Source organism: Tinamus guttatus, unplaced genomic scaffold (genome assembly GCF_059628265.1).
Source record: "Tinamus guttatus ecotype Peru unplaced genomic scaffold, ASM5962826v1 Tinamus_guttatus_pri_ptg000510l, whole genome shotgun sequence".
Classification (NCBI taxonomy): Eukaryota; Metazoa; Chordata; class Aves; order Tinamiformes; family Tinamidae; genus Tinamus; species Tinamus guttatus.
Genome location: NW_028289044.1, coordinates 3,904,797 through 3,976,885, shown reverse-complemented (window position 1 = coordinate 3,976,885; position 72,089 = coordinate 3,904,797). Strand labels below are relative to the sequence as shown.

Here is a 72,089-nt window from a genome sequence, read left to right as displayed (position 1 = left end):
TAAAGGAGTGTAAAGAAATCCCTCTGTGGGCAATTGCACCTATTTATAGGCCTTCTCCCCAGTGTCCTTGTGGCTGCTATCATCTCCCTGGAGAATGTGAATAGCGTGGGTGTTTTAAGTTTAAAAGGGTCTCCAGTGGATAATGGGAGAAGAAAACTCTTCCCCACATAAGCTGCACCACCTGCAGCAACAATTCTCATCCCCAAGGCTGAAAATGCTGACAACTTGAGCAAGGTGTTCAGTTTTGGCATGGGCTGCCCACTACCCAAATGTCGCTATCTCCTGTCCAGAGTAATCAGTATCTGTGACACTGCCCTGAGGATTGTAAAGACAACTGTGGAGTTTAAAAGGCAACTAGCTGAGATACACTGCAAATTTAATTGACTCATTCCAAGTAAACTGTATATGTTGGGGGAAGGGGATTTTAAAGAGCAATTGGAAATGTCTACATTCCACAAGTTTGTACTGCATGAGTAGACTGCAAGACCCACCAAGAGGAGAGTGAATAGAAGAGAAAACCCTCTCTGACTTGCTCAGGCTTTGGATCGAGTCCTTTCTATTGCTTCACATGTTCAAAACTGAAATCATTCTTTGTAAGTCTCAAATAATGTATTAATAAGCATTGATAAGAAATAGAATTTAGCTCAGAGTTTTCTGGCAAAATGATTCACAGCTGGAAAACATTACTTCATCCACATAATTTTTTTTCATGAGGTTTACTTGAGTTTCAGCAATACTTCGGCCAGCAAATACTCCCCAGTACCAGGATATACTATCTGGGAAAACTGAGAAAAAAAGATGCAATCTCTGAACTAATAAGTGGACCACCTAGAAATGGCCAAGACCCCATATTCCAGACCCCGCTCTGCCTCACTCGTAGGAAAGGCAAGCACTTAAAAGGGCTTTCTCATGCCCCAGGAGAGGCCAGGGGATTGAAAGTCTCTGCCTGTCTCACTGAAATGTCTCAATCTCTGTAAAATAGCTGAATAATCAGAAATGTGAAAAACTTATTAAACCAGGACAAGAGTGATAGCCCCAGGTTAAGGCCCCAGCCAGGAGTGCAGCCTTGCAGGCAGAGGAAGGTGGGCTTCTCCGAGACGGGTGCAGCGCTCTAACCACCAGGCCCTTGGCCCTTCACACGTGCATTCATCTCTCTCACTTTTCCCAGAAAGATCTTTGAAAACTTTTTGCTCCATCCAACACAGAACAGAAGGCTCCTTTCATCTCCAGAAGTTTTGCAGGCTGAGGAAGTCTACCGAAGAGTTCACAGAGACTGGACTCACAGATTCCTCTGTGCCTCTTTTGGGTCCTGATACCTCCTTTCCACTGTGCTCTTGTCATTCCTATGCTCTTCCTTACCATTTCATGTTTTCTCTCTGCTGCAGAGGCAGGCCTGCCAGTGCCCTGGGCAGACAGGGCTCCTACCCACTGAGAGGGAAAGGGAGAACGAGCCCTGCTGCTGTGCTCAAGCCATGGGTCACAAATGGTGTCTCCTCCCCTACCGGAGTCTCATCCCTCAGAACTCTGGTCTTGCTTTAGACAATTTTTCTTTCTTCCACCCCACTATGAGTTCTCTCTTCTAACCCTTCACCACGCGTTATCTGAATGTGAGGGCTTGGCACGGGTCCAGTTTCTTTGCCTATCACTAGCACTATGTCTTCAGCACTTCAACCCAGTTGAAAGTTGTTAAGAGTATTACCATCACAAAATATAGAGGAAAAACAATCTTGGTGAATATGCAGACCTCAAGAAATCTTTCAAAATTGACTTATCATTTGTATGTAGTTCCCCCAACTTCTTAACACAACTGGAACAAAACTATGGTAACACAAAGATTTCCATTTTTTTCTTTTTAATATTTCTATTCTTTCTAAACGAACATGCTCAAAATTTCCCTTAAGTAGGAAACACTCAGATTCCTTCTTTATATCCCTAAAACATACTTAGGTTATTTTTCCATATTCTGGAGTTTCTCAAAGATGACAAATAACCCAGACAAACCTGATCTTCTGTTTAACCCTTCCCAACTTCCGCACTCATATTGTCAGTCACAATTCTACAGCTTAAACTCACACTTGTGTCTAAGGAGTTACATATCACAAGGCTGCATTAAATCCATGAAAAAAAAGATTGAGAATCATAAGCTCTTAAAAAATGAAGGTCCTTTAAACTTGGTCAATACATATTTAGATGAAGATTCTCAGCTGTGTAGTTTACTGCAGCTCCACTGACTCGATAGACTGATGCTAAGAACCAGAGGAAAATCTAGCTCAGAATTACTGCAACTCCAGATGAATAGAATTCCATGCTTCATAATGAAATAAAGCTTAACCTCTAATTTCACAAGCAAAAAGGATTGTGCTTTGAGAAAGGCCTGGGGTGTTCTGAGCACTATCCTTGGAAAACATTTTCTAATTCAGATATTTCTCATATCATTCACTAGTTGCAAAATGATATTAACAAGGATCTTCTCCAGAACCAAAAAACTCCACTTTCATTAGTCAGTATAAATGATCTCTTTAGCACCATGTTTCTGACAGATCTTGGGTTTTCAGTTAACGCATGCCAAAAACTGTCTCAGTAGCATTCAGCAATAACATTCTGAATAATCTCAGGAACTCATTTATCATTAAAAAGTCACATCTCAAAATTGGCTGCCATATCATCTGGCATGTTGAAATAATCGTATTATATTTAACCCCTCAATAACTCAGCTACCTAAATCATTTCCAAATTATATCTTACATTCTCCTAGGCTTTCATTATACTGACAAATATCTGTGTCACTACGTGAGCTACAAGTTCCTTGGAACAAGCGGTCTTCCTTGCAGTGTTATTGCCAGCTGATGCCAGAAGCAGTGTGAGTGATTTGTTTGCTTTGGGAGGCTGATTTTCATTGTCCTGAATTTAACATTAACGTCTCTCTAATCCTGTGTCTAGATCTATGGACACTAATGCCCCCCTTTTTGGACCTCCTCAGTGAAGTATCAAAGACTTAGGAAGACTAACAATAATTTCTCCATCTGTGGGGCTCACAAAGGAAAAAAAAAAAAGAGCATTTAAATCTTTGCAGTACATGAGTTGTAAATTATGTGTTTCTCTGGACATTACTATGAGCAATTCTGTTTCACTTGAAGTGCTGTGATCCAAAGTCTGAAAAAGATTAAAGGATGAATTTCCTTCTTGATTCATTATTGCACATGTTTTGTTCCTTTTTCTTAAGTCTCTACTCTGTTTATGTACTGAAAATGTTTTATTCATGGATCCTTACATAATTGTCTATGGCCATGCCACAGGATCAATTCAAACGCCTTGATGCTACAAATATACATCTCATTTCGCTTTGTTTAGGACTACACAGACATTAATGTACCATGTTCTTTTATAGTGTACCATGTGCTTGTATAGTGTCTTCTGTGACATCGGAACAGTCAATAGTCCACAAGTTCAAAGCCTGCAGTATACTAATCACTTTCCTATTACAAAATGTACAGATGCAGGACTGGGCTGATTGCTATAGAAGGCTCTGTTTGGGACTGACATTCTTTCCCAAAGCTTTCTTACTTTTCTTTCTTCCATATCCAAAATATAAAGATTTGGTGGAGGGAGGCAGGGAGGAATACTGGAAATCTACGGCAAAATTTTCAAGGGATCAAATATCTCACACTGGCAGCTTTTTCATCACACTGCCAGTTATGATCAGAATAAAATTTATTTTTTGTCTGCATAAGAATTTGCAGCGCAGTTGGAGTGGCATAAGATTCTGCTAATGCACTCATGCAAATGTATAGTCATAGCATACAATAAAACCTCTAATTAGTTCAGATATGACATTACTCCATTTCAGTTTACTAGTAAAGTTAAGGGATGGCGTGTGCTTGTTTTGAATGCATTAAACACTTTGTTCTGATTAGATTCTGTGCACATTTCACAGAGGAAAATACATCTGCTCCATCAATGATATAAAATGGGTATTTCCTCAGGGGTGTGTAAAGTGTGTATAAATCTCTGCATCTGCCTGAGATTTGCATAGATGCTGGTACATAGGTCACTTGTGCACTTAGTTTTCTTTGTTATTTGGGAGTAATACTGGTTAGTTCTCAATGGTGTAATGAGACCATGGACATTTTTGCTTGCATATGTAAAGCTTTATTCTACTGTGAGTAGGGCTGTATCTTGCATTCAGGATTTAAGCCCACTGTTTTTACATAGCTAGAATTAAAAAAAAAAAAAAGGCTTGCTTGAATGGTACCACTGACCAGCACTTAAGCACCCAGATTAATTACATCTTTCATGTTAATTAAATTAATAATTCACATATTTTGTCCGTGGAGTAACTGCAGCAAGTCTGTATGTTGAGAATATTCATCAGAGCTCTCAGAAAGGCACCCTTTTGTATAGCCCATTGTCTCATATTAACTCACTTTTTTTCTCCAGGAATTCCCCCCGCAGCAATCCCCACTGTAAGCCATTAGATGAGCACATCTGCCCACTCTAATGACCGCTCTAGTGTACACATACCTGACTGCCATCTAATTTAGACATCACCCATAGGACACTAATACTAATGTCTCCTGGGCCAGCTAAGTCCTGGATTATTGACTAGCTACAGTTATCACTTCATTTGGTCTTTGGAGGTGAACCAAGTGCACCTGAGGTCATAAATAGGTCAAATGATTATACAGATTGCAGAGGAACCAAGTATTTTTGCTACGCTAATAAGGACCAAAAATATATTTTTTCATTTGTTTTGACAGAGAATTCAATTGCTTTGCCTTTATGCAATGTCCCCTTTGTGTAGCTATGAAAATGCAGCCAATTAGGCATAACATTCTTTTTCAGTATGAGCAGCAAGTTAAATAAATTGATGCCATTTAAAATTAACCGAAGGAAAAAAGAAAGAAAATTGGTGGCATCAAATATCTGATAATCAATCTTTTATTTTATAAAGAAAAGAAAATGGGAGAAATCAACACTGCTATTTCTAATTAAAATAGTAAATAGAGATGTGATAAACAATGGAGGTTATGATTGCTGTCGATGAATACGTCGGGGGAAGTAAACACAAGGAGAGGAAAGAGCTATTTAAGCTAAAAGAAAATGCTAGCATGAGAACAAATGAGTATAAAATGTTCCTGAATATATAAGGTCGGATGTAGAACAAGGTTTTGAGCCTTTGGAGGAAAAAGTTCTTGAAAAATCTCCTAACATTACCATGAGCAAAACAATACATAATTGGTGTAAAGAAATCATGTAACCTATTTCCATTTGAGAAAAGAGGGCTGCACTCAGTAATCCAGGGTTTCCCTTTCAGACCCATATTTCTGAAAATTGTGTTTGGGCAGTGGGTCAGATTCAGATATGTTGCAGAAAACACAGCTCAAGGGATATTAGTGCTGTTGCTTTCTCTCTTTCTCTCTCTCTCTCTCTTTTTTTTTTTTTTTTTTTTTTTTCTTTTCCCTGAAAGGAAATCCACTTTGCTCTGGTAAAACAAGAAATTACCTTATCTACGTTGTAGACAAACAAGAGCTAAAACTAGTTTCAGATCTCACCCATGCTGCAGCAGTTTCAAATTCACTATAACCCATGGAATAAACGCTAAACTATAGCAAGTATATGTGAGAGAATGGAAAATTATGACTGTTTTCTTTCTGTGAATACTTCACATATCTTAATTCCAGAGGAAAGAATGAAGCAATAAAGACTGCATTAGAATGCAGCATGGATGCTACTAGACGTAGATTTACAAGATAAAATAAAATGTGGGACTAAGAAAAAAACTTATTTTTGTATAAAAAATGGAATAGCCCAACACATGAACAAATGCAGGTGAATTCCCACGTAAATCATCAAATCTACAGAGTAGCTGAGGGGGCTTAATGCTTTAGACTCTATACATCTGAAACTCCAATTGCCCTCAATATAAGCCTGGAATTTCTAAGCTCTGTTTACAGATGTATCCATGCCAAGCTGTCTGCAACTGTAACTGGACACCTTGCTTTTAAAAAGAAACACTGAGGTTCTGATAATAGAGAAGAAGGACAGAAGGAAAATAACGCATCATGTCTTCCACCTCTTAATGTTTGTTTCAGAGTGAGAAGCAGATACATGATTTTCTTCAAGCAAGTTGCTAAGAAAATCTGCACTGCAGGAACAAGGTCAATGCTACAAAGAGATGTGCTTCCCATTAAGAGCAGGTTTACAGCATGCTGCTTCACCTGATGTTCTAAGCTCTTGTACTGAACATTGTATAAAATCCAGGGAAAGGGCAGTCATTTATACCCGTCTCTTTGTTAGGTGTTTTTCACTGCACAAAGAGTCATCAGCAATCTGCCCCTCACCTGCCTTTGAAGCTGGGTGAAAGTTGTCAACTGCTGGAGTATCCGCACAAGGGGGGATTAAGAAGGCAGCTGCCAGCTCCTCGGATCCTCCAGAGAGCCACATAAGATGTGTTGAGACATGCAGGAGCTGCTTCAAATGTGCAAACCTCCCTTGTTCTCATCATACACAGCAAGTACCACAATAAACACGGAGTGATAAGGCTTTAAAAAAAAAGAAAAAGAAAAGAAAAAAAAAAAAGGAGTAATATTGTTGCAAATAGCAGTGTCCTCCCCAGAGTACAACTGAAGCTCAGAGAACTGTTGGTCTGGGATTGGTTCTGCTATTAGTACTAAAAATTAAGCAGTCTCACTAGATGTGGCTAACAGTTTTTAAACTGTCAAAGTGTTTCATATACAGTATCTCTGCTTCCCAATTCCACTTCCTCATTAACAAAGCCAGAAAAATGACTGCAATAATTAGTTCTCCTTCAGCTTATTTTCTTTTTTTTTTTTTTTAATTACACTGGCTCCCCTCCCCCTGTCTGTATACCTCAGAAACATGCTCTAGCTTCAGGGGGAGATTTATGCAAGTACTGACTGAAGGATCAGGGCCACTCTCTGAAGAGCACCAAGCAGCCATTCCTTCTTGTATTCACCAGCAGCAGCCCAGATTCAAGTGTTCGAATATAGAAACCTTGATCAAAGTCCATGCAGGTCCCAGCAGGTCCGTGCCTCTCATCTCCAGAGCATGCTCCAGCTGCAGCACTAACATACAGGTGCCTCCCAGAGACCTTAGAAAGGCCTCAAGACCAAACGTGGACCGAAGGAGACCATGCCATGGGCAGAAGAGTTCTTCAGGGCTATTTAATCTGTAGCCTGGGACGGGCTGCTGCAGTCTCACTCTGTTGTCTGGGCTTCACACAAGCTTCTTCCACCCAGGCCAGCCAGTCACAGGACAGTTGTGTGGCTGTTTGTTTGACTGAGCTGCATTCAGCCCAGTAACTAAAAGAGTAGTTTCACTTCCTGTTACTTATTCTCTGAGCTTTCTATTCGTTTTTCTATTTTGCTGCCTCAAAATACACCTATAAGTGCTCAGTCTCCCACTCTCTACTCAATAAATTAATGTCTCAAGGCAAAATGCTGTTCTTTGCACAAGTTCCCATAGGACTGGGGACAGTGCTGGGAACGCTCTCCTGCCTGCAGCAGGGGCATCCTTGCCCAGTCCTATGTGTGGGGATGCTCCCCAATTCCACGAGGATGCTCCCCAGTTCTACAGGGATGCTTCCCAATCCCAGGAGGATACTCCCCAAACCTGAGGCAAGGCCATGCTTTCATCATGCCCCTGCTGCTACCAGGCAAGCACAGGCAGCACCATCCTAGTCAGGGCCCATAGCTGCACCGTCCTTCCCTGCTCCATCTCTTCCCTACCGGTGCTTCCAGGCATTCTGTGCCTTGCCAGAGATAAAAGGAGCGAGGCAGAGGGAGGTCACAGAGGACGATTTCAGGGAAGAGCAAGAAAAGGCTCCAAGCGTGCCTCAGATGGAGGCCGAGGCCTCCTTGCCAGGCGGTTCCCTCAGGCAAGGTCTTTCCACCCCCAGCTCCGAGGCAGATCCCATCTCCCGCTTCTCCAGTCAGCAGCTTCTTAGGCTGCGGCAGTCACTGCTCATTCGCTTCCATTTACAGTCACTGCAGACGTTTGCTGCTGCTCTGCCTGTGGGCATGGTTGGCCAAACTCTCAGTCTTCGGGCTAAATATATGACAGAAAGCATTAGATTTCAATGGAGGGGCAGTTTAATCACATTTAATGCAAAACTTTTACAAGTTCATCGAGCTGAAGCCATGCAAGTTAAAGAACTGATCTCTCGTAACATGGAATATCCTCAATTTACCGTTGTTTTTAGAAAAATATTTCTGGGAAAGTCATAAATTTGCAGGTCTTGTAAGAGAAAGACAATTATTTTCTATTCAATTTATACTCTTGCTTTATTTAAATGGATTCTTAAAATAATTATGTTGTTAGGTACCTCTTAGCTTAATAGTGCAAAATAATTAAGAAAAAATATATTAAACATAATAAGATACAGTTTTTAATATCAGTAAGCATTTCAATCAAGAGAGTAAGAAGATTCCAATATTATTACATGCATAAATCTGCACCTGTCCTGCTCTAAACTCCAGTTCTGTATTCAGAGTACCACATAATCAGGATTTTACAAGATCTGAATATAGAGCATTAATTTCTATAAATGTTGATACCACAAGGAAAAAGTTTGCTAGAATTTTTCTTGCCCTGGTGAAAATCAAGACCAGCCTGAAGTCTGTTTCATCATTTGGGACTTTGAGTGCAGCTAGAGGCAAATCTACCCAGTTCTGCTTATTACCTTTTCTCATCACTGAAATTTTAAGCATTTTATACCTGCCTATTTTGCAAACATACATTTTTTCCCTTCATTTATAAAAAAAAAATTGAATAGCATGGTTATGGTTTATGATAACCAAAGGTTTATCAGCTTATTCGCCCATTAATATTCAAGCCTTATCACTGATGGTATCTCCACTGTAAAACCACATTTGGTCAAGGGTAGAATAGCACAAAGGTATTTTTTCTGCTTTTCACCACAAAGCTAACAAAAGTATTTAAGAAAATAGATGGTCCTTGGGAACTGAATGCCTGGCCTCCTCCTCAGATGTTTGTATTTGCAAAATCCTCTGACTGTGATTAATAAGAGGCCCAAGCTTGAGGTGGATATGATGACACTAAGGGAACATGCCTGTGAAATAATAAAAAAATAATTCTGTTGGTTAATTTCTCAAGCTGCCCACGCTACAAGTAACAAACAGCTAATCTAAGTGAATGCTTCTGGAGAAGTTGCCTTCCTAACTCTAAGAACACCAGATATCCTCTCCCTACTCCTTGTCTGCATTACTTCTTCACTGCAAGGTTCAAGCTCCTTCCTTTCCAACCTGTCTCTTGAACTTACCTGCATTCTTCCCTTCAGCTGCATTCTCAACTAATTGCTAGAGAAGACCTAAAGTACAGGGCAAGAGAAAGGACCTTCCAATCTTGGCATGTGCAAAAATTCATTTGGCATTTCTATCTCCATGTTCCTTACTGTGTCACATGTCTGAGAGCAAAAGTTTCTATTGTGTCTAGACTAATACAGGCTGATAGCCAAAGAAAGAGATCTGTGGCAGAAGTAGATCCATAATCCCCTGATTCTCTCAGTGATCTCTGACAGTACCACTCTGTCATATTGTTTGTTACTAGCAAAGAAGTAAATACTATTGATGTTCCTTCACAACAAGGTCTCAATTATTGTTGTGAACTGTTGCAGTTCCATTCAACTTTGCACAAGTGAGTCATTATCATAACTTTTGTACCTTTACATGTTTTTTGACAGGGATTAAAAATGCCAGGTCAAAGAGATTCAGATTTTGGTAACAGAGCTCAAAGATCATAATTCTGAAATAAGCCAAGATCAAAATCTGATCTGTGTTTTCTTATTTCTTATTTAAATTACTCCCTATGCAAGTCCATTCAACTATATTGATACTTTTCACTGTTTCACATCCTCTTCCTCTCAACCACCCAGTTGATGTCTTAATAAAACATATCTCTTGACATTCCAAATGTATCTCCCATTCCCAACATATGCTTCTAGTTTCAGTGAAGCTAGTAAGAGTCCAGCATCTATGTAAAACTCTCTGGTTGCGAAATATTTTTCCTCCTTGTTCCCCTTTTTGTGACAAGCGGCATTTGGGAAAACTGTCCAATCTTTCTTGGGTCAACCATAATAAATTTTGATAGCCAAACACTCCTCCTGCATCCCTGCCTGAAAAAAAGGGATTTCTTTAAGCTGTTATATACATGCCTATCTATTCTGCACTTAACAGAAATACTTCCCAGGAACCAGATCATAATAAGCCCCATTTCCTTAATCAAAACCTTGCTTTCTATAACTTTTGGATGTCTCAAATCCTTCACAAAGAGAGAATGACATTTTGTTTCCTTCATTTTCCATTAAAGATATTTGACCCACATCTTGAATTGTTCAGGATCCTTTCTCTTTTTTTTTTTCTCTTCCTGTTCAGGACAGTTTCCAGCCCTTCATCATCATACATCTTTCTGAGTAAAATTGTCCCTCCAATTCAGTCATCGATGATTTTTAATTCCCTAAAATTCTCCCATAAAATATATATAACAACAGCGTTAATAATCTTAAACATTTTTCAATATGTAAAATAGTTGAAAACGCATCAGCTCCACAGGATGTACAGAAAACTGCCATTTCCACTCTTCAGTTGCCTAGATCACTCATCATTTTCCAATCAAACTGTATTCTTATTCATTCGTGGATTACTGATTTTCTTTCACACCCCTGTGATCCTTCTTTTCTGGTCTCTGATAGATGATCTATCTTTCATAACCCTTGTAGATATAACCTTTGTGCTATTGCTAACCTCATTTTTCACTGTCACCTTAATCTGCACTTCATTCTTACAGGTACAGCCAAAACTTTGTTGAAATTATGTTTAAGACTTCAGTTTTATAATTACAGTAAAGAAATTTTTTAAGTACCTGTTTTATTCCTCACTGTTGCCTAAAAATACACTGAATTCGTTTAATATCATGCAAGTAACTTTCAGTCTCTTATAGGCTATTTTCCTTTAACAAAATATAGAATGGTACAATTGCTTAATATCTGTTTACTGATTCAGCAATAACAATAAGAGTTCAGATTCTTATGTGCTACATGGAAAAAAAAAGTCTCAGTTATATGACTTTAACACAAAACACAGCCTGACCTGAAGTATGTAGCATCTCAGGAGGATCTATAACACAAAAAAATACAAAGATGAGCTGGCTTTCATCCAAGAGGGAAGCAAAGTGCCAAAAGAACAGGTAATATTACCAGCATTAACATATTTATAGCTTTTTATATTCTCATCTGTGTCCAGGACCTGTGGGATATAGCCAAAGAAAAGCTGCTTTAAAGAAATCAGTACTGATCCCCTTGATTCTGGATCTAATTCTACCCCACTGTGAATCCCAGCAAGGATTAGAAACCTCTTAGGTGCACTCAAAGTTTTTAATTGCTGAGCAAAAGACCTTAGAGAACATCTGCTAGCTGAGGGCAACTCAAGCATAGCAGAGCCTCCTCATTCATAGACTAACTATGGTCTGGATTTGGTAGGCCATGGCATAGGAACCATTAGATTAATTATTTTTCATTACACTGGTTTGAGGGTTAAAATTCAGAATCATTTTTATTTCTCTCAAGCAGATATTAGAAGCAAAGAAGAACTTAATCACTTGCTTGAGTCCAGAAAGAATGGGGGTTAAGTTATGGTTCAGACTGGTCCAACTCTTCAGCAGAGTTAGCTGCATATCTTTAGAGCACAGATGCTCTTGGTTATCACAGCAAGAAACACTACACTTGAAATTATGTGAAAAAAGTATTTACTGCTATATTTTGATTAGTTCTTTATGACCATGAAGAATTACTATTACACTGATAACCTCCTCTAATTGAAAAATTCTTGCATGACTTCTGCAAGTATCAGGGTCCCCAACAAGGACCAGAACCTGTGAGTGTGAAGCTTCACTCGACTGCATGAAGAAGGCCCCATCTACCTTCCCCTGATGAGGCAGCCTATAGCAGACACCCACAAACCACTGAGGCTTTGAATATGATATTCCATCCTGAAGTCATAATTAATTATAAAGAGCTCTAACAAAAGGCTAGGCTATTATACCTTCGGTGACTCAATACCCTAGGCCATTACCCAGTGGTGAAAGTCTGGGTTCACTAAAGTCAAGAGATTCCCTTTGACTGCGGAGTAGCCAGCCTTGCACTGGGTGAGCTAAAATGCTCTTTTGGGTTAGAAAGGTATCCAGCTCCCAAGTCTGAAACCTAGGGTTTAGGATGGGCAGAGAAATCACATAATCATAATAATTGTGCACAGTGTAATAAGATTACAACAAAAGGCACCTTTACAAATATTTTCCTAGAGAATAATAGAAAATGCATACAAACTATTCCATCTCGTGCCTAAATTATGCAATTTTGAAATAATCCAACTGGAATTCATGAAACTTTAGGTCTGTAAAATCTGTATTGGTGATCATAGACCCCAGCTTATTTATTTTGGGGCATATCTACCAACTTTCCTGTGTCTGACTAGACTTCTAGCTGTAATTTAACCAAGAGAATGAGCATTATTGGAATTTGCAGACTACATGATTGCATGTCCTGGGAAATACTTCTGGCAGGTGCACTTTCATCTAAAAGAGATTTAGCTGGGGCATCATTGCTGAGATTGTTGGCACCTGGCTGTTTATTATACAACAATCTAGTAAGAATTACGGCAAAAGAGAGAATCAGTTTTGGAGCAGGTATATGCATTATGCTCTAGGCATGTGTAAACCCAACATTACCCAGCTGCATTCTAGGCATTAAAGAATTATATATACCCACTGGAAGTGTACCACAGTTCTGGCAGAAGTTCAAGAATCTCTGAACTTGTATAACCCCCAGAAGAGCTGTTTAATAACCAAAGAGAAAAGAAGGTTAGCATCTCAGTCACTCTTGCTCTTACATCACAAGGCCTTTTAAGTAATGAAACTTTCAATATGAAAACACTAAATAAGCTTTCAACATGGAAACTTGCAGAAAACATGGATGGAAAAATCCCAGGAAGAAAATAGTCTGCAAGAGAAAGACAAAAAATTACTGGTTTAAAAAAGAGAAAAAAAGATATTGTTATTATATAACAATATATAAACAAGGGATACAAAACAAGAGTAAGACTGAAAAACTGATAACAGAGATAAAAAGCTTAAGTGCAAGAGAGCCTAATGATGAATTTGTGTATGCATTAGGCTAACAAATACTTAATCGCTATAAACTTTTCATTTGCACTATGTCAGCTGAAATGAAGTATATATTGTGTCAAAAATTCATGCCAATTTTAATATGCTCTTTATTCCTCAAAAGCTAGTAGAGCTGACACAGCACAGATTCTGATATGACATATACTGTTTGACTTTGTGTTTTTCCACCAACTTGTGCCGGAGAGATTGCAAACAGGCGCTCTTGAAGCTATAAATCTAGGTGCGACCATTCAGAACGAAGACACATAAACTTCAGGATAGCTCCACTACTGTGCAAATCCAAGCAGTACAAAGTTCTCACAAATCTCCTAATCAAATATCCTGGGAGTTTTGGTTGCCAGGCAATGGTACACATAGACCAATATGTGGATTCAACTACTCTAAGTTCAAAGAATTCACTGGCTCTTTGTTCTGGTCACTGTTTTTTTCACTCTTCTAATTCATTCCGGGATCTGTCACTATGTCACTATGACTCAAGATTATTTGGGCTGCTTCTGTAGCAGTTTCTAATACTTATTGTAAATTTGCATGTTCTACCACTTTTCTTACAGGAGACAATTTTATATCAGTTGCAGTTGGGGTTATATTTTGATACAGGTTACAGTTTTTAATGAGTAATCAACTAGAAAACACAGGTGGTTTATACAAAAAAAAAAAAACACAGTATCCAATAATAGCTATATTGGAGTTATTAAGCATAGTTTGATTCTTAATGTCATTAATTAAATCATATTTACACACTATTTGTTCTGAAACACACATATCCATTTCATACATAAGCTAAAGCTGTTCATTATTCCTCTGCAGACTGATCTCAAAATGACGTGCCATTTCTCTGGAGCATCAGAATAAACATTACTTAAACGTATTCAGAGGCACAGACTTTGTTCAAAAATACACACTTGACTCAGCTACCATCTCTAATTGGCACCCTTATCTTCATTCTGTGGCCCACTGAGTCAAGACCACAGAATCATTCTCATTAATTCCCAGTGCAACAATTGGATACCTCCTTTTGATGCTGACCACCACTCCCAGCACATGTGATCACTTAGAACAGCTTTGGGTAAAGGTGAATAGTCTCTGTCAAGTTTGTATTTGTCACTCTCTATCCACAGCTGAATTCATCTCTCTGATCCCAATGGATCAGTCCAAGTAGAGAGACTTCACAGTCTCTCTCTCTCAGTGCTGTATGCAGAACAAGAGCAAGGAAGAGCGCTTTTCTTTCAATATCCAAGGCTTTCAATAGCTGCATTTTATTTCCAGGCAGCAAAACATTTCCTACCAACCACTGTCCAAGTACTACAGTTTGGCTATTGTTCTGCTAGGAGGATTTAGAGGCACCGTACACCACTGCAGCCTCCTTTCCTGGTGGCTCAATGCCTCAAGCCTTCCAGTCCAAGCCTTCCAGACGTCAACATGTGTGCTACTGACTGACTACTGACTGCTCCAGTTCATGCTCCTCTCAATGCTATGGCCAGCAAGGCAGAGGGACTTCTTTTATGCATCCTGTGTAGACAGAAAAGGTGGATTATTCAGCCTGCGTCCTGGACCCTTGACAAGCCTTCTGGATTTTAATTTCAAACTTCCATATTTTTTGTGAGTTTCATGTCTTGGCCATTCTGCAATATTCTTTAAATATCTTCTATTTAAATGTCTGCTGGACTGTGACTCCTTCGTCAGAAAATCTAACTTCTAGACTTTTTACACAGGCATAAGCTTAGCCGGGTGCACGTAACTATATTCAGTGCTATTCGGTGCTGACAGCAACCAAAGTAAATCCTCAAACTGCAAATTCAAAAGTATTTCCCTGTTTCAAAACAAGGTTACGAATGCTATGAGCATCCAGTCAGGCCCCATTTTTGTTTTTCTTCAATTTATATGCAAATCACGGCCTCAGCCCTATTTATACCCTTTATATACCTTTAAATTTGAAAAATGAAACATTTTCTCTCATCTTCCTTTTCCTCTTCACTTCTATATAGTAGGGATGGCCTACTTGATATTTATGAGAGATCCCATACTCTCAGCATATGTTTTTTTCCTTTGGCTCCAATATTTCACTCTAGCGGGTACAACAAGCATGCTACTTTATCCATCCTTTGAACATTTGCTTCTAATGTACGCCTGGCTACCTGGTGGTGTGTAGCTGACACTGTCTTTAGCATGCCTTGATTCCATCTGTCTGTTGTGCCATATGTTTGTAATTTATCTGGCAGATGCCCTCCTAATCACAAGTGGAGCATCCTCAAGTCTCTTCCATCTCATGATTTGCAACAGCTTCTCATCACAGCATTAGGATTACTGGGAGATTCTGATCTCAGGCTTTCCTTTGCTTTGTTACTACTTCTTTCAAGGCAGTCTTCAACACTCAGCGTCGTCTCTGGGAATGTCCAGCAATGTGGAGTCCTTGTATAACCTTCATGCCAGACTCAACCACTTAAAATTGCTCCTGTGACAGGTAGGCCTGTGTCATAGCTAGCTTCTAGCAGAAGCCTCAGCAGCTGTGCTAGCTCTCTTGGAGAGCTGGAAATACAGTAGTATTTCAAGTTGGTGAAACATGATAAGATGGTCCTTGTTTCCTCACACAGACTGGGACAAGGGCCCTTTTCACTACCTGCTCCATGGTCTAGAAATCCTCTAGTAAACTTTTTTATTTTCTATCTGTACTGCTGGCCAAATAAGTTATATACTTCTTGACATACTTCTCTACTTATTTTCTTATCATAGGCTATCATGCATCACACTGTAATCTTGTCACGGCTTTGTCTACTCCTGAATTTCCCTGAGGATAAGTTCATTATACCAACTTGATCTGCCTTTTGTACAAATCTGGAACGGAGATACCCTCTCACAATTTCAGTCTCAAACTTTGTGATTCTTCCACTAAATCGATCAGGTTTGGATCTTTTGCTTGCAAAACTAGCTTGTCTAAGCCTACTGTTCTTCCTTCTTGAGATGCTGGAGTGAGATATACCTTAGGGAGTCCTTGGGCTTCCATATTGAAGCTAAAAGATGTTTACTTTCTACTAACTGCTCTTCCTTCCAGACTAACAGCCAGTCTAGTTTTTCCCTCACTACACAGCTTGAAAGATGATCCTGACTTTGGTTGATCCTGTGGTCTGTCTCGTAATGTTGCCATTGCAACATTGTCTTGACCACGGGGTATGATTTTGCTAGTACCATACCCATGTTAGACTCTGCTTTTTCATAGTAATTGGCCCACATATCAATCAACCAGTCTTGCCTGCCTTTGTCACTTTAGTATGGCCATCAAAAACAAACGGTTTCTATGGTTTTGGGTAGGAAGTGATCATGGTCTTCTATTTTCTTCACCCACCAAGAGTGGATGAAGTAAGACAAGTAAGACTGATTCTGAATTTCCACTATGACCTTTCCGTTCAGCATAGTCAGTGTCCAGTTAGTTAGCCTGAGGTTTTATACACTGCCTTTATTAGCCTTTCCTGACAACAGATGCATCACCAGGTATGTCTCCAGTTCCTGGCATGCCCTATCTGACCAAATAAGAGGGATGTATATTTGAAGCATGAATCGCCCTGTTTTCCAGCTATTTTCAGCTTCTTTTGTAATAATGTAAGAGGAGATCAACAGCTCCTATTTCAGGACAAAGTTATCTTAACACTGGTACCTTTCTTATAGCCAGAGAGGAAAACTGCAATACTTCAAGCCTCTAGTTCCAGAAGGTTATCTACCCTCTCCGTTCACTCATCTACAAGCCCACCCAGAAATGCCAAATTCATTGCCAAAATGATAAATGTAGGTAGTGGGCAGTTGACAAATGAGATAAAGAAAGCCAATCCTCTAGCAGACAAGCCTTATTGGAACATACACAACTATGCAAAGCCAAGCAGCGATAAGTGATAGTCTCTGTTAATAAAATCTCACTAGTCTGTTGGCCAGATGTCCTGTGAGTCTTGAGTATCTGGAGATGGTCTACAGCAGAGATCATGTAGATTCATCTCCTTCAAAGTTCAAAGCATTCACAAGTTCAAAGCCTTCGCTCAAGTTCTCTGTTCTGGTCACCTCTTATAATTTTTTTCTAGTTCTTTGTTTGAAGCTGGTAATGTCTCCGCTTACCTCAGCAGTCCGTTTTCCTCCCTCAGCTGCTGCATTCCTTTCTTTATCTTTCCAAGGAGAATTTTCTTGGCTTTCCTTATCTCCTTCTGTTCTGCTTAAGGAGTCTTAGATAACACAATGGCAGCGGCTACTCTTCTTCATTAGGAGAGGGAGCGGAAGGTTCTGTCATAAATAACTTATACTAGCTGCTGCTCATGCCAGCTACGGGATACTTGGCCTATAGCCTTGTGACTTAAAATAAATCATAATGCAAATATAGTCTTTAATTGTTTAAATCTAGTCACATTTGATTCAAGACTAATAATTCTCTACTTCCTCAGTATTTCAACAAATATCAATAGCTTTTAAAATCTAAGCAAATTATGGCCATCAATTCTATTTATCTGTTTTTCTGTTGAAGTATTTGAAGGATTCTTGCTTTACAAAACAAGATTTTCTTTTACATAAGCATTGATCATATTCTGTCACATCATCTGGCTCTTTTATAACTACTTGCAATTAGCATTTCAGCCAGTTCATCTAATGCAACTTTTAATGACTTTCAAAGGATTTTGAAGGGAAGGAATTTTTTATCCTACAATTTGCTACCATTAGTCAGTGGCAGTTTTAATCAGAGGCATATATCTATGCTAGAAGCTCTCAGCAGAATCAACTGCATTATTTGGTGTCTTTGGAATTCTTGGATGTTCTATCACACAGTCCAGGATTTTTTTCCTCTTTTTTTTTTAATTGGTCTCTGACATTATTATGTCTTTCTTACTTGACTTGAGTCATTATTATTTTATTAGGAGTAAGAGCAATGTATTAAATTCCCACATATCTTGTGAGGGGAGGACCTATACAAAAAATTATTCAGTTTTTGGCAGCATGTTCATCTGTCATAAATATTTGTTTAATTCCCTGATAGAGAGGAAAGCCATCACTTCCATTATAGGTTTGCTATTCTTAAAATACTTAAGGTTCATTGATTTACTTTTCTATGCTATTGTCTCTGGACAGTGATTCACCATATTCCATCTAAATTGAAAAGATAATAACAATGAATGGTAATTAGTGTCAGTACTCCATATAACACAGGGAGCTTTCAAATATGTGAACACGTATTGAAAAACATGAAAAACAAGAATATGGCTGGGAACTGCCAGCCAGCATGGGCTTAGCAAGGACAAATTTCACCTGACTAACCCAATAGCATTTTAGGCACAGACACAGTGGACAAGTAGAGAGCAGTGGATTGCTACATGTAGACTTTAACAAGACTTCTATGATGGACTGCTGTGGTATTCTCATGGCCAGACTGGTGAAATATAGATTGGATAAGTGGATGATAGGAAGATAGAAAACAGCCTGCATTGCAAGGGTCAAAGAGTTATGAGCAGTGGTACAAAGTCCAACCAGCAGTAGGTTACTAGTGGCATCCCCAAGGATCAATACTGAGGCCAATACTGTTTGATGTATTTACTGAAGACCCAGAAGACAGGGTCGAGCCCATTCTCAGTAAATTCCTAGATGATGCCAAATTGGGTGGTCAATATAGTAAAGCCAGAGCTGCCATGCAGAGGGACATTGACAGATTGGAGAAAAGGGCAGTGAAGGCAAATGCAGAATCCTGCAACTAAGATATAACAATCCTATGCAACATAAAATCTAAGTATCAGCTGCGAAAGAGGAGCTTTGCAGAATAGCCAGATGTCTTGGTGGACAGTAGGTTGAATGCAGTCAGCAGAATATCCCTGTGACAAAGAAGGCAAACACATACTAGCCCTGATTAGCAGAACAAAACAGACATGGACATACTGCAGTAAAGGGCTGCGAAGATGGTCCATGTGGTGTGAGCACAGGATGTACAAGATGAGGCTGAAAGAGATGGGTTTTTTCAATCTGAAAAAGAGAAGGCTCAGGGAAGATCTCACTGCTCTTTTCAGCGATGCAATGGGAGGATAAAGAGATGTGACCTGACTCTTCCTGGAAAAGAGGTAACAGACATAAGATGGAACAGGGAAAATTCCAATTAAGGAAGACCTTTCTCACCCTTAGGTTGGTCAAACTTTGAACCAGATTGCACAGAGGGGCTGTGGAATCTCGTCTACGGAGATGTTCAAAATTCAACTGTTTACAGCCCTGGAAACCAGATGTAACCGGATCTGTTTTAAGCCTCCATGGCAGCCTCTGCCTGTCGATGTTATACACTCATACTATTATGCTCAACCATCCCAGGCTGTTTTCACTTTCTCTGAGATTTTGTTTTGCAGTCCAAAGTCTCTGAATGACTCTCATTCACCAAGGAAATTCCAATGGCTCTAGGAAGAAATAGGAAGGAATGTGATGCTGTGAGTGAGATACACAAACTTCTGACAAGCAGGAAACTTTTCCAAATCAGAAGACAGGGTCTCTCAGCAGCTGTTATGTACAGTATATATAAATATATATGCATATATATATATTAAAAAATTCTACCTAAATCAAAATTGGCTCAAATATATTTTCTTCACAGTAATCACAATTTCCAGCTGGTATTTCTGCTTAGTCTGCAGTCTCTCCCACCACTAGTGTTGGGGAGCAGGAGGATAGTGGTTTAGTGTCAAGATTTCAAGCAAAGTTCTCTGTCCTACAGTTCAAATCTCCTCTTGCGCTTTCAAATTCTCCTCTCAGAAAAGTCAGCTGATTCCTGTGTATCTCTGAATTCCCGCCCTGGTAACTGACAGCATTGACGCTTGTGTTACAATCATTCCACCTCATTTTTTTATGGTTACTTTTGAGAGGAGACAAAGGCACAAGGTAGCTCCTGGAGGGAGGGTGTTTTTTCTCCCCGAGAGAAAAACATACACTTACAAAACTGCTAACTCAGCAGTTAGCTGCAAAATTCCATTTTGAAAGCATAAAAGTAGATTTGCCTTTTATACTCACACTCTTACATTGTCAATCAACAATAACAACAAAGCCAGCCATAACAAAATTCTCCAATTCTTCAACAGGCTCTTTAATCTGGTAGGGTCCTTGGTCTGCAGACAGTAGCTGACATGGCAAGAATTGGCACTAAAATTAGAAAATCAATTTTGTACCCTGACACAAAGAAGGGACAATAGTTACTCAAACAAAATAAGTAGTTTATTTTCTCAGAAGTGGAGCTAATGACCCCCTACTGATTTATGCCTCAAGAGGGAAAACTTCTGTGTCAACTCTTTGATGTCTTATAAGGACAGAAACCTTTCTTTTGGTGAGTAACCTGAGAGGGCTTCTTTCACCTAGCAGGATTTCTACTTTTTTTTCAAAAGACATAAGAATGCAATATCTCTAATATCTATATTACCCTATTAAATTTAACGTTGTTCACTTTATTCAAAAATAAACTGATCAGAGAAGTATAAAGGGACGTGTATGCATGTGCCTTCACACATACATAGACACACAGGCACACATATGATTGTTATCACATTAGTGTTATTTCCTTAATCAAACAAGGTAAAATTACATTCACAGAAATACATAAAGAGTCCAATGAGTAATACATAATCTTTATGTTTTCATTAGAGAAGATGATTTTCAACAAAACAATAATTTAGTAGCAATTATTAATATTTCCTATGAGTGGACTACCCACTGCCGACTAACGGAGTCTCCACACAACTATGCTATAAAACTCCAGGAAACAACAAGAAGAAAAGTGAGGCAAATCACCTCCTTTTATTTATGTTATTTGTACTCTTCCAATTATGAAAATCCATTTAAGGGATGACAATCCCAGCAGGATTACAAAGTCTGTGTCAGCACTTCCAGCTGTTCCAGCCCTCCCCAGCACACACACACAGTAGCTGCTCTCCGTTACTCAACATTCATTACAGACGCCCCCACTTTCAGCTCCTCACATCGTTATTTCCTGCCTAGCTGGAAAGGAGTCCACGCAGTGTTATCCACCCCATGACCTAGGATAGCATGCCATCAGCCACATCACCACTAGTGCCTGCTATCAGACTCATAACTTTAGCTGCGCCCATAACAAGCATTAAAACAGTTGGCAACATCAACAGCTCTAAGAATGTCATGGGAGGCTATTTAAGATTATTTGGCTGTGGTTTTGCTCAGTAATTTCCAAGCTTATCTGAGCCTGGGCAAGGAAGCAGCCCAACATGCCCAGCCACCACCAGACCTTCCCCACTGCCTTCTTGCTGTCCTGACCTTTCTGCTGTTGGTACTCCGGGACCATCCACCTCAGTCAATGGAAGCCAAGGGTGGTGATATCTGTAAGAACCAGGCCTACTGCCAACAGCAGGCTGAGAGGTGAGTATAAAATGAGAAAAGCTAAGGGTCTTGAAGCATATTCTGGCAGTAAAATAAATAGATGCAAAAGCAGATACAGATAAATTACTGCAATTGTGTACTGTGGACATAGCTTGTATCCATACTGGTTTGTACCAGTATTTATCAATCTGAATAAAATTTTAGCCAATATTAAAAAAATCCCACAAATAAATTCCCACAGATTTATCCAGCAGTATGACTTAAATTTGGCTTGATTAAGCTCCTGTAGATTTTGTGTCTAGAATAGGCATAAACTGCTAGAATCATCTTTTCCACTGCCAGAGTAGAAAAATTATATATTCTAAAAGAATACTAATCATCTAAAAGAATTCTAAAATTATTCTAAGTGAAAATTATCACCTCTTTGGGAGATGAAAGTTATAGAGGAGAGCCTCGTTAAAATGCATAATTACATACAGGAAATGCAAAAGATTGATCATAAAGCAGCACAACGTAAAGCCCTGAAGCCTGAAGGTATTCCTGAAGGATTATACCAGAGTCTTAAGGTGATTTGGAGTTGATCGTGCGGTTTTAAACCACTAAAGAAAATAAGTAAAATTTAGGCCATATTTATGCCAACAGGAGCTTATTAACTTAAGTGTTGTAAGAACTTTAAAAATGTACAGTGAAATTTGCACACTGGCATTCAGGATGAAAGCAGCCCATGCACAAAGTTATATTTATCCATTTTTCTATAATGTCACAGAATGAAGGGTGTTTTTCCTCAACCATCCAGCAGCTATTCTCTGCTGATGTCAATATCAGAAGTTCAGTTCCATTATTTTCCCTTTGAGAGGTCTAGGGGCAAGACCATATTGCAAGACCATATTCCAAGACCATGTTGCTACTATTCTCCTTCCTCTCCCCCACTCCCTGCTGTTTAACATTCAAGCATATAATAGGCATATAAATATAATAATTTGTGCCAGTTTGAATGCAGCTCTCAGGACAAGGCTATCTTCTTGTTTTGTATGGCACCTTTCATATTCTCAATGCTTTCAAAATCCTGAATAATAATATTGTGCAGCCACATACAGCACCTGTATCTTAAATCTTTATCAGCGATAGCCAGTAGTGTAAGTTGATGGGAAACAGGGAGCTTAGTGAGTAGAGGGATAATTAAAACAAAATTTTTCCTAAATTTCCCACATAAATGAATTAATCTGACATTCAACATAACACTTTCTCTGCTGGCAAACTAAAATAAATATAGTCATTAGTTAACCTACTTACAAAGCTGTAATGTCACCCTGTGTTCAGCTCAAAACATCTCTGGCCATTAGGGTAGAACAAAGCCTGCAAAAGTTAGTTCAGATGAGAGCAGTTGCAGAGTAGAGTTTGCAATTAAAGTACATATAATTTCCCAAGGTAAATGAAAAACCTATAAAGATATGTGGGACAGGCTAGGCTATAACTACTTATTATAAACAGCAGATTAGCATTTATTTCCATCAGCAGTTTTTACCTGCTAGATTAACAAAAGTACAGATAAACAGAGCAGAGTCTACAGGCTTTTTAGCCAAACTCATCAAATTGTTAAGTGATAATATCACTATTACACCACGTAGTTTTTAGAATCATCTTTATGATAATGCTGTTGACTAGTTTGATCTTAGTCACTTCATCTCTTGAATGAAGGTCTAGGTACAGAAAGGCTTCCTTTTAAAAAGTTAATGGTACAGGCCTTGCTGCCTCTATCACAGAAGTAGAAGTCACTGCATATCTCAAAGCTCCCAGCATCCTCGGGAGAGCAGTGTGGGTCTGTCCCTGTCCCAGGCCGTCCACATAGCAGTACTCTCTTGAAGGTTTGCAGTAGATAGCAGGAGCCTGAAGGCTCCGAATACACCCATGGCCTCTGTAAGGCTCTAGACATCTCTCCCTCCTAGCAGAATTCAAGGAGAAAGGACACTGTACTTGGACCAAGTCTGCTTCACTCTGAGCAGAAACTTCATGAAGTTACTGCTGCCTTAAAGCCTCACTATGCTCCAGAGATCCTCTGCTGAGAGAGGAAAATTGAAGATAAAGAGATTTAGGCTGTTCATGGATGGGAAATGAGTTCTATTTTTACTGCAATTAAAAATTTAGAATTAGATGGATAATTTTTTTTTTTTTTAATTCTCACCACAGGACTGTCCTGCGAGATTTCTACACTCGTGCATCTCTGTCAACTGGAAAGGAACTGGGCTGACTTTATCTGATTTTTTGTTTTTAAAATATGTAACACAAAGATATGTTCAGAATTCAAAGTGTGCTCTCTGTATCAGCTCTACAATACAAAAAATACATCAGCTTTTATTCTCTGTGCACTATATATCCATAATCCCCCTCTAACACAGGTTTCTAAATGGCACTGTGCTGTCAGCTTGTGACAGGCCCTCCGCCTGCGTGGGTTCCAGCTGGGAGCAGCATCACAACAAGGTAGGACTGCAGCAGCATCGCAAGGACAGTGGCTCTGGCACATGAGATATTTCCAAAATATGCACAGTGTGCAAGTCCTCATGGAGCACAAGCCTATCTGCGTGGAGCCACACAACCACACGTGTGGATGTTGCAAGAGTGTCACTACAGTGTATTACACTGGAAAGACAGACATTGCATTTGATTTTTTTTCCTATATCCTCAGCCAAAGAATGCTTTTACTCTCTCTTCTGTTTAATAATCTGTCTTAATTAGGCTATTTCTATTTTTCACTAAAAGTGAGCAATTTCACCCTGGTGCAGAGTTCTCCTTTTCTGTTGTGTACACATATTAAGTCTAATTTGCAAGTATATGTAAAAATTTATTGGGGATTAAAATCAGTTTTGTCTCAAACTACACAATTTACTTCACATATAATATTTTTTTCCACGAATCAGTGTGTACTTCCCTACCCATGGTTTATCAACAGGCTTACCACCTATATTCAGCTTTAAATTCCACCAGTTAATAGACTCAGGCCTGGCAACATGGTGGGCATAGCTTCGATAATGTGCAAAATCTGATAAGCCATTCATTTTACACTATGAAATTTAAACCAATACCAAAGAGACTGTAAGAATAGATTTATTGCAAAGACTTAAAATGAATTGACTTAGTTAGATGAGACAATTTTCACAGGCATTCACTTAAACACTAAACTTCATTAGCTGCAGAGTTAACGTGTGCTACAAAACTCTTCAACTCCCACACAAACTGACTCATGCAGGATAACAAAACCATTAGTTCTTGAAAGAATTCTATATTTTCCTTTATTGTTCCAAAGACTTCTTCAGTTTTGAGGGCACAATTTCAGAAATGTACGGCACAGAGAAAGCAACATTTGAAAATGGATGGGTGGCCAGCTTAGAAATCAAGGAAAAGAGTTCCAGTGACAAGCGGTTAATGTCACCATCCCAGCTGCAAACTTCATCTGAAACTCAGTAATTTATCCAGATGCATCCATTATTTTTACAACTAGCTAGCAGCTCATTCCAAAACATGCACAATCACTGCTGCTCAGTCCCATCTTTTCACTGCATCCCTCTCATTTCATCCCTCCCTTTTTGCTGCTCACATTTCAAAACTTGTGTTGCATGTCCATGATAAATTGTTGATACTATTAATTTGTGGGTCCCAAAGTCATTTGCTATAACTCACATACTTTCTTCTAAAACTTTTTATCTAATTTGGTCTTCACTGAATTTTTTTCTTTCACCTTTTTTTGTATCAATACAGACATACCAGTTGATGATTTGTACATGTCGTAATTGGATCAAACATTTTTTTCACTGTTTTCGTTTTGATTTGTTTTTAGTTTTTGTTGATGTTCTTTCCCCAACATCTGAGTCCCAACACTAACAAGAGGCCATACAGGCGTTCCTAGGAACTTTATCTCCATGCTTTGTGTAAAACACCTGGATGTCTTGTCACTGAAAGCAGAGACTTAGCAAGCAGGTGATGCAAATGAAGCCATGAGTTTTTTTTTTTTCTTCTGTTCTGACTGAACTGGACCCAAATAGATATCAAAAACCAAAACAAAATAAAAAAATCCAAGGGCGCTCTGGCCTTCTAGATTAGTTTCAAGCTGGGGCACCTTGGAGCACTTCCAACTTCCTCAGGCTGGAATATGCACTTCAGAGCTTTAGACTTGGGCAAGATCGGGCACACAACAGCGATTCCTTCTTCCTGACATCCTCTGTTTCCCCTGGAGCGAAAGCCAGCACACGAATCAGATCTAAACCAGTGATCTGAACCTACAAGGGACTATGACTGCAAGGGCCGTGCTGAACCACACGCACCATTAGCTTATACACAGCATTAGGAAAATAATGCAAATTATTGAACCACCCAGGATGGATTAAGGCTTGTACGGGTAGCTCATGGAGGTAGCCAGGAACACCAAAGAGCAGACCAGAATAAAAAATGATACTTATATGTGAAAACCTGCTGTTTTAGTGAAAGGAAGGACAAAGACTTGCAGTTTTCAAGCAGAGGTTTGAGGGAAGTCAAGAGAGAGATTGGGAAGGGGGCTCCAAAAGTTGTGAATAGGTAACCAGGTATCATTTTAAGAGAAAAGTAAGTGCAGAAATTCCATAATGAGCCATCGGGAAGAGCTAATGGTGTGTCTGAAATGCGAGAAGAAGGAAGACGGAGGAAATAAAAAAGAGGGAGAAGACTGAGTTTGGTTTAAGATTAAATTTGAATTGAGAATATAATCTGAATCCCCTAAATCTTACTGTGATTATGGGGAACCTGCAGAAAGGGAAAGAGATGATGACATTTTTGGATCCATCCTGAGATCAAATATGGCATTTCTTGGATCAATTCTGAAGAGGCCAAAGAAAAACAAACAAAACTCTGTGCCAATCTGTACATGGCTATGAAGAAATAAGATTAACTGCAACTAGCACATGATCTATTGATTAGATGCCAGCAGATGATGAACTGCGAGGTAATGGCAAGCTATTACCCAACCCAGTCCAGGAGCAGTGGAATAAATCAATACGTATCAGATATCTGACTTCTTTTCTTTTTGTTTTTAGGGAAGGAAAACCTGCAGGTTGCAACATTCTTTTAAGTATGTACAATGCAGAAACACATTTTAGGAATGATATTGTGACAAGGTTTTTCTTTCTTTCCTCAGCTGATGTTGGTGAGCACTGGACCTTCACTATGGGGGCCTTAATCCTGGAAGCATCTGCAGCTTCTTTGTTCAAGCTACAGAATGCATTTCTGCCTGAGAGGTAAAAGAGATGCAGATAATCACTGGAGCTTTTTTCATAGCTGCAACAGTCAGATCAAGTCAACTGTGGAATTTTGATTAAAATTCTGGAGCACGTGGCTTTCATCCTTCGCCTTGTTCAGAGATTAGACCTTGTTGCTCTTTAAATTTAATAAGTTTTGACAATGTTTATGATATTATTTCTAGGAAGCGGAAGAGGAATATTGTTGTGTCACTGAATATTTGGGGAATTATCTTTCTAAAGTTGAAATTCCAAACTGTAGAACTGGCAATATCAGTGGCCAGATGTCATATATTTTGGTTTTGGGAATAAGCAATATCTTACTTCCTCTGCAGACTTAAAGAATTTATTCAGGTGACAAATATGAAAGTACAAAACACTGTGGTTCAAATTAACATTTTTCATTGCAATGAACTATTTTTCACCATAGGCATCTATTTGATCTTCCTGCTTTATTAATGTGGTGAACTACATTTTTAAAGATTTAGGCTGGTATATGAATGATGAATGGAAAATTTCAAACTGTCAGTCAGTGACCAACCTAACTGTAAGACTATAACATGCATTTTAATCCAAAACTTGCCTCTTTTTTTCTTTCTCACATTAATTAAGAATTAACATAAAAAGAGATAACTATCTCCTTCATCCAGTATCTTTTCAGGAATGTAATGGATTTGTGGCTTTGTATTACAATGCATAGAAGCTGGAACAAAATAAATCTATTATTTGAGGGAATTTCTTTGTGAGAAAGCATGATTTGCTATCCTTTTTCAACAATGCACTATCATCAAGAAGATTTTAAATCCAGACAATTCTCTCCTCACAACTACTAGAAGACATCTGGAGGGTCGGAAATCTGCAGTGTACGAAAGACATGGACATACTAAGCCAAGTCCAGTAGAAACCCAAAAAGATGGCTGTGGTTGGAGCACAGGACACATAAGGAGAAGATAGGCTCAGAGATCTTGGTCCTTTCAGCCTGGAGAAGGCTCAAGGGTGTCTTACTACTGTCTTCAACTACCTAGTGGGAGGTTATGGGGAAACTGGCGTCCAACTCTTCCTGGAGATGAACAGCAACAGGACAAGAGACAATTGATACAAACTGGAATACAGGAAATTCCACTTAAATTTTAAGAAAACTTTTTCAAGACAATCACTGGACAAATTGCCCAGAAAAGGTTGTGGATCCTCCATTCTTGGAGCTGTTCAAAACATGACTGAATGCAACCCTGAGAAATCTGTTCTAACTGACCCTGCTTTGAATACGTGGTTGGACTAGATTATCCTCAGTGTTCCCTTCCCCCCTCCAAAGATTTTATAAATCATAACTCTTCATTGTATTATCTAGATAACTTTGTAAAAGTCTGTGGAAAATATCTCCCTTTAGGATTCCCTTATGGGCCTACTGTTCACAAATTTGTTCAACCTTTTTGAACCTGCTAATTCTTCCTCCATAAACTTCTGTAGCAAGAAATTCCAAAAGTTCCCTGCCTTCTAAGTTAAATGGTACTGTGTTTAATCAGTTTTAAACCTGCCTCCTATTGGATTCACCATATCATTCACTCTTCTTCTAGTACTGAGGAATTTGGTAAAGAACAGTTCTGTAGTCAGCTTATGCAACATCTTCAAAATCTCCTGAAGATTGATCATACCCTTGCAGATACCCTTGTCTCCAGTTTGATGAATCCCACCCTTTATAGTTTCTCCTCTTATGGCAACTACTCCATCCTCTTAATCATTTCAACCATCTTCTCTGCACCTTCACTGAGAGCAGACTCAGGGAGTGTGTCCTTGCCATACAGAGAGCATACGTGCGTTCAGAACTTAAGATGTGGATGCTGTAAGGTTTTATATAGGGATAAAATATCATCCTCTGCCTTATTCCCAATATCCTTTCTGATGAGTATGAAGTTTTGTAACAGCTTGAAACCTTATTTTTGCTGCTGCACATTGATCCAATAAATACATTTGTTTTACTTTAGTCATTAAATAAAGAAAAATGTATTTATATCATTATATTATGTATTAGCCTCTTTGAGCTATACTGTAAGCTTATTGATTTATTTCAGCCCCAGTCTTGATAACTGTTAAATAAATTTGCAAATTCCTCATGACAATAAACATCTTTTTACTACAAAGTCCTGTGCCACATGCTCTGGGTGACCCTGCGTGTGCAGGGGGTTGGACTAGACGACCTCGAGAGGTCCCTTCCAACCTTAAGCATTCTATGATTCTATGATTCTATGAAAGTGCCTGTGATAATCCTGACCATTCTTCAGGACTGACATAATAGAAATGAGAAGGTATAATATAACATGTAAATTCCTGTACTCTGTTTTGCTATTAGTTATTTTACTAATACCAGAAGGAGAAAAAGAAAAGAAAAAAGGTTTTTTTATTTTATAAGATTGATCTTAATCAAGTGTTGTCAACCCTGGAGGTGATTTTGGACTGAAATATGATGCAATTTAGGACTGATCAGATGATGTAGAAAGAAGTGTATATTGGCACTACTGCTGATGCTAAACCTTAATTTGGTATGCTATTCATTAGGTTGGTACCCATTTTCATGAGAAATGGAAAAGATCCTGGGAAGGACTAAAAGAACAATCAAGAAATAATATAAAAAGATTCAAAGAGCTTGGATTATTAATCCATCAAAGCAGGAGTCTCTGAGGAGACATAATTTCTCTGTAGGGACATAAAACAGAAAAAAATATTTACACCAAAGCGAAACACTAATACAAACAACTATAAAAAAATGTAGGTCAAGCTGAAAGCTTCTAACCAGAAGTGAGAAGGCAAGAGGTTGCTACAGGACTGCAACCAACACGAAGATTTGATACAGAGTGACTTAATAACGATTGTCCTCCCTGTTCAAAGTTGTGCAGGTTCAGACGGGCAGATCCCAAGAGCAGCAGTTTGCCAGTCACCTTTCCCTTGGGATAACCCAGCACATTGACTCACCTATCATAAGCTTACGAGAATGTACAAAATATTCAAAACAAGATGAATATATATATTTAGTTTAAGAATTATGGATTTTGTCAATTTGCCAGGTGACTGCTGTCTACATCTGCCCTGAATATGATCCTCTCTCTCTCTTTCTAAAAGGATTGCTGTGGTACAGGAATTCTGTTCAGCAACATGCCCGTTAGGTGCCAGCTGGAGAACTGTGTTTTACTGCATTCACATAACTTTTTATGAGAGCTAAGGAAGAAAGCAGAAACACAAACAAAAAAATAGTTTTGGAAAATATCATCTTCTGAAAGGACAGGGGTGTTATGCCTGCCCATGCAGGGGAGAAAATTTGTGTTCATTCACAGATACCAACACCAGGATGTCATAAAGGGAAAAGCTCTCAGACAGTGAAATGACTTAAATTCTTCCTTGTTAGTGGAAAATGAAGTGGTGAACTGAAGAATGGGACTTCACAAGAAGATGAGAGATTCCTTACAGAGAAAGAATCAAGGATTTGGTTCTAACAGCTATTTAACAAGGCTTCAATGCATATGCTAAAAATAAAAGTTCAGTCATATTTTTCCTTTAATTATTTTCAAATTGTCTGCAAAGTCCATTTTCCCACAGATTTTCCAGAGTCAAATATCGAGAAGTACATAAAGTTTGCGCTCTCTCACTCCTCTCATTGCACTGCTTACTCTGAAAACCAAGGAGGACCTTTAAATATAACTTTTGTGTCTTACAACCCCAGATGAGGTTACAAGTGGTTTCTAGGTACTCCAGAGCTTCCAGGAGAAAATAGCAGTTTCAGTTTAATTCAGTCTGCTCTCCCATCTCAGCGCCTCTCCTTCTCATCAGAAGTCATTGCAACAAAATTATTTCCACTTCAAAATTATTTCATAATTTTCTAAGCCTGGATTTATTAGATCATACTAAGAAAAATATAGGGAGGCAAATATTAGTCTCAAATAATAGTTAAAGCCTATGATAAAACTTCTCCTGCGGCAGGAAACACAACTAGGTCAATCAACATCTTTGGGAAGTCCCATCTTCAAATTTGGATTTATTCGACACTGCTCTATTCCTTCATTTTGATATATAATTCCAGACAGTAGGACAAATAATTATCATATATCAGCTAAGCCTTTAAAATGACTCTTTCTCCATGGCCTAAGGAGGAAGTTATGATCCTTGTACTATGAAATTTCATTAAAATCCTTCATTTATTGAAAAATATAAAATCGGTATTGAGTAGGTACACAAGAGTGAGACTACTTCACCTCTTGGCAACTTTTCCAAGTTTGCCATCAGGCACAAAGTGAAAGTATTATTGACCAGATTCAGGCAAGTCTTCCAGGAAAGTAAGAGAAAAACTTAGGACATGTATACATGCCCTACGGAAAGCTTTTAGATCAAGATCCATTCTGACTCATTTCTGGTGTCAGGGCAGACTAACCTGATGATCCTTGTGATTTTTAAAATCGAAGCCCAGCTGATTACTAAGGGGATGTGTAGCACCTTACTAAGCACACTGGGTTGTAGAATTCCAATGTCAGGTCCTAATCCTGCCACAAACAGGAACTAGGCTCATAAAAGCCACAGGGCAAGCTTCAAAGCCTGCTATCCTGGCTGTATATTGCACAGTCCTGGCCTGTTAGTATGATCCCTGATCCACCTGGGAATCAGGCTCAAGCGTGGTCTCTCCAGTCACACCTTCCCACTGCTGCACAATTGTGACTGACACCAGAAACTCATTAAAAAGCAAAATTTCACCTTGCAAATTCAAAATTACCCCATGCTCTATAGTCTTCAAAAGAATCCTCAGGAGCTGGATGTCTTTTTCTGACTGTTTTCAGCTGTCAAAGCAATCATCAGCTTGCTTTGGTTATCCAGGATGTCTTGCCTGTACCTCGTCCAGCTGATGCACTTGTCTGGCTGCCCGCTTGGTCTTGCCTTCAATTTGTGCCAGCACACACAGCTCTTAACTAGTGAGGCAAATATTCATGCTTCTTGTCTGAAAAGGCATGTCTACACAAAGCCAGTGCCAAGGAGGTGTAAAAGTCTCACAGACCCTGACGAAATCCAAAGGAGCCCCCTCAAGCTGCTGCAAGCAGTTCTCTCTATCAGCGCTGAAAGGAAAAGGTCATGGGAAGCTTTTGAATGATACTTCCAGAAATTTGATGACTGATTGGATTTGCTGGATACAATTCTCAGAAACAAAATAAAATCAAGTAACCCTTGGCAGCAGGGAAATTGGTGGGATCACCAGAAGTTTTCCAGCTTTGCAGGCATCCAAGGCCTTCTCTACCTGGTACAAAGCAAGATCCACCAAGGTGTAAGATGCCTCCTGGGCTTCACTGATGCCTCCAGACAAGCAAAACCTTTAACTTCTCTTCCTCACCCAATACCCTTGCCTCTTTACAGCCAAACTCACCAGCACCTCATTGCACTTTCTCTGTAGTCTGTAGGAAGTTGTTTATATATGTATATATGTTGTATATATATATAAAATACAAATTGAGCATATTGATGAAACTGGTAGTTATTGTAATTCAAAATCTAAGTGAAAATATCAATGTGCTCCAACTAAAGAAAAAAAGGATGCAGTCTAGTTATCATTCTTCTCTAGCAGAAAAATAGAGGCAATGCATCAAAATGTCATTTACTATCATTTAATTATTCCATGAAGTGTCCTCTCTGTTTTTATCTGGTGTTATCTCTACAAAAAAACTCTTTAATTTTTAAAAAAGAAAATCAAGAATTGGTGAGTTGAGATAGTCAAAAGACCCAGTGGTTTCACTCAGTGGCATTAATCTGTTTCAGATGCAACAGACAAAATTTGAGAATAAGGATTTTCCTCAGATCAACATTTTCTTGTGTGCAAACAAAAAATAATCATTTTGGATAAAAAGGAACAATGCCTCATTTTAAAGAACATTTTAAAGGCTTATTTTAGCACTTTAACTTTTCTATTAAGCATGTTACTTTCAAATAAGAGGTTCAATCATCACGAGCTTCATTTTTTTTTTATTTCAGTGACACTTAACATTTGCAATTTATTCCACTCTCTTTCAGTTTTCTAATCAATTTTTAAAACTTCTTATGTATACAACCAAAATTAAATTAATTGAAGTTCAGCTTTAATAGAATCAGTCTTTAGCAGATTTCTGTAAACTGTCCAAGTTTGTTTCCACTAGGAATGTATCTTCCTACTGCTGTGAATGAGATAAATACGAACTTACTGGCTCCTAAAATGAGGATACACACATAAATGAGTTTCTCAGAAGCCAATATTCTTCTATCTTCACCTTTTTTTTCAAGTCACTCTGCTACAACACTTACAATTTTCTGAAATATCAGCACCTTTTTCACAACCACATTTCATTCTTGCTATTTTGCCATGAAGGGTGTTTTATGTAAAAATGGCTATGATCAAAATAGTCATAAACTCTTTGTTGTAACTTGCTATTTAAATAATGAGTTATGTCTGAAGCTTCAGTATGTACGTGAACAAACTGCTTTAATTTTAAGAGTGTATCTGTAGAAATTGTTTAGTATATTTTGAAACGAATATTCGGATCTTGTCATTCATATACCCTTATTTTCATTTCTCTGAAAGAATATAAAATTGCAATTGTGGAGCCCTCAACTAACCATAATTTATATAAGCTACAGAACATTTTAAGCTTCTTGCAACTGCTGGCTATAGAGCTAACCACCTTGTGGGGACATGCTTCATTATTTCCTCAACTTTGAGGTTGTCAGAATTAAATCTCGCTTGTAATTCTTAAACTCTTTGACAGATGAAGTACACTATATGAAAACTTTAATTACAAAACCTCAGGAAGAAATAAGAGCTTTGCTGTACTATGTAGTACATGAATTAAACAATCAGTTTAAAACAAATAATCTTTCTTTTTTTTCCATTAATCTGTAGACCCTTAGCTTCAGCTTTATCTTTTACAAACAATATATTATCATGATGATACTTTATCAAAGCTCAAATTGGAGTATATCTCTTACAGTTGGAGATACTACTAACAGAGTCATTACTAATGTCTTGAAAGCACATGGTGGATAATTCTGCTTTGAACTGAGTAGTTAAAAAGATCTGTGGAAACTATTTGGATATTTCCATGATTGAAATCCAGAGTGAAAAATTGTCCATTTCAAAAGTCTTTGTTTTCTTAACTGAAATAGGATCTAATATACTGTTAATAGACTAAATATCTGCTAACACCAAGATTTGTCCCATTAGCCAAGATAATCTTGGAAATCAACTCTAATTGATTTAGATATCAGGCAAGCTTTGATATCAGGCAAGCTATGTAGATGACTGTAAGCAGACCTGTCATCTTTTGTTGATTCTTGAGCAAAAAAAAATCTATATCATGTTTTAAAAGACAAAAATCAACAACCCTTTTTATTAAATTCATTTCAAAACACAAAGAAAACTTTTATTATATCATTTCTGTGGTGCAGCATTTTATTTTTAGCTTTTGCTAAAAAAAATAAATAAATGCTCTTTTGGGCTGAGTTTTACCCTGAAAGCAAGGTTTAAACAATAATTCCATTGCTTAGTGTTACTCTCTAATGGTTTGCTTCACTAAACTTTTACCTTCCCTAATCAAATAAGAGAGAGTTCCTTAAAGTAAGGGACCTGTGACCTGCAGGAAAGGATAGCCTAATATTACTTCTTTATCTGATGACAATGTATCAAGAAGTATTTGAAAAAAAAAGATCATAGAATATCTGTAACAAAGTTATTTTCAATGCAATCATGGCAAAAAGTCTCTACTTTAAATGTTTCCCACGTCTGCTTGAATTAGAAATGATTTTTAAAGATTGTATGGGCCTGTCTGTGTGTGTGCACATAAAATTCCTTCAAAATGTACAACCGGACGGTTTGTACATCATTAACATACTGGAGTTTATCACAGTTCATGTTGCTGTATAGTAAAATTACATCCATATGTGTGAAACTGGATGTATTTTTCAGCAAATGCAAAGCAGCAGCAAATGCTAATTTCACTTACTTCTGTCAATCTCCGGAGGTTTTTACTGGCTTGTAAAGATAGCCAGTTTTACTGAAGTAGAAGAGCTGACTGCCGACTTGTTTTCAATTTTGTGCAATAAAGTGGGAACTGATCATAACAATTTCTGTGTGAGGAATGGAGATACCTCTGCAGAGAGGTCCAGGCAGAGCAGACCGACGTGTCACCTCGTTGTACGCAACACACTCGGATCTGTCAGCTACTTTATTCCTTGGACAGTGCCAGCTCTTGCAGAGACAGGGTTGGCACTCTGCACCTCTCTGCATTATAAACTACATAGCTCTAAACTGAGAAGGTATTGGCATCTCTGAACTCAATCTCAAGTTTTCCTCAGTGTTTTTATTCCATATCTGCCAGACTGCTTTGCGTATAAGCTCATGCCTCTGAAGCTGGCTTGTTTACTTGTTCTCTCGTACATCAAAATTAAACTAAGGTCAGTCTAAAGGGGCTGAAAACAAAGTTCTGTAAGCTGAACAAAACGAAACAATAAAAATCCCTCTACCCTAATACAGTTATATAGAAAACACTCTTTGTAACCCAAAAAAAAAAAAAGTGTCAATCTCAGATTTTTAAATATTCTTGTTGATTTATATTTCATTGCTTAAATGAAAATAAAATATTGAATTTGTTCACTGAGACCTATTTAAAGGTGAGACCTTTAAATGAGACCTTTACCAATAATGTAAGAAATAATAACTGTATAAAAAAACTTTGTTTGGAAGAACAATATATCCTTTACAGGTAAAATCTCCCTAAAGGAAGAGGAAGAGCTGACAGAGTCCCCATGCAGCAGCATCTTCACCCTTGAATTCCCCAAATTCACTTTCAGCACTGAGGCTGAGGATGGAGGTAACCCTGATATCACGTTTTCACACTGTCAAAGTCAGTTTATATTAATTTCTTGCTTATATCCTGTCAGAGTATTATCAACTTAGTATTTCATCTGTGAAACTCAGCAAGAGTTATGCTAGATCTAGGTGGCCCTACTTGTGGACCTGCGTTCATGCAATTGATGCCCAGCCAGAGAAAGCCCCTATCAGCATGGGCACCAGCTGCCCTGGTTGTGCCCAGCTAGCAGAAGGGCAGAGAGGGAAATTTACTTTTGTCACTAATCAGTTATGATTCAAAGCACTTATTTGTTGAATTAGTTACTCCTATCTTAAAATCATCACTTTTCAGAGCAGAACCACACTTTAAAAACAGGAAAGGTTATTTGCTGCATATGTAACACTTGCTAAATATAATTAAAGTCGAAAGCCACACAACCACACTCAGTGCTACCACAGGACTACAGAACATTTCTGTGGCCAACACAATAAAATACCATATGCAGAAGGCATGCACAGCCAAGAAGTAATACATTTAGTAGCCTAAAATACAACATGCTGTGGGCCAGTGTCTGTGCAAATAATTCAGAAATGAGAAATTAATAATTATTTGGGAAAACTATGATGCAACTGAAAACATTTTTAGATATGCAGATTGCCAAAAATTGAACACAAGCCTTTAAGAAGAACAGAAAACGGTCTTCTTATGAGCACAAAATTCTACAGTATTTCCCCTCAAAGGTAGCATATCTAGCCAAGTATTTCACCTCTTGACTTTTGTAGAAGGCTTGCTGCGAATTTTTCAGGCACTAAGTCACACAGAATATTCTATGTTCCCTTTGTACACTTCAGAAGTAGACAACAAAAGGTTTTTCCCCCTTACATTATGTTTTATTCATAACCACTGAAAAGAAAAATTGAAACTATGGTGAGAGTCAATCTTTAGACTTGTCTCTATTAGAAAATTGTATCAGAACTGGAAATGGTTTCTGATAAAGGTACCTAGCACTAGCACTGAAATCAGAATAAGAACTAATACAGGCTTGGAAAAAAAGGTAGTTTCATTACAATTTTAGAAAATGTGATTGAAATAACATCTGATTTGCTCCAGGGCCACAGAGATCATATTCACTGGTGAAACAGGCAAACAATATCTTTGAGACAAAGAAAACAGCTGTAGGCTTCATTAGGCTCCAAAACAGCCAGGGTATACAGTGGGCTTCTTCCTCCCCATGGTCGCAGCTCTGGACACAGAGCACTGTCAAAGGAATGAATTTCTTCAGAAAAAAGCTAACAATAGCATTGACAAGGGTGCTATAAATATGATCCACAGTGGCTTTCCCTTAACTAGAGGCATCATAGCTGAGGCTTTGTGATATTCCTGAGTTAAAAGAGAGTTCCTAGTCTATGTTTGAACAATCCTGCTTCTTGACCCTATATAATGAAATTATTTTCATTATGTGAAATTCGAAATAATGACAACTAGGGCCAGATTCTCAGCTACAGTGACTGTTATTTCTGATATGCGCCTCCCTTCGGGGGGAAAAAATACATTCCAAGACAGATAATTTTTCAACAGATGTAAAACTTATGCAAAAGTGGGAAGGGAAGAGAGGAAGAGGAAGTGGAAGAGGAAGAGGGAGTTCACCTTAAGATTTTACAGTGGCTAGAAAGTAATTTCTAGCAAGTTAGACCATTGATCCAAAAAAAAAAAAAATCATACCTCTACAGGTTATGAAGTGTTTGAGTAATATATCACCATTTATAACAGCACTATACATTTATACTAATGCCATATGTTACCTGAAGAAGTCTTTTAATTCTCGGTCCCTTTCAACTGAGTTAACATGTGTACTCTCCCCATCCTTCACTACTTCTAGAATACAGGCTGTCACATTATCCTAAAACAATACTGTGGAAAACATTTTCTGGATCATTAGTGGAATGACTTCATACTGGCCAATGCAGTTCATCAGACTTTATATTACTTTTTATTAAAAAAGACTGCCAGATTTTCCTTTCTCTATAATAAACCCCAAAAAACAAAAGCTAAGATCATGTTTACATCTGTAACCCCAGCAGCAAAGAAACAAATAAACTCACCCCTGAGAAAATCATAATCACTGAGACTATTTTTAAGAATAAGTATAGCAGTGGTTAAGCCATGGTATGGTGAGGAGGGCTGTAGAAAAATAAAAGTCAATAAACAGAAGTGAATTACATTTAAAATAGCTCTTTTACTTAACAGTTTCCTTTCTTTTGATTGCATTGAGCAGTGATTGCAATTTAGCAATATTTATTTCCAAGAGAAGTACCCACCTCTACTTTCATCCAATATGTGTTGGCAGAGCAGAAAATCATTCACATTCTTCTAAACGCCACACTAAAAAAAAAGGTAATATTTAGATAAATACTATTACAGTTATGTCATGCACATTTTTCATGCATGCTGAATTGTGACCTCAAAATGCTAATAAGAAACATAATGTTTGCATCCATAGTTCATTTCACTCTTTTTTTAAAAAACAATAAGGAAAAGCCTGATAACAGGAGCCCAATGTCTTTTATGTACAGTACTTATCCATTTAAAAAGTAGTGGGATGACAGCAAGGAAAGCAATAGGGGCCCAATCCTGTTCCCATCAAAGAGAATGAGAAGTTTGCCATTAAATACAAGATGCTGGCCTGTGCCTATTCATCAATTTGTTATGTTTTCTTGTGGCTAAAAAGCAGTCATTTGCTGCCCTCTAGAAGCAGATGGCTGAATAAGCTTTGGTATTCTGCAGTACAGTCCGGTTGCTAACTTAATTTTTTTAATGCATATAACAACAATGCAAAGCAATGTGGAAACATTTTATTTTCTCTCCATAAATAGTAAATGTTACATAACAGTACATAAATATTAGAAATTTACCTAATGATTATGAAATTTCTACTGTTTACTTTATTCAGGCAGTGCTATGTAGCACTATCCTGACTATCCTTTTATGCACAACTGTCACCATATTGACAAGGTCACACAGAGGAAAGGGGGATTCATCGGATCTTGTGGACTCATCAAAAATTAACTCATCAAGTATAATTTGTATGTAATCTTTTAATATTTTTCTCTCCCCTCAAAGTAGTAAGGAATTCACTTGTTAAAAAAGTATTTATTAAGTTTATAGAACTTTTTGTTCAATTTTATTTTATTTTTATCAGCATGTAAAAACTAACAGTGTTGGGATGTATCTGGTTTCTGACAATTCTTCAATAGTATAGGAATGTCTAACAAAATTTTCTTAACATATTACTTAAAAAAAACTCCAAACCTCACAGCCTCAGCTCCAAGTAGAAGTTAAATGAGTATTCAAATGTGAAAGCAAGTAAGAATAAGATTAAAATGTCATCTACCATTCAGTTATCACAGCATAAAACAGTTAGATAATGAGCATAGAGTGTTCTTTCTTAGGCAAAGTATTGTATTTATCTCACTACCACCACAAGTAGATTTTATGGGTGAAATATTCAAAAGTGCAAATATTGTTCTAGAACTGTTCCGCAAAGTGAGTTGTCATTTATTTAGATCTCATACCACGCTCAGTGCTATATCACATTGCCCAGAGCGATGAGGCACAACAGTGTCTCTCTTTCTAGTCTTAAAACAGTTGAAAAGCTCTTGATCCTCCTGACATCTGACTAATCCAGCAGAAGAACTACCCACTGAAGGATATCTGCAGTAAGGCACTGACAATCATCTGATGTATTCATAGCTAGAAGCCATTTTTTTTTTTTACCTTTTGAAGGTCTTTTACCTTTTCATGATACTTTGATGTGAGATATAATGAGCATGAGTTTGCAACTTCGTATCTGCAGTGAGGTACTCAGGAGAATTAAATGTAACGAAAAGATTAAGCCATGTATAACTCTAGGTCATCAAGGTTGACTCTGTAGCCAATGGAGAGAAATGGTTACCTCTGAGATTTTGGTGAGTGAAGTATGTCTCTAATTCTGATATCTCAGTTAAATGCAGAAAGTTAGGCAAAATGAATTTGTGGCTGCATACATACTGTCTATGCATAAACCTCGACGTATTAGTAATGCTCATGTTACACACTCCCCAGAATGTGACTGAAGAGTTTGTGCTTTGGGAAGCACAAATCAAAGTTCAAAAACTCATTTCAAGTACACTTTCCCTCATAACCAGTTCGGTGCTATTTTGTTTTTAATTGACTAAAATTAATGTTTGTTCTAAAGGGAGATGGAGGACAAGATCAAGACCAAAGGGCCAAGAGCTTATCCAGGTTCCCTGTAAATAAAAGAATTGCACATTCTTCCAAAGAACAACACAAAGACAAGTATTAACTACTTCACTTTGATTATTTGATTCAACATAAATATTATGTACTCCCATAGTAAAATACATCTAGAAGGTGGGTAACGACATACCAAGTCCTCAGCGTACCAATCAAGGTTACTATAAGGTTAGCTCTTTTAAATACTCATACAGATTGCCAATTTAGGAACTTAGCAAGTTTTCTAGGCTTGCTGGCTGCTGAGTTTGCAGCTCAATAAAGTGGGGAGTGGATGCCACCAAGCGGTAGCTGCTAACACCCAGCAGCATCTTTAGCATCATCTCACTTTTGGCTTACCACTTCGGCTGCCAGCAATATTCCTGGTATAGCAATTTGTTGGAAACAGACTACTATTACTGTAAAAAGAGGAAAACAATTCCCTGAGGATAAAAGTTGATTTTTATGGCTAATGTGAAAAAAAAAAAAAAGTCATTAAAGTATAACAATCCAGTATCACCTTCTTTCCAAAGCCTTAGAAGATACTTACACATTGTTTTTTGGTAGCAAATCCATGGCTGCCTGAAAGATCAGATCTACAGTCCATGTAGATAACAAACCTGCAAGAGAGGTGCAATGTGCATATCGGAAACTTTTCTAAGCACAGAGGATTATGTGGGTGCTTCTACACTGCTGAATGAAATAGGGCCATGAGACAAGATCAAGATCAGTTATTGCTTATTTGTCTTAGCACTTTCTGATTCTCGACAGTTCCAAAATGTTCTTTCTCAGATGAAGTATGGGCACAATTCTGGGAACAGTTTGCTCTGAGAATGACTCTGAGAATGAGTTGACATTGCATCAGGTTTGCTTCTTCCCCTCTCCAGCTGATTCCCTCCATTCTCTACAATCCTTTAACATTATTGTAGCAGATTCTGTCCCTTAAATATCTTAATAGGTTCTTAAACCACATCCCTGGACATATAAAGCCTCAGTTTCGTGCTATAAGCAACACTCTGGGGGGTTGTTTCACGCCTTTGCAGTATTTCAGCCCCAGTGGTGCCAAAAGAGGCCCTGTGGAGACATCCAGGTGTGCACAAACACAACTACTCTCCCATAATACCAGTAGTGAACTAGTAATTACACTGAGGGCATAAGACAACCCATGCCAGTTGGTCTTGGGATCCCAGGGAGGCAATAGCTAATACAGGAAGCAACTGAGGAAAATGCCCTATTTAGAGCTACATCCTTCAAGCACTGTGTAGAAGTAACTCAAGAATCCTGCCCAAAGACCAGCTTGAGTTTGGTATAAAAAAGCTGAAGATGAAGAAACTTCAGTCAACGGTATGCACCTGACGTGTTGCAGACATCTAGTCTGTTCAGATAAGCTCCCTCTATCTCATTGCTCTTCCAGCCTCACTAACTTCATTTTTAAATAATCCGGGAGAAATTTCCTACACACAGAATGAGACAACAAAAAACTTCCTACTCTCCAATCTGCCTCTTAGGCAGCAAAGTGACTTGCCACTTTGTCAGGCAATAAAGTGACTTGTTTTGCATTTTAGTAAGTTAGAAATTGAAAAGGCAGAATTCTGACTTCTTGTTGTTGACTCATACTCTTTTCAGCAATAAAATCTCTTTATAACTACTTATTCGTTAAAATAATGTACCATGTTAATAATACAAGTATCTATTTAATTAATATGTGTATTAACACAGTTATCAGAAAGCAAAAGGCAGATTCAATTGCTTCTGGCACTAGCCTGAGGGGAATGGCAAGACAGCCTGGCTTCACTGCCTGATCCACATGAGCCAGAGCCCTGGGAGCCACGGGCTCTGCTTCCAGTGCTGCTGCCATTGAGGCAACCAGGGAAGATGTGGCACAACAAGCAGCAAATCCCTTCTCCAAGGCTTCTTTTCCTCACCATCTATATTCCAATTCAAAATAAATATTTTGTTTCTTAGTACAGACTCCCACGGAGAGCAGCGATAATGAGTGTGCTTCCAAGCTTCTCCTCTTCCCTGTATTTCCAGCAACACAAGCAGATTGGTGTGGGCTCTTGAGGCACCAATGTTCAAAATGGGTTTACACAGCTCAGGAACATTGAGCAGGCTTTGATAAAACACTAGGACTGTGTATTTCTACAGTGCTACCACAATAACTGGAGACCCATTCACTGATAATAATGAGTATTCAGAATAACCTTGACCACACATATGGGAAGCAGATGTTTTACAATCCCTTCTCTGACATGTGAAACAGTCCTTACTACATGCAACCGAGATCACAATCTGCACAGCAACAAATGTATACTTTAAATACTTAGGATATCAGAGAACAGTGTCAGCATATCTTCCTCTGTCAATATCTGGGCAGTAGCTTTCAGGGCTAAACCAGAAACCATGTGCATTGGCTAGACCGAGGGACCAACTCATGAAAACAGTTCTACTACAGAAAAGCAAAAACCTGAAACCTGTCTGAAACAAGTCTGAAAGCCTGAAACAAGTCTGACAATGTAATTATATAAACAAAAGGACTAAGTAAAAAAATACCTTATTATACACAACTGAAAATAAGAAACATCAAAAAGTCTGTACAGCAGCATGTTCCAGATACATTTTGCATTTCACCGTTGAACCCACTGTTTGCATAAAGAAAAGCACAGAAAGAGAAATGCATCCATGAAGCAAATAAGAAACTAAGCAAAAGAACACTTCTTAGCTGATCAAGACCATGAGAACATAAAAACATACAAGTGTCTGTACTGAAACATCCTGCTTGGCCATCCTAGGCCTAACAGTGGCCAATGAATGCTCAGTTAAAGAACTAAGAACACAGCAAGCAAATGCATAAGTTATTACGAGGCTTATATGCTTTAACCAGTACTGACAAAATAGCTGACAGAAGGCTATACCTGCCTACAGGTATTAGCCGGAGGACTGTTTTTTTAATTATGTTGTCATTTTTTTCCCTCTGACAAACTAACTGATTTTTAATTAAGATATCCTAAACTTAGTGTTGGAGACTTGTGCATTGGAGGACAACTGTTCCCAGAAACTGTCTCTTAATCTTGAGGAAAAAAAGTAGATAGGTATAGGAGCCAGGAAGGGAACCACAGACTCAAGGAAGTGAAATGTCAGGAAGAAGGGAAACATTGGAATTAAAAAAAAAAAAAAAAAAAAAAAAAAAAGTAGAAATTATTAAATCTCAGAGACAATCTCCAATCCATTGCAAGTTAAACTCTTACGCTAAAATATTCCATTGGCATTTTACAAATATACCTAGGATAAACTAATTGATAAAATGCTAAATTCCAACTCAGAAAAACTGGTCTCCTGACCAATGGCTGAAGCAATTCCTAAACATTACTGTATAAATTCTATCTCAACGTGTGTGCTTGAAGTTGATACAGACCGGGGCATATCACAATTTTTATGCAGCAGTGACACACAATTCACTTCACTGCTGCCAACAATTGCTGGAGTGTTATACTGTTTTTCAATATAACAGTGTGAGAATTCACTCACATTCATTTAAGACAGAAGGACACTCATTTTGGCAAAAGATCCACCGAGATTTCTGGTGTGACTATTTCTAAAATCAGTTTCACAAAATAAACAGACTTATTCATGAAATCTGCTAGTTCCTTATGTTCTGGAAGAATACTGGAAAACACCGCCAATTGGATATTTCAGGCGTCTCATCTTCAGCCTCTGAGAAAGCTAAATGTCCTTTTATAAGATGCCATTGGTAGAAATTGCCACTTGTGAGATGTCATCATCTTTAGTATGTTTTACTGGAAACTTGCTTAGAGGCAATGAGCAGGAAATTTGACATTACTTTCAACATAATTCTCCATAATTATTTCTAAATCATAGTATAAAAATATTTTTCCACTCCATGATTTATGCAGCCTGTACTCTTATACATTCTGCAATGACTCAAAATTTCAGCAAGCTCTCGGAACATTATTGCATTCTTGTTCAACTTCTTACGCGCAGTGGAAGCTTGTGGGCCACACATTCCAGGACTATCTGTTGTATCCCATTAAGAAGTATTGAGTCAAATCATGTGTGAAATCACCATATACAAGATAAGTTTCCTAAGTATCTCTGCAAAGGTTTTCTGGACTAAAGTAGATTGAGTTTATTAATAGCTGAAGATCCTTGTGTTTTATTATAATGACAATATCTGATTTCATTCACAAGAAACTTTTCCTTATTTTCAAAGTATTTTACCCTCTCATCAAGACATCAAGACCTTTACCCTCAAGACATCAGTCTCTGTCTCTCACTGGGTCATAATTTGAAACAAATAACTTTGTACTTCTTACCATGTTTATACAGCACCTCATACAGCAGCACTTCACTGGGTAAGGACTTCTTGTTCTTCTAATACTTGCTTTGCCTTTGCTTTCTTGGATGGAGGTATCACAACACACTCTTAGTAGAACAGATGTTTTTGCTGTTTGGGCTCCTGGCGACACAAAATCAGGTTAGCATCTGTGAACAAGAGGCGCTGCTGGAGCACCAGGCCTCATGAGACAAGACCTGCAGCAAACCAGAAGCTTGACCAAAACAACATGTCAAAGTCATGATCTGTAATTAAGCACTTAAGACCAAGATGCTGTGTGAATATAAAATCATAGTGGCAAAAACGTGTAACAGGATACGTCTTTGCAAAGACGTTTGTTTGCACATAGGGTAAAGCACTTAATAGGAACTAGGTTAAGGAACAGAGGCTGCAGTGGAATAACAGGTCTCAGAGATGCTGCGAGATAAGCAATCTCTACCCAGGATGAACCAGAAAATTGAAGGGGAATTTGGGGGACCTTTGGGCAACACCAGCACTACCTAGGTAACCATAGCAGTAGCAAAGCCCAAATTGCCTTGCTAACAGTATCAAACCCACTAAATTACAGATGTAGCAAAATCAAGAAACAAGGGGAAAAAAATAGGGGCAGGTTATTTATCTGGGAGGAGGTTTGTCAGAAAAGGGGAACATGGTGAAACAGAGACAGAAAACAGAAATCTACAAAATTAGTAAACAGCAGTAGATTTCCAACAGCAGGAGTGCAGATCCCTAGGGGCTGCCTCAGGGCTGACCTGCAGATCCAAGCCCACCAGGATGCTGGAGGGATTCCTCTTGGACAACCCACAGGACTTGCCCTCAGGTCGATGTCCAAAACACTTGGTGTGAGAGGTCAGCGTGAGGAGGGGCAGTCGTACCCTAATAACAAGCACAGTTCAGTTGCTTAGAGAGACATGACAGACCTGGAATTCAGCTGTGTGCAACTCATAAGCCTGAAGAATGATAAAACCTAACGTAGTAAGCATCAGAGCAGTGTGAGGAATCACAGTACTGTAAATTAACAATAGCGATGTGATTATTAGTTTATTTAGCTGATTTATTAGACTATTAATATTGTGTTGGTTCATCAGTAAAGCTCATCTCAAGCCTGCAAAGGAATGGAAGAAAGCAGCGCATTGAGTTAACAGCTGGCATCTCACCCATGGCTGTATTTGGGGATTACTTTTATTACTCTCACCAGACCTTAAACATTTACGACTTTGGGGGTGAGTTTTACCACTGGTTTCACAAGATTTTCCCAGAGAAAAGGGAAACTTATTTCTTTTTAGCTTAGCTGACCAAACACCTATTTAGAACCTCATTATTCGAAAGACAGTTTGCTTTAACTTCACCCAAACTCCATCCTGCCTGACGTGGCCTCTAAACCCACTCTGAACACCAATAAACGGATACCGAGCTCCAAGTTCGGGGCCCAGATCCTAAACGCTGGCGCTGGGCCAGGCCCGCGGGCTCTCAGGCGCCCTGCGCGGGGGGCTCCGCGCCGCCCTCCCGCCCCGCTCCTCTCCTCGAGTCCCCCCATCGCGGCCCTCCGCGAAGCGCAGGGAAGCGCAGGAGAGCGCAGGGGAGCGCAGGGGAGCGCAGAGCAGCGCAGGGGAGCGCGGCGGAGCGGGCGGAGGCGCCGCGGCCCGCGGGGGCGGTGAGGGGCGGTGCGAGGCGCCCATGGCAACGGGGCGCGCGCCGCCTCCTCGCCGCCGCCGCCATGATGATGCTGGGCCGCGGGCTGGACGCCAGGTAACGGCGGCGCCGAGGCGGGCCGGGCCCGGTCCCCGGTGCCCGTTGCGGGTCTGCGCGGGGCCCAGCGGTGGGAGGAGGCCGGGCCCCGCCGCGCCGCCCCGGAGCCCGGCGGCTGCCGGAGGCCCCGGCCTTGGAGCGCCCCGGCGCAGCGGCCGCGAAACTTCTCCAGGCGCGGGGGGCTCCGGGGGAAGCGGGTTTTCCTGTCGGGAAGACCCCGCTGCCAGCCAAGGAGGTGGGAAGGGAGACGGGCCCGTGGCTGGAGGCTCCGGTTAGCGCAGGGAAATTGCTTCAACACCTCGTAGTTCCCCACTTCTCTTGTCGTGTCTGACCTGGGCAAGGGGTCCGTGAGTCAGGCGTGCCCTGGAGAGCTGAATAACTTGGCTGAGAGACTTTCTTTCTCTCTTTTTTTCTCTCTTTCTTTCTTTTTCGCCTCACCCTCTTCTTGGAAAGACCAAAACTGCTGAGTCGTCTCCTTGGACCACTTGCGATGAGGTGGCATAACTGGTCTTGGTCCACGGTAGAACTTTTCCCTGAAGTGTTTTCGTGGAGGGTTTTTATTCCCCTGGCTTGACGCAGCAGTACTAAAGTTCTTCCAGTGCTTCTGATTTTTGTCTGTTACAAGATTAGTATTTAAACATTGGCCAGTACTTAGATCTCAGATAATTTGAAAATATTGAAAGCTTTTCTCCATATCTCCATTTCCCAGGGATCTTCACCCTCGGTAGTGCTGAATCAATGCAGTTAGATACCTGTACCCAACCTAAAGAAACTTTAGTGCCTTTACATATTTGGCCTCTACTGCCTGATTTTAATCTCTGCCTTCGATTGCCCCCAGGGAGAAGGAAGCTCTATGATCCAGCCTGATTTGAGACCTGGAGGCATTACCACAGTGTTAGTAATCACTAATAATGGCCATTGCTTAACCCTTGTAGGAAAATTTCTGAGGTGATTTTTGTGATTTGAGTTTTCCACTATTGAATTTTCTTTTTTTTTTAGCAAAATATAAATGCTACTTTCTATTTTTTTCCTTAGTTCATCACTAAACACAAATTATGTCAGTTTGTTAAAACACTGTCTTTTTAAGAATAGATTTCTGATTTACATTGAAATGAGATGTTCCAAATCAGTTATAAATTTTCCGTGGTGTGATCATACAGGTTTTTTTACTCTGTACATGGTTCCCATCTTAATTTTCATTTATTTTTCTTTGATATCTAGGGACAATCAGACTAGACAAATACGAGATGCTGTTTCAAATGTGGAAAAACATTTTGGAGAACTGTGCCAAATATTTGCTGGATATGTACGTAAAACTGCCAGACTACGAGACAAAGCAGATCTTCTAGTAAATGAAATATATGCATATGCTGCTACGGAGACACCAAACTTAAAAGTTGGACTGAAAAACTTTGCAGATGAATTTTCCAGACTTCAGGATTATCGCCAGGCTGAGGTACAAGATTAAAGCTGTACATGTTGTGTTTGCCAACAGAACTTCTCAGTTACTCATCTGTGATTAAGAGGGTGATTAAAGTTTTATATACACTGTACAAGAGTATATAAAAATATACTCTTCAATCTTAAGAGAATGCAGTTTTAACTATATTAGTGGTACAGTGAGATAGGCTCCCAAAGCGTTCATAGTTTACTCTGCTAAAAACTTCAGTACTGTTGAGTTGAGCGATGCTGTTTATGTGAATGCTGACAGAATTTGAGACAGCAAGCCTCTTGCAGAGCAAAAAAGAGAACTCTAGATTTTTGGATTATGATTTATGGTTAAAAAAAAAAACACTCATTTTATGATTTGTCTGGCAGTAACTAAGCTGAAAATCAGGCATTTTCCTTTTGTTGAATCTGTTACTGGAAAAGCATGGAAGAAAATACTGATGGGAATCCCTCCCTGGGCTCTTTGACAGGCAGCCTGCAGTGCTGTCGGGAGCGCTGGCGGCTTCTGTAAGGCTGCATCTCAACAGTTATTTATCTAGGTCACCTCAAAGTACATGCTCAATTGTGACCCTAGAGCCTAATTCCTGCTAGATTAGTGAGAACACAAACACAGGTCTTTATGCCAGCTGTAGATCTGTGTGTGGGTCCATCCAAATTGTAACTTATGAATCAGAATTTTTAATGTTGAAGGGTTTTTTTTGTTTGTTTGTTTTAGTGTACTTTTTAGTGTAACAAATACTCAAAACAGTTTTTGGAGTACTTTTTCTTTTGGTAGGGAAGAGAAAACATCGTGCATGGTTTTGAGAAGCTAAGAAGCATTATATGTTTTAAAAAAAAAGACTAAAGTATTTGACATTCTTGATTTTTTCAAATAGGATTTTTTTAAAGGAAATGTTTTAAATCATCTTTATGGATTAATAAAGGAGAAAAAAACACCCTTTAAAGGAAGTTAATCTATCTAAAAGTTAATCTGATCTATCTAATCTTCCTTACTAAGTAGAACATTCTGAAAACACAAAAATAAACATGGATCTTTCACTGTGTGTTTAGGGCCAGATTTGTAAAAACTAGTAAGAAATCCAAAGATGTGGATTGTGGAATTTCCATAGGATTTCATGTACCAGACTCACACTGCTCATTAATTTTCTATTAATTTAATAGTAATTTATCTTATATTAATAGAGTAAATTTATGGCATAATATGCAGGTGAAATCATACTGTGTGATATCTTGCTCCTTCTTTACTTTTAAACTATGAATCTGTAATTTCAAGAGAACTGAAACAAAAATTCAGATGTACTCATTCTTGAGAACATTCACATGTTTAATGTAACTTGTAGGCATCTGTAGTGTTTTCAGTACCTCCACTTCTTTTTTCATTAGCCTTAGGAACAAAAGGGTTACATTTCTTACAGCATAGTTTACAGCAAAGATTATTCAGACTATAATGTTTAAAGTTTAAAGCAAAACCTCTTATTTTCAACTTTTTAGAATAGAAATCTGTGGGCACTTGAGATATATTGTTGATTTTATTTAGTACTCTGTCATTAAAATTCCCATTTTTGTTTTCTCCTTGTTGTGAAATGAGAGGAATTCTTCTAAAAATAAATTTTAGTTCCCCAAAATACAAATGACTTACCGATTCTGTCTGTTGTTCATTTGTTTTTTGGCAGTACTTCCTAACCCTCTATTCCCACAGGTCTCTGTGTCTATGCAGCAGAAGTAGAGATGACTTTAATGACCTTGTGATTTCTTTTGTAGGTTGAAAGGCTTGAAGCCAAAGTTGTCGAACCTTTGAAAAGTTATGGGACCATAGTAAAACTTAAAAGAGTAAGTTAAATGTGTACTTTCTCACAGAGTGTATAGTGGTCAGTTAAAAAATTAAATTTTGCAGGAAAATTAGTTGTGATTTTCTTTAGTGCAGTAATAAATGTAACTAACATTTATATAAAAATGCATCCAAACTGGAGCGTGACACATATTGGAGGAAATAGTTTTGATGTGAAGACGAGAATATTCAGACCGTAGGAGCACAAAAAAGCACTTTAAAATAGTGTGTTGTGGATAATGTAAAACATTCTGGATAGTACAAATTCAGGTGATTTTTTAGTATCTTTAGTCTTCTTGTTTTTCTGGCGTGACAGATAAATTGCCACTATTCTTTCTATCCTTTCTGGAAGAAAGGAATTCTTAATATTCTTTCTAGAGGAAATTATGGTTTGAAATGTCTGCTCAGTCATGCCTCAAATTTGTTTAAACTTATTCCTTTGTGTATTTATACTTGTCCTAAAGTACTGCCCCTTTTCAATAGGAGCAATCAAAATCAATGCCTTCTCACATACCTGGAGCTTATCTGATGGCAAATTTAAGAGCTTGGGTAGATCAAATGTTTACAAAATGCAATTTAATAATATGATCAAGAGTTTGTTCATTGTGTGCGAACAGATTCATCTTTTCCATCTACATCATTATTATGTAAATACATTTGTTCCAAATGTATTTAAACTCTTTATTACCTACGAACGTTTCAGTCATGGATTTTCTCTAATGTCTTAAGAATTGTGTGCTGTTTTTCTGTCCTTTATAACTTCTATTTTTTACTGACTGCTGGATTTTCTTTAACTGATATGTCGCTATTCAGTTCTAAATGTTACCTTTATTCCATTGCTAAGACTGTCATTGCTGCCCAGTTAGCAGTTTTGAAGTTTCAGATTTTAACCGTCTAGTGCACTTTTCAAGAAAAGTCTTTGTTTTTTTTTTCCTCACACTTTAAAGTACAGTGTGTGATACAAAGATTTTTGCAAGGTAATAAACTCTTTAAGCCCCCATTGACTTCACTTCGTCAAAAGATCATCTAACAGTCAATAGTTTTAGGTCAATAAAATCTGGTTTTGTTTAAAGCATGTTCTGTTTGTTTTCTAGGTAATCATATATAAAGAAAAGTGTATTTCATACTATCCTAGATTTCAAATATGTCCAAAACATTTTATTTCCAGGATGATCTTAAAGCAACTTTAACAGCCAAGAATCGAGAAGCCAAGCAGCTATCACAACTGGAAAAGACGCGGCAGCGGAATCCATCAGATCGGCACATTATCGTATCCTCTAGTGACTATAAAAATATATTTTTTAATTTCTCAGGAATTAAAAGTATGGTGTTGAAGAAGCAATATGAAAGGAATATTCTTTTCTATGTTGATTTTTTATCTAAGTATATTACGCTCTCACAGGGTTTGTGATAATGATTATAGCCTATAATAGCTGCTTTATTACCTACTCCTTTCTGACTGAAAATAATATGAAGTATCTGATCTGTATTTGAAAGAGAGGTAGGCGTAAATTGCATCTAGCATATTAGATGTTTTTGAAAAAAAAATCTAATCAGACACTTCCTTTTTTTATTATTCCTGCAGAATTTTTGTTTTGTTGTTTTTCTTTCTGTCATTTTGGTTGTTCTTCCCTGTACCTAGATGGGGTTTGAGTTTCTTCCAACTGTGCGAGAAGTGTGATAGGACAAGTTGCAAGTCTGTCAGCAGAATATTCCACCAGACTGCTCTTACTCTCCAAAGACCCATGACTTTCCATAGTATGTTATTCTGTATCACAAGGGAAAAATGATTGAATGAAACAATCAGAATCTAGAAAATGTCAGAAGAGGTCATCAGGGCAGTGTTAGTTTAGACCCTTTTGCACCAATATATTATGATAGAGCAGTTAAGTTATTGTGTGCTGGTGTGTTTTTGATGTTTTGTTTGTTTGTTAGTTTTGTTTTTTCTTGCATTCTGGAGTTGGATGAGGATTGTGTTGTGAAGCAACCCACTTTGAAGTATCAACTTCATTTCAGAAGTGAGAAGCAATGCAGTGTTTGGACATGGAGCTTCACAAACAGACAAAATCACTAAATGGCTGTGGTGATCAAGTGTCAAGTCTGGTTTTGGCTCTGCTAGAGAGTTCCTGCTGTAATAATATTCAAATCAGTTAAATCAAGGGATAATTAATTAGTGTTCGCCATGTAATGAAGACACACAGATAATCAGCCTTAGGGTTGGAACCGGAGCTGTGATGCAGAGTGCTCCCTCCTTAGACTCAAAAGAGTAAATAGTAACACTAAGCTATTCTCCATGAAGGGGCCTTGCACTTCCCTCCTGCCACAGTCATTCCCAGTTGATTTCACAGATATATTGCTGACACCTGGGTTTTTTTTTTTCATGTTTTTGTTTTTTTTTTCTCTTGTTCCTTTGCTAAGCTACTCCTAAGTATTCTTCCATAGCATACCTTCTTGGAACATCTATATTTTCTGTACTCCTTTTTTTCGCCTGAAAAGTTACTAAGTCTCAGTCTGAGTCTACTTTCACATATGCCTGAAGGCACCACATGGTATATGCTTGTATTGTAAGGTGACCAGAACGCAGTGCAAGAGGGAATGCAAGTGTATAGGGAGCAGGAACCCAGTGTGTAACTTTGTTAGGCTTCCCTGGGCCAGGAAGAAATTAGGCACCCTTTGCATTGGTATAGAAAGGAACACTTCAGTAGTTACTTTTATGACAGATCTTATGGTAAAGAAAATCTGCTGGGAGGTGGCAAAGATGCGTTTAAGCATTCGTAGGTTGAACAGAGGTCACGTTTCTTTTGGGCATAGCCTCTTGTCCCTGTCTTTGCTGATGATACTTGTGGTGTCCACTCCAACCTTTATGGCTACTCAGCTTCCCTTACGCATCGCCTGGGTCCCAACTAAAGTAACAGCTGTTAGATGCAAAATAGTGGACGCAGGCTTAATTCCTCCACCTGCCCCCATTCCCAGCAATGGAATATTTATCTGAGCTAGGCTGGATTGTGTTCATTTGTTCCTGAACAATGCACGTGGCCAAGCTTTTTAGGTCTGAGAGAGGCTGGATCACGTTCATGGATAACGGCATAGCAGTTAGGCTCCCACTTGGTTCTGTTGTTCTTGCGCAAGTGGGACATATCAGCAATTAGCAATTTTGGCCATATTTAGCAAAAGATCTGTACTTGCGCATTTCAGGTCAAAAACAGAAAGTTTCAGACACCTTAATAATAGCAGCTTCTAAATATACAGAAATTTTCAGATATCTGAAGTAAATACTTACAATATGTTAACAGATGTGGAAATAGCTGTTTTGATAATGAATATTGATTGCCATTTTGCCATTTTTCCTTTACGTATATTTTCAGTCACAGGTGGGTATTTCAGAAGAGAAAACATCTTTAACATCTTTAGTTTCAAACTGCTCTTCTGCAAACTGTTCGAGTTCTGCAAGTTTAAACATTTCACTCTACAGCAAACAACATTCCTTTCCCAAAGCATCAGCATGAAAAATATGCCCAGTCTATTTAAGATGAATCAAGAAGATACATTTCATTATTACAGAAATACTGCACATTATTTGCATGTGTAATGACTGCTTATGCATAACAGCTGCTTTCATTTAAAAAGAGCAAATGATTGTTATAATTGAGAATGCACAAAATGCTCTGTTTTAGTCTGTTTCCCTCCTTTCTTTGGGGAAAAATCAAGAAAGGGAAATGAACCAAATTTAATACTTAATATCCCAACCACTTTTGTCTATTCAGAATTGTGTCTGTTCAAACTTTAAACTTCTTTTGTAAGGAGATTAGGTTTCAAGTTGATAATCCTGTAATAGAAGGTTAACAGATATTTACCAAAGAAAAAGGAACTACAGAGCAGTACGTGTTATGCACTAGGTTCCAAGAGATGTCACTAAAAAATAGCTTGTGGGAACCGGGCCCCTGGTGCAGCTTCCCTGCCAGAGCATCTGTAAGGAAGTTTCTTTCCAAGCTGAAGTGTTGGATAAATAGGGAGAATCCAACATCTTGATCACAGAATACAATTGCTTGATGCAGACACCATTTTCAAATTCCTAAATGGAATAGATTCCTGAAAGAACCTGCTAACAGAGCCTGTAAGTAAAGACTGCTTTGGCTAATCGAGATTCACTGGTATTTTATGGATAGTACTTAATACCTAAATGTTGCAGTCTACAAGTGTGAACTCTTACGTTGTGAGAAAACACAAGTTACTAACCAAAATATCTTCAAGATCAGGTAAGTGTCAGGGATGCCTTAGTGGAATTAGCAGATGAGCACTGCAGAAAATGGAACCTTCTGTATTGGCTGGAGCTAGTAAATTTTCCTGTTTTATGTTGAAGACATAATATAGAAGGCAATTTTGTTTATTAAGCTGCAACCATACGTACAGGTAGAGTAACCCAGATGTTTTGAAACCTCGTATTTAAAGGTTTCCATTGCAATTATAACATAACTTTGTATGTATCAAATACAGGACTGATTTCACCTTTGTGTTGTTTTATCAGGCTGAAAGTGAATTGCAGAGAGCTTCACTGGATGCAACTCGAACAACTCGGCAATTAGAGGAAACCATTGATAATTTCGAGAAACAGAAAATAAAGGATATAAAAGTATGTGTGCTCCCATGTCAGTATATAACATCTTGCATCTTAAAATTACTATGGTTACTCTTTGGCAAGATTGCCACAACCTAACATTTGGTTAAGTCTGTGAATGCCACATGATTTTATTTACAGGTATTTCATAATCAAATATTTTGCAATTGCATGCAATTACAAAATGAATTATTTTTCCAGTTTCATTGGCTTCAAGATTTTCCTGAATTTGATTGTTTAACGTCTGAATGCAGTATCCAACAGTTTCTGTGTTCTAGTTTGCTTTGTTAGTGCAATGATATCTGCCTTAAATCAGTAAAATCAACAGTAGTGATAAGTAACCAGTATAACAATCCATGCTGAGATTGGGTTAGGTTACTGGAGTTAAGTCTGACTAATGCAGTGTCAAATGTTTAGGAGCTGCTCAAGTCCCAAGGACTATGGCAATTGAGAAAGGTTTAAACTATGCAATCTCATGCTGAATACTTTTTATCTTTCAAAAAAGGAAAATAAATATTAAAAAAAAAAGTTTAGGGAAAAAAGAAAAACACAAACCCATCAGTATTTGATAGAACATCAATAAGATTGTGTGAGTTTAAGAGATACCATTGTAAAGGGAAGGAATATTACTATATTACTGTATTATATTTCATATAGAAATATAATTAGAAATATATAATAATAATTTAGAAATAATTATGTGTTTAAAGCTTATAGATCATTTATTCCAAATAAGGTAAAGGTTGCTATCAGTAAATAGATAGGCAGTAAATAGATTTTGCAAATAGATTTTGTGATCTCCTAAATGTGTCAACTTTGTTTTTCAAATGTGTACTTAAAATTTAGTATGAATTGATGACTAGACAGGTGAGATCCTAACCAGCATTTCATTTAATGTCACAAATTCAAGTCCATTTTTTTTTACTACAAAAATACTAGGTTTTGTGCAGTCATTTGTATCATAAAAACATCATTTAACATTTGAAGTAAAAATGTTCTTTACTGATTAAGAAAACCTTTGTTTTCTTTTGCTTTTAGAATATATTTTCTGAATTTATAACCATTGAAATGTTATTTCATGGGAAAGCTTTGGAGATTTATACTGCTGCCTACCAAAATATCCAGAATATTGATGAAAATGAAGATTTAGAGGTGAGAGTAATTAAACTATACTTTTTAATTTACATGCTGTATGAAGTTATTTTTCCCACACTCCTGAGCTATATATATATTAGGGAAAAAACAAAACAAAAAAAAAAACAGATGAATAGATCAAACTGTCATCTTACATTGAGCCCTTTTTGCACCATTCCAACAAGCAGCTTACGGGTCACACAGGTTTATAACTCATAGATTTTAAAAGTAGACAAAAACAGCAGTGACTATCTAATCTTTTGTACAAAATACAGATAAGAGACTTTTCCTAAATTAATTACTGTTCCAAGCCGAGTTCAATTACAGCTATTAAAGGGCATCTTCTAGGATCACTTCTGCAGTGAATCTTGCTGTAAAGATGCACAGCAAGAGAGAATCTTCTCATTAGTCTGATAACGTGTTCTAAAGGCTAATTGCTCCATTAAAAATGTGTATTTTCTTTTTAATCTCAATTTTGTTTTTCTTCATCTTTCACATATCGCTTACTAGGCTGCTGTTAGAGTTGAGACATTTGTTACCATTTCTTTAGACATGTTACAGTTTCAGCTTGTCTTCCAGTCACCTTTACTCTTGAGTTACAAATTGTACCTTAGACTTGCTATTATTTAAAAGGATACTGCGTGCATGCATTCAGTTTGTCAAGGAAATTGGTTCATTTCCAATATTTTGGCATTTTTTTTGTAAATTTTACCAGTACTAATTTTATTTTTTCTGTGACATTGACTAGGATGTCAGTGTTTAGTCATTGAAACATATGTAAACCCCCCATTCTTCAGTGATGGTCACATCTGAGACCCAGTAGTTTGTGGGGGGGTCGCTTGGAGAGGGGTTTGTTTGTTTGTTTTACTTCATTTAAACTGTGCCATGTCAATGTTGCGTTATTCTAGTTTCATAATTAAAGTATCAGTATCACTGAATCAAAAAAAAAAAAAAGCCTTCTAAGTAAATATTTTGGCTTTTGCAAACAAACTTATAATCTCACTTTACTTTGACGACATTTATTCCCCATAAACATACTGACTGGCCATAATTCCATCTTCCTTCAGTTTATTAAAAAGTTCTTGCCTCAGTAGTTCTGCTGGTTTCTGTATCGGGCTGCTAGTCCTGGAATTTACTGGATAATGGAAAGAATTAGTAAATACAATGAAGACTACATGTTCCCCCCTTCTAGGATTCTTCCCAAATTGAGCTGCACGTCTCTTGAGCATTTCAAATACAATCCTTGTGCTGCGACTGACAGGCCGGAGCAGTTCATCTCTCCCCAGCATGGAAGGCCTGCCGGGGGGTTATCATCTCTAGCTGGGCTTGGTATCTCTAGCTCAGCCTTAAACTCAGCTGCACATCTAGGCTAGGCCTGCCCCATCCCACACACAGTGTGTGCCCAGGCCCCAGGGAACCATGGCAGAATCCCACCTGCAAATCACTCCAGGAATTCTGCATCCCCTCATCTGAAGAATGTGTAGCTGCCCCACGTAAAGGTGTTGATAGGTGTGATGTGTTTTGGGGTGAGCAGGGATGTTATTTTTGCTAAAAGTGATTCCAAGTGGTCCATCCAAACTACTGTTGATACATTATTTCTACAGCAGTGTTTTGTTACGATTGTCCATTGCTGCATTTTTGTTAGAGAGCTTTAGTCTTGTGGACTGTTAGGTTGCAAGCTGTAGCATTGCACCAAAATCCCAGTTTTCTTCATCTGAACAGGTTTTTCGGAGCTCGCTCTATCCACCAGACTATCAGTCTCGCTTAGACATCGTTCGTGCAAATTCAAAGTCCCCCTTGCAAAGAACTGGTTCCTCGAAATCCTCACTGAGGATGCTACAGGTAAGACAGAAACATTAAATGCTTTAAGAATATCTTAAGCAGATGTAATGCCAATGTTAGCGTGCACAAGTCCACTATCTTTAGGCATCATTAGACAGGTACAAGAGGTAAAGGGACTTCCAAGCCTATAAAGATCCTATTAAGCTTTTAATAATGCAGACTCCTTTCCTAGTGGCGGTGTTTAGATTTGAAGACTGCCATTTCCAGTGATGTAGTTTCCTTCAGTAACAAACCATGGGTTTTTGCACAGCAGATGAACACTAGGACTTCTTAGAAGGAAATTACATTCTTTAACCTTGACATAGCCTTACTCACAGGAACCACCAGCTACCCAGCTCAGACCAGAAATACTATCTGTGTATTTAAGTGCATGAAGACAAACTTTGAATTTGAGTAAGATGCACAATCGGACAAGTACGTTTCAGGTTCAAGTACTGGCTTCTTTAATTGTAACTAATTGAGAATGTGCTAGTCGCTAAAAATCTAGAAATATCCAATTTCAGTTAAATTACACCAAATTGTTATTGTTTGGGTTTTTTTTTGTTTGTTTGTTTGTTTTTTTGGTGAAAGAACAAAACCGATAAACAAAAGGCTAATAAACACCCCCTAAAGTGAAGATCTATGCACTAAGATGTTCTGAGTTACGGCACCTTGTTCTATGAAATCACAGTAAAGGGCAGCGTGAGGTCCAAATCCAAATAATGAAACTGTAGTGAGCCCCTTATTCAAAACCAGGTCTTTCCTTCTCAGAACATTAACAAAACTCTGATAACACATGCAAGCCTTTCTCAGGAGGGCTGAGGTGGAATCACTGTGCTACAAAATGGCAGGACACTTATTATTTCCTAAAGTACTAAGTGCAGTATTCCAAGAACATAAAAGGGTTTTTTATTTAGATTAAAAAGTCCTTAAAACCACACCTGCCTCAATTATAAATCATTTTTCATATGTGAGATGCCTAGTGATTTTCTTTTAGGCTTTTTCTTTAAGCCAGACAGTGAAACTTACCATAAAAATCAAATTTGGCTACCTGAAAGGTAGTCAAGAGACAGTTTCCTTGTCTTCAGGCAATACATCTGAGGTAAATCCAGGACAGCTACTGGGAAGTGTCCAGTTTCTTTGCTCTAAAGTGTATGTTGCAATTCTGCATGCCAGGAATGTATAAATTCCAAAAAAGCTCAGTTCTTTAGAAAGTCCCTTTCGGAAATAGGTACCTGCCTACATCACAGTGTAGAATGCCAGGTCAGTCCTAGGTAGCCTGTTGCAGTTGATTTAAAAGAAGAAAAAAAGACACTCAGACAGGTTACCTCTGAAAAAGCAACTTTATCAGTTCTGTCACTCAAGGAACTAACTGAGATTAATGATGCTCCACCTGTTAGGGCTGACAGAAGTAAGAGACTACATGGAAAGAGGTGATTTTTCTGCCTCATTTGTGCAGCAGGGTAGTGATCCACTGAGTAGCAGTGCACAATATTGCTGTTAGCTATTTGATCACCAGAGAAGGCAGTTTATTACCTGCTTTAAGAACACCCTGTAGCACTGTAGAATAGTATTAAGGATAGTAGTATCTTTAAATTTCTCTGAGGCACCACAGATATCTGTATTTTTGGACACTGTACAAAAAAAAAAGGGGGGGGGGAATCTGAATGATATGACACTGAAATTTCTTCCAGAGGTGGCAGAGAATTCCATTTTGGATAATTTACAGGTTTGTTATACTTGTCTCCTAGGCCTGTCTTTTGGCTAAAGAACCGTTATGTTGAGCAAACCTACAAGTGACTTGTATCATCACATCTTACGTGGATCTTTCAGTTCCAAAGTTTTCACTTCAGTCTGGTTTTGTGCTACATAATTTCCTACTGACTGTAATGCAGTAGTGTTGGACTTTCAGTTTAAAGCAGTTAAGAGCTGGAATGTGCAAACACCACTTTCAGACAACAAAATTACATACTTTTCATATTTTTACATTGGTCTTCAAACACTTCTATCCTGAATTTTTTCTCCCCCTTGACTTTCATAGTTGGTCAGTTTTCAGCTCCCACTCAGAGCAGCTGCTGAAACTGAGATGCCAGTTCCTCTGCCATACCTGCCAGGGATTTTGTGCTTTAAACATAAATTTTACAGATACTTAATTTTACACAAATGAGGAAAATCTATGCAAGTTTTCATAACAATCCCTAGCAAAGCCCTACATTCTGTGTTTTACAAACTTGACAATTTCTTTGGCACTTCCTTGTACTGATTCAGATTGGTGCAGTGCATTTAGCCAGAACTACAGTAGAGGACAGCTGCAGTTTTTTATTTTTTCTTTTTTCTTCTTCTTTTTTTTTAACAGGCACATTAGATCAAGGCAAACTACAGTTTTTTATCCACATGCAGTTTTTATAGCCACTAGTTCTGTGCTTGCCCTTCGAGGACAGCAAAGCCCTCGAGCAGGCAGGCTGGATCTGCACAGCCGGGTTTTCCAGCACTGCTCCCTGGGGAGGGCGGCTGCAGACAGACAGAGGGACTCGCCGCACGTCCCTCCACGTGGCTGAAAGAGCCAGATTTCCGTCCATCCTGGAGAAAAACACAGCTGAACAGCCCGTGCAAGGGCAGGCTGCAAAGCTTAGAGAACTCTCATTAGAGATGGCACTATCTGCTTAAAATCGAATTATTTTTCAGCATTAAGTAATTTAAGTAAAGTATTGGTATACATGAGCTTTATGGCAAAGTAACAGGTATTTGGATACCAAGTTTCCTTTATTGCTTCCCTTACTTTGATCCACTTAAGAACTAAAGTTAAGTCATTTTACAGCCACCTCACTTTGACCTATGATAATATTCATTTAATCTACAGCTTGGTCACAGGTACTTTACTAGTGAGCAGAAAAAAACTTAAATCCCAAATAGCATCTCTTATTCTAGAGAAGAGGAATTTTTAATCAGAAATGTGATGGAAGTTCTACTTAAGAAATGCAGATGCTGTAACATAGAAAACACCTGGAATTTATCCTGTCACTTGAAGCGAAGCTCAGGCTCCATCTGCAGCATTCCCATTTCTCCGATTACGAATCAGTGTCGCTGTCTTTTCTCACGGAAGAATAAAGGATTGCTTTTTTAGGCACTTGGTCCAAAGTTAAACCGCTTTTATCCAATGATTAACTTCACTTTCCATTATGTTTAGAAACTTGTAACTAAGTTAGTATTTGCACCAGGTTCAACTCTCTGCATTGCCTGAGATCAAACTGCCTTTAAAAATGACAGCATCAATAACTAAGCACTTTTCTAGTTCCCCTGTTTAAAGTTTGCTTTATGTACATACACACAAGCTCTGTGTTTCTGTTCTACATAACAGGTACATGAACATTGTAAATTATGAAATTTCAAAGTCAGAGTTTAATAACCAGGTTTAAGGACTTTTAAAAGTAGGAAATTATAAAAAGAGACAAAATTTGCCTTCAGTACTAAAGCCTATAGAGATAAGCATATGTGAGAAAACCTAGGAATCATAACTGAAAATTTAGCAATTTCCTGAGCACACTGCAAATGCAACATTTGCAAACATGATATGCAGTCCAGCATTTCCTCTTTAAGTACCATTCCAAAGGGTCATATCCTTACCTCTGTAAAATTCTTTAAATGATAGAAAGAAAGGGACAGCTTTTTATTCCCCTCCCTTTTTTTAAGGCACAAAGAACTCCCTTTAATACTGACAGCCAAAGGAAATACTGTTCTGCAAGGCTGAGTTACAGCATTTTATTAGAATTGCTGCATTACGTAACACACAAGAAGTATGAATGTTATTAAACAATTTGTTACTTGTTATTTTTTGGTAATAGTTCCTTCTATTATTAGAGCTTCTAATAACTGCTGTAAGTGACAGTCACTTATTTGGATTGATGGAAAATCAGCCTTGAACTGAAAAGGTTTTAAACAGAAAACTAACCCCCAAAACAAATCTAAGCCTTAGATGTATGTTTTGTATCTGTATCTATGTACGTTGCTTTCATAACTTTTTGTGCTTTTTATATTTACAAACATTTATTTTCAGTGGAAAATAAAGCTTTGCTTAATTAACAACAATCATATTCACCTTTAATAGATACTCTGTAAAGTAAGAAAAAATATTTGAGTCAAATAGTGCTGGCACAAGAACAAATGGAGCAATAGGCCAAAAAGTAAGTGCAGAGTCACAAAATGATGACCAGCCTGGAAGCTAGTTTCAAGAAGTGTTAATTGAATGATATATCTGCAGTAAGAACTAACAGACCCTTTACTAGGAGAGAGGAGGGGAAAAAAGAAAGAAAATAGGAAGGCTGGATGGCTCCATCTGTGAGGTGAGAGGAAAGGCAGACAGCAGCCCCTTGTATGTAACATTTCATGAACTGAAAAAGCACCAAGGTACCATTCTGAAGGCAAGCACGGTTCACACACAAATCAGGAATCCCCTAGTAAAGTTTGTCTCATTTAAGCTGTCCTGCAGACAGCTTAATGTGGAGCCTGCTTCAAAGACAGTAGTACAGGATGCCTCGTTAGTAGCTAACCAGCCTCAAGGCCGGCAGTGCAGGTGTTCTTCAGCAAACAAGGAGCAAGAACAGCGGTACGGCTGCTGCGGGACGGAGGAGCTGAGGGGGCAGTCTCCGTGTAAGCCTGTAGCTTGCTGGTTTGTTCAGTGACTGCTTCACGTGCCTGTAGGCAAATACAGCATTGTACCCGGGACAGCACGGGATATAAGCTATAGCTGATGCTCAATAAAATGTCTTTGGCTCATTATACCGGAGGCCCTGCTCTCAACACGCCACAGCTTAGAGCAGCAGAGTGTTGGGTTTTTCATTCAACTGGAAAAGTTGGGTGTCTTCGAGATTATTCCCTGCTGCTCATCTCAGCCTGTCAGCTGAGCTGCCCACGCACAGAGCACCCGGCTCACGCAGTGTTGGTGCTTCACAAGAATGCAGTCAGTACGTAGTTTTCCCATGATATAACAGCTTTCAGAACTAGCTGCAGCTTTAAAAAATAATAATCATTTCTTTCATTTGCTGTCTTCTAGTCTATGCTAGAAGAAGAAACAGTATCTGGATAAACACTACCCCATTCTCGCCCTCCCCCCTCCTCAAAAATATATATATACACACATATATAGGAACAACCTACAAGTCCTTAGATTTTGAATGAACACAAAAAAGTTTTCCTTCCAGCCAAACAAGCATACTTGACTTACGTTTTTTTTTTTTGTTTTAGCCGATTTCCAACAGTCGACTAAGAAAAGATGAAGAGGAGGAGGAAGATGAAGAAGAGGAAGATGAGGAAGAAGAATTAGATGCTACTAAGGAAGAGAGATGATATAAAAAAAAAGATTTAGAACAGTTTTAATTGATGGGGGTAAAAAAAGAAAAAAAAATCACCTTGTATGTATTAATGAGAATTTTCCCTGGGGTTGTAGTTTTAAAATTCCAACGGATGAAAAAAAAAAAAATAGTATTAATAGTACACTGTGTTCTACAGACCACAAATGATCAGTTTTGAAGAGTGGAAATAAATCTGCTGAAAACGGACAATTTTCAGTAGACAGAAAATGAAACATTTAACTAGAATTCTGTGTTAGATTTGCATAGGTGTTATATTGCAGTCACGTTTACACCAACTTTCATGATGAGCAGCGTCCCAAACGCGCACTACGCTGCCAGGCAGTGAGGAATGTGCGAGCGCGCTCGTCACTTGGCCAACACGTTACAAAACACACACTCCTGGGTTGCCTTCTGGCTGTACCTGCCACAGTGGCTGTTCTGCATCTGAAAGGAACCGCGACAGACACGAAACCAATTCCAGCATCGGTCCCGCTACATCCTGTTGCCTGCCGTGGTTCACAGAAGGCAGCGGGTGCGAGTTGTTTTCTCTCTCATTTTCCTCAGGCTTCCTCAGAGCTGGTTTTTAATTGATTCGTTTACATGTACAGAATGAAGCATTAACACAAATGTAAAGGTCTGGTGCAACATCTACTTTTCATACTGCTTTGCTTTTGAATAAAAGTGCCTTCATAATAAAATTAATTTTACTAATTGACATTTTATGTAAGTTGAAGGTTACATATTTGTCTAAATTGCTTGATTCAGTTACCTATTCTATCAAGCACACAAGGAATTGCACACTCTGAGTCTTAAGTTTTCATCCTATTTGGAAATGATGCTTGCTTTTGTTCATTTTGAATAACATGTTCTTGCCAATATAATGCTGCCATATTGCTTATCTCTAACTTTAGATTTTACTAAATGTAAAAAGAGATACTCAAATTCTAAGAATAATGAACATTTTAAAACTTTTTTTTTTAAAAAAAAAGAAATGCTAGAATTTTAAATCACAGCTAGGAGAATGATCTTAATTTATAACCAAAATATACATTCAATTAAGGAAATACATTTTTAATATTGATGTTGCTTTTGTCTGTTGATACAAAGTTTGACAAACAAGCAAGGATTTGGTATAGTTCAGATAAGAAAGAAATTCGAGGAATTATTTAACTCTAAGGAGGAAATAGCATTTAGATTAGTCCCCACTAACACATTAGTGGCCAGGGTACAGAAGGGGATTTTTTTTCGTGAACAGCTTCAACTTCCTTCCCCTTGTCTCCTTCACAAAGTCCACTTGGTGAAGGGGCAAACAGGCTGCTGGGCTGCTCTACTGTCCAACATAAGAAGTTTGCTTGTTGGACAAGTACACGAGCTAGAAGCTATTGACAAAAAAGAGACTTTATAAAAACGGAAGAGAAAATTAGAATGTAATTACAGAATTACTCAAATACCTACTGACAAATATATTCAGTCATTCCATGAAAGAAATAGAAAAATCATATATTAAGTTGTCAAAGCAAAGACATTTTACTCTTGAAATGTAGAGAAGGAAAAAATTACACAAAACCTCTGCCACCCAAGTAATTTCTCACAACTCACTTTTAATACTGACCATACCTGAAGGCCAGAACTAGAGTAACTGGAACTGGAGTAACTGGAGTCACCAAAGCACCAACTCTTCATAGACGATTTGTAAAACAGTAATATGGAAAAGCTTATTCTGAAGCAATATTTTGAGATAATGCTTTTTGTAAAAGCCAAATTCAGAAATACAAGCATTTCATATATATATATATATATACATATATATATATATATACACACACACACAAAATCTCCCAGGTAAGAGTTAAAAATCCTAATTAAATTCAAAAAAAAAATCCCTTAAATCTTGATAAGGAGAAAGATCTCTACATCAGATATTTTTAAAAGTTTCAGGTCCGAAAACTTTTAATTTAGAATTAATTAGAATTTCCCTCAGTATTCTTCTGAGATTTTTCTGCAGACTTCTCTAAGATACCAAGAAGACCCAAACACGTGAACATGTAAAGCAAAGTACAACCTTTACACACCTGCTCTCAGATTATATATTGAATAGGCACATATTTCTTAAGTTCTGACACCTTTATGCAGCCACTCCAGTACGGGAAAAAAAAAAAAAAAAAAAAAAAGTCTGTATCAAAAATGACTTAAGAAAATGGAAGATATTAAATATTGCCTAAAAATACATGTATGGAGATTTTTCATGAGGCCTTATTTGCTTAGTGGAAGATTTACAAGATCCTATTAGTTTGTATATATTTCTGAACACTTTTGACATACCAGCCCAGTATTTTATAGATTCGTTTATAACAGCAACCAAATATTAAATCACACAATCATGACATCTAGCACTATATGTGTCTGGGTTGGGTTTTTTCGTTTTTGGGTTTTTTTTTGGGTGGGGGCAGAATATTTCTCCTCTCCCAAATTAATGGTACCTCATCAAAAGTTACTCACACCTTTTGGAGAACAAATGACGACACTGAGGTAAGTTCAAGATTTTTAGAAGAAGCCTAAGCTACAAATGAGCTACATTTCCCCTCTCTCTTTCCAACCTCCAAATTCTTTTAATGAAATATATATCTCAGCTTTGTGTTTAGTGACCTCTATAGTGCAACTGGGAAGAAAAGGCATCAAAAATTTTAAAATTTAAATTTGGAGGAGCTTTCAGAACACAGTAAAATTCTCAAGCGGAACTAGCCCGTATCTGTAATTTGAAAATTTTGCCTTACGTTTTTTTGTTCCAAGGAATCTACGTACACAGACTTATCATTACCATTTTTAAGAAGTATTTTTATTTTTCCCTAATGTAACAGATGACAAACAAAATGCAAAGGAAATGAAACCACACTAAGTCTTTTTAAAAACATAAAATAAAAAGGTCTCTTTCTTTTTGGTTGTTTCTACTCCCAGTTTATACAAACAAAGTAATTGATGTTTTTACACCCAAGAAATCACCCACACAAAGCTTGATGCTACAGCACTCACCACTGTGTTGCAGTTTTGCTGGTTTAGTTTGAGAACATATTCATAAAATTCTTTAGCAGTCCATACATTATTTTGTATAATCTCTATGGCAACAGTGAGCAAAGTCCTTATCCACACAGACAAAACAGGTCCCCTACTAAACACGAAAACCTTAAAGCAGAGTTACCCCCAAAACAGGCCTGTTTTTTTCTTGTTAGAATTGAAATATACTGGTTTAAAAAAGTATTAGAAAGAAAAAAAAAGGTATTTTACATAAGAAAATAACTGCCTGTCCTTTGTTGCCAATGACAGATGCAGGTTAAAACTGTTCAGTGACCTGGAACGCAACTGAGCATCACTGGTGAGCTGATGCCAGCATGACAAGCGGGTGATGAAAGGAAGATCCCACCAAAATGTCAGTCTGCTGCCCAAATCTCTACCTGTCTCCAAATACTCACCTTCTTCCTCAAAGTACCACCCTATGTGAAGGGACCAATAAAGGCCATCAGACTAGTCAACAGAGATCGGGAGAGACTGTAACCTAAATAGCCACTGCTGTACTGACAAGTTTTCATAATTTGCACACAAAACAGCCCGTATCCTTCTCACCAAGACTGACGCACACTGAGCATAGTAGTCCAAATATGCAAGTTTTAAACACAGACACATATTTAGTGATTTTTCTTTATTATTTAAAAAAGTTGCAAGCCAGCAAAGCCAGCTAATGTGAACAGGAAACTCTTCATGTTCCCTCCCTCCCCACATTGAGATGCCTACAACAACATAAAACTGAAAAAAGACTGAACGGTTTACACAAAAAAAAAAATCACTAATTTTTTCAAGCTATTCTCAATAAAATGTGTAATTTACTAAAGCAGTCAGCACTGAAGTTTTTCTGCTTGAACCGTCTGTGTGGTCGATCATTCAGCACATACTTTTATTTGATGCAAAGCCATGGGACATGAATTTAAAGAAAACTGGAGGAAAGAAAAAATAAAAGCATTGCAACTCCGTGCTTTTATACCTTGATATTCAGCGTCCTCCAAAATTTCCGGGCTCTTCTCTGCCACAAGAAACAGGCACGATACAGTTCTCAGGTATCTTAACCATACACATATTTCAACCAAGAACTAAACAGCTAAACTAGACACTATTTACAACCGTTGATGGAAACCGTTTCTTCTACATCTTCCAGTAATTTAAAAAAGTGAAAATAATTGTCAATACTGTCAAATCTAGAATATTTTATTCTAGAGCATGTTTCCTCCTTCAGAGCAAACTCAACTTAACTTTCCGAGGACCAATTGGCCTATCATTCAGTTCGTTAATAGCAGCCATAGCTTCCTCATAGTTTGTCATCGCGACAATGGCATCGCCCGAAGGCAATCCTTGCTCGTTATACTGAATAGAGACCGACTCTGGGATCACTCTGTAGCCATAGAAAAAATCCAGAATCTCATTAGGAGTAGCTTTAAACGGCAAATTTTTCAATCGAACAGGAACAACGCGTTCCGAACCGCCACTGAAATTGGGATCAGGCATAAATCTTCCTTCAGGAAAACTTCCCATTTTGCTATTTCCAAACTCCATTCTGCCAAAAGGTTCACTGTCACCAAATTCCATGAGTGGTGGAGGTCCTCGGAAGTCCTCAGGAGGGCACATGAAGTCATCAGGGGGGTGCCTAAATTCAGAAGGATGCCTAAAATTCCCCGGGGGACCAAAGGAATGCATGGGCGGCCCCTGCGGAGGTCCGGGTGGGGAACCAACTGGCCGGGAAAGCTCCCCTCTGTCATACGCCTGCGAATGACCCTGCATTTCACTTGGTCCAGACAACGGAACAGTTACACCGAACTCCTGCATCTGCTCTTCAGATATAAGTCTCAATAACACCTCCGTTCCCAAGAACCTCCGCCGATTTAAGTTTTCTGCTTTCATGGCTTGTTCTTCAGACTTAAACCTCACTAACGCTTCTCCCAACCCAACTCCTTTGTCATCATAGAGCAAGTAAATATCCTCTTCATCAATATCAAATCTTGCAAAGAATTTCTGCACTTCAATTTTGGACACATCAAATGGAAAATTTCTTACATAAGCACATAGCTTAGGGCCAGGATGACCTTCCCGATAACTCTTATCCTGTAAGCCTTGTCCAGGATGATCTCTTTCCTGTGATCTTTTCCTCTCACAAGAATCAATTATTTTCAACATTGATCTTCTTGAAATTGGAAAAATGTAAACAGGGCGATTGAGAAGAGCCTTCCTATGATATTCCAAAGCAGCCTGATAATCTCTCTCACTCCTTAACATCACAAACGCATCTCTAGTCCTCCTCTGATGCTTATCCATTAGGAACTTAATTTGTTTGCTGCAAATATCCAGATCAGGGAAAAATGCTCTCAAATCTCTCTTCTCGAGATTAGTAGAGAGATTTCTTAAGTGTATGTAGTATTCCTGGGTGGGAGGTGAACGAGAGCGCGTTCTTTGTCTCCTCGGCGACCTGGAGTGCGAATGCTTCCTGGGATGCATGTAGCCTGCGCTTCTGGCTGGAGAACGCTCTTCGCACAAGAAGTGATCCATCTCATTTGTCATGTCCACCCTCCCACCATATTCAATCCACCGCTCCTCCGAAGATGGGCTTATTTCTATAAACCTCTGACCCATGTATTGTCTATGACGTTTAAGTCCTTCCAAGGCATCACCAGGCGTGGCAAATTTTACCAAGCAATCACCGTTGTTTAAGCCATTGCGATGCTTTATCAGAATGACTCCATCCACACGTAAGCCAGAAAGGAAAGCGCGAACTTCATCTTCCGTGGCAGAGTAAGGTATTCCACGCAGAAATAAGTAAAGATCATCTGGGTTAAATGGATGCGGATCTTTTCTTGGCTGGGGATAGATGGATTTAGGTATACCTGCATCACCATGTCTTGTGCCATTGGCATGGAAACCAGCCTCCGGATGATTTGGTGGACCGTAACTAGGTTTACTCATTCCTTTTGGAAAAGCTGGAACTAAATGTGAAAACTCTCCAACACCCGAAGGACCAGAATTATTAGCACATGGTCGTCTAGACCCAGGCATAGGTTCTCGTCCCCCACGATCAAATCGTTTCCGGCTCATTTCTATGGTACTCTGCATTTCTGTCTTGCTGCTGAGAAAGAGCTCTATGCGCGAGTCCTTGATAAACCCTCCTGAACAGCTCATTGCACGCCGTGCATCTTCATCTGTTGCAAATATAATAAAAGCCTCCCCAATTTCTCCTCCAATAATATGCACACCTCCATCAGGAATATTCAATCCCAAGAAGAAACGACGAATATCTGCAGGACCCGCAATAACAGGAAGCCCCTGTAAACGGATGACTACAGCCATGCTGAGCTCAACCCACAGCAAAAATCACCTGCAGACAAAAAGGTACACATGATAGCACGTCTTTAATAGCTATTACAGTATCTTAACACTTAAGCTAGAGCCTTTTTAATCAATATCCTTGTCTCAATCAAGAGAGAAGGCATCAAACAACTCACAAGAATAAGATTAAGGCAGGATTCACTGAAAGTTGATTAGTCAGAACAATTGGCTATTCCACCTGCACATATGCACAGATCAATATTCCCTATCCTAAGGGCAACAAAATCCACCTAAGTCACTCCTCACCATCCACAATACATAAGGAACACCTAAGACTTTCATGGCATAATTACTATATGCCAGAGATCTCTGTCCAATCCTAAGGCCCAAAAATATCCTGTTTACTTAGGTCAAGAGACTTGCTATCATAACGCAGAAGTACTTGATGGTAACAGGGGAATGAAAAAACAATAACTGCATCACTGAAAAATGAAGCAATTCACCAACAATGATGGCTTTAATGCTTTGTCAAGTTGCTCTACCCAGGGATCAGTTCTGTTCAATAACATCTCTATTTTCTCAGCGTTCAAAAATGTTGTCTCTTTCATGTAGCCAGAGTATTAACTGCAGCAGCCGCATGCACTCAGGAGAGCATATCCTATTTCCCAGCCACAAGTCTGTGAGGAAAGGCCGTGTGTGATCTTTTCACAGTACTCAGTGAGAAGCGTTAAGCTTTTGGCAGCTTACCTGTTTCTGCTTGGAAGACCTGATAAATTCTGTAAAATCAACTTAACTGTGGAAAGAAAATGAAACATAATTAATGGCTGATATCCATACTTTGGTTTACATAGTGCTACACTGCTGCTGCTCATCCATAGCAGTGGCTATTATTAAAGCCAAGCACGGTAATGAAAGCACAATCTGAGGCACCGTGAAGAACTCCTTCTTGCTACGTATTGCATCTTTGTGTCTCCATATTAGAGGCAAAGAAAATTGAAAAGTTAACTTGGCTTCTGCAAAAGCTGAAAACACGGTGAGGTTATCTCATCAACTGCACCACACTGAACTGTTGAATGAGACAGACTGGTTGTAAAGTGAGGGGGAACCCTCAATTCTTTGAGTCCTCGAAAGACGCCCAAGTCCATCCCAAGTACGTATCCATTCTTCTGAAGTCCACCTGCTTTCAAAGCTCACAACAAGGGAACGCTACTCACCATTCCAGCATTGCACTCAAAGGCACACAGTGAAGAGGATGACACGAAAGAGCAAAAATAGTAAGGAGAATTTTTCTGACTACTATTTACAAAGTTGAGCTCACTATTTTACCCTAGATGTTTACTGCCTTTCAAATATAAGAACAGGAATCACTTAATACACTACTTGAATGTATCCCGATTTTCTAAACTGTCATCTATTGTCACAAGATAGATAGCACAGCACTCTCACAAAATAAACACAAGCCTCCATAACAAATGGCTACATTCTTTTAAAATAATTTTTAAATAATTTTTAAAGCCCAATACCTTGATGGCAAGCACCCTTGATATTTAACAACTGTTATAACACACTGACAGATAAGCAAGATTTCTGATGCAGTTGTCTGTTAATCACAACAACTATTGCTCCTCCTGAGCTTACACAGCAAGACTAAAATGCAAGTTCTTTAACTGATTCTATGTTGCTTCCAAACCAGCCCTTTGTAAACAAAACCTGAAAACAACTGCTTGTTTGATAACTGCAAAGAGGATCAGCAGCTCTCCACATTTTTTATAACATATCTTCTCAACAGATGTGACAGCAGCTTCAACAAGCAAAGAGAGAATTCAAGGCCAGGACTTTACCACAGAACTTTTCTTTCTTGAAAAATCAAATCCGCTGACCTGTTATTTCATGATGTATAGAATCTGCAGCATTTCTGAATTTCATAATTCTGAATTTCTATCCCATTTTTAGCCTGCACTCAGAACCAGGTATCCTCAGTACTTCTTTGCTGGTAAATGTCAAGTTCTCCACGATGGCCCACAGATACAAAATGCGAACTGCAGTGCTCAAATGAGTCACACTGGTTCCAGATCACAACATGATATTTAAGAAGTTCACAAACAGGAAGTCCAGATAATGAGCCTTTACTACTGAGTCCACTGAGCAATCAAGACGTGGTAGCAAACACAGACCAGCCGTCCAGCTGTTTAAATGAATGACCAAAAAGGTGTTTTAAGGGTGTTCTAAGATGAAAATAGCAAGACTCAGACCAGATCTTCAACTGGGCAAGACCTTCACAGAACAAGTGCTTAGGTAATAAATAGAGAGCAGCCTCACATCAACAATTTAAAAGCACAGAAGAGCGCAGCCTATTACTACTCTCTACTTAAATTAAACCAACTAGAAAGCAGCACTGAGCCTACACTTCCACAGCTGCTGTACAGCACATTGCACATCCCATTAAAACTTCCTACTGCCTCACTCTGGAAAAAGCCTGTAAACACCTCAGGAAAGCAAATTTGCACTGGACTAGCACCTTTACTAAGGGGCCGCAGGACCTGCGCGCCACAAAGTACACAAGTCAACAAAAACACCCCCAAGAATTAAAAAAAAAAAAAGGAAAGAAAAAAGGGGAAAAAAAGGAAGAAAAAAAAAGCTTTAAAGCGTTAAGAAACGTGTGATTTAAGAAGCAATCGGTGTGTCCAGGGAGGGGTCTCCTTGTTCCAGCATTCTCCAGAGCAAAGAATAAAAATCCAGGATTAAATATATAAGCATATATTTAACTTCAGCAATCTTATCCAGGCCCAGCAGTCGCGGAGGCTGGTGCCGCAAGGAGAAGGGGGACAGGGCTCCGCGGGTGCGCGGGGCGAGCGCCGCCCGCCGAGACGGGAACCGCCCGCGCGCGACCGAACCGCCCCGCGCAGTGCCCGGGGGGCCGGGCGCCCTCCCTCGCGCCAGGCACCCACCGGCCGCGCCGCCGGGCCAGGCCGCGCACCGAGCCCGCTCCCGCAGCTCCCGGCTCCGCACCACCAAGATGGCGTCGCCCTCCTCCTCCTTCCTTCCTCCCCCCTCCCGGGGGCGGCGCGAGGCCGAGCTGCGCCTGCGCAACCCACCCCCCTCCGGCCCCGCGCCCGAGCGCGCGCGAGTTCTTCCGGGCCCGCCCAGAGGCGCGGCGCGCTCGTGCGCATGCTCGGAGCGCACGGCATTCCCCTCCCCCCGGGAGCGCCCCGCGCTTTGCGCTGCGCATGCGCGTTCGCGTACCTCGCCGGCGTTGCGCCGCGGCGGGGGCGGGCAGTGCGCATGCGCCGCGCGGCCTCGCGGCTTCCCGCGCTGCCAGGGCGGGGGGTGGCGCCCGTGTCGGAGAGGGTTTTTTTCCCCGCTGCTTCTCTCACAGGAGCTTTCCAAGGGTTAGGGACAACCTGACACCACTGTCCAACCTCAGCCTTCCCGCGGTTGGCTCTAGGGCTGTGTTGTGAGAAAATGGAGGAGGTGAGGGATGAGGCTGCCCGTGGGGGAGGGGAGAA

At 38.8% G+C, this 72,089-nt stretch overlaps 2 protein-coding genes across 3 annotated transcripts; one reads left to right on the top strand and one right to left on the bottom strand.

The window, feature by feature from the left end:
* Positions 1-45,977: 45,977 nt before the first annotated feature.
* Positions 45,978-62,218, top strand: CIBAR1 (CBY1 interacting BAR domain containing 1). Its single transcript, XM_088533598.1, has 9 exons — positions 45,978-46,028; positions 47,250-47,484; positions 49,239-49,307; positions 50,474-50,575; positions 52,671-52,676; positions 53,831-53,935; positions 54,959-55,072; positions 56,777-56,896; positions 62,117-62,218. Exons 1-9 carry the CDS (start codon positions 45,997-45,999, stop codon positions 62,216-62,218), a joined length of 885 nt encoding a protein of 294 aa, XP_088389724.1. The 5' UTR covers positions 45,978-45,996.
* A 3,684-nt stretch (positions 62,219-65,902) lies between these two features.
* Positions 65,903-71,627, bottom strand: RBM12B (RNA binding motif protein 12B). 2 transcript variants are annotated; one of them, XM_088533638.1, is made up of 3 exons: positions 71,532-71,627; positions 69,331-69,376; positions 65,903-68,632 (listed from the first exon to the last, which is right to left on the bottom strand). In XM_088533638.1, exon 3 carries the CDS (start codon positions 68,602-68,604, stop codon positions 66,502-66,504), a length of 2,103 nt encoding a protein of 700 aa, XP_088389764.1. In that variant the 5' UTR covers positions 68,605-68,632; positions 69,331-69,376; positions 71,532-71,627; the 3' UTR covers positions 65,903-66,501. The 2 variants fall into 2 exon arrangements, with proteins under 2 accessions (XP_088389764.1, XP_088389765.1); XM_088533639.1 differs by having other exon boundaries at positions 71,593-71,610.
* Between the last annotated feature and the right edge of the window lie 462 nt (positions 71,628-72,089).

Bases quoted from the DNA above. Each gene is read 5' to 3' on its own strand.
- CIBAR1 (XM_088533598.1), top strand. From the start codon at position 45,997: ATGATGATGCTGGGCCGCGGGCTGGACGCCAG. The intron at 49,308-50,473 runs GTAAGTTAAATG...TTTTATTTCCAG, and splicing joins CCATAGTAAAACTTAAAAGA to GATGATCTTAAAGCAACTTT. The intron at 56,897-62,116 runs GTAAGACAGAAA...TTTTTGTTTTAG, and splicing joins CCTCACTGAGGATGCTACAG to CCGATTTCCAACAGTCGACT.
- RBM12B (XM_088533638.1), bottom strand. From the start codon at position 68,604: ATGGCTGTAGTCATCCGTTTACAGGGGCTTCCTGTTATTGCGGGTCCT.